This window comes from Hemicordylus capensis, chromosome 15, assembly GCF_027244095.1.
Source record: "Hemicordylus capensis ecotype Gifberg chromosome 15, rHemCap1.1.pri, whole genome shotgun sequence".
Classification (NCBI taxonomy): Eukaryota; Metazoa; Chordata; class Lepidosauria; order Squamata; family Cordylidae; genus Hemicordylus; species Hemicordylus capensis.
In genome coordinates, this window is record NC_069671.1 from 2327881 (window position 1) to 2385318 (window position 57438).

At 50.6% G+C, this 57438-nt stretch overlaps 1 protein-coding gene and 1 non-coding gene across 3 annotated transcripts; both read left to right on the top strand.

Annotated features, from left to right (window-relative positions):
• The first annotated feature begins 632 nt into the window (after positions 1–632).
• On the top strand, positions 633–40731 carry AP1B1 (adaptor related protein complex 1 subunit beta 1). Of its 2 annotated transcripts, XM_053279982.1 has the most exons (22): positions 633–786; positions 11048–11110; positions 13359–13464; positions 15492–15627; positions 16765–17010; positions 17167–17357; positions 19565–19786; positions 20674–20794; positions 21566–21661; positions 22753–22868; positions 23382–23547; positions 24508–24606; positions 24824–25083; positions 26780–26981; positions 28050–28070; positions 31049–31189; positions 32525–32670; positions 34352–34481; positions 35258–35342; positions 35803–35889; positions 37421–37575; positions 40222–40731. In XM_053279982.1, exons 2-22 carry the CDS (start codon positions 11074–11076, stop codon positions 40294–40296), a joined length of 2838 nt encoding a protein of 945 aa, XP_053135957.1. In that variant the 5' UTR covers positions 633–786; positions 11048–11073; the 3' UTR covers positions 40297–40731. The 2 variants fall into 2 exon arrangements, with proteins under 2 accessions (XP_053135957.1, XP_053135956.1); XM_053279981.1 differs by lacking the exons at positions 633–786; positions 28050–28070.
• Positions 32729–32832, top strand: LOC128338277 (small nucleolar RNA SNORD125). Its single transcript, XR_008312564.1, has one exon. It is a non-coding gene; the product is annotated as a small nucleolar RNA SNORD125 (small nucleolar RNA).
• Positions 40732–57438: the final 16707 nt, after the last annotated feature.

A 57438-nucleotide genomic window follows, 5' to 3' on the forward strand; every position in this document is an offset into this window, starting at 1 on the left:
CTTGTCCGCTATTCTGCTGGCCGTACAAGGATACATCATAATAAAACCACTCCGCCTGTGTTGCATTTGTAAACAATATCTTTTTCTTCTCCTCCCAGTTCCCAACCCCTTCATCCTCCTCCTTGCCCTTCGCGCGGCTCCCGAGACTGTAGAAAGGCGCTTCTTTTTAGACTGGGGCCTCCTCGGGGGCAGGGACTTTCCTTCCCTCTTTAATCGCTGTTCGGAGCCCCGCCCCCCCCCCGCAAGGCACTGAATAAACCCTGCAAGCACTCACCCTGGTGAAAGAGTTTTAAATAAATACATACATAAAAAAAATAAAATTATACGTATATATTTTTCTCCCCCCACCCCCGCGCTCACAGCCCCTTTCTCCTCCTTGCCCTTTGCGCGGCTATTCTTATGCAGCAGAAGGGCAGATTGCTGTTGTTGTTGTTTAAAGGTCGCGCGTCCTCCTCGGGGCAGGGACCAGACATGCATGCATGCATATATGTGCATGCGTGCATGCATGCAAGCACTGATCCATGCCTGCACGCCATTCTGCAGCCGCGCGCTGGCTAAGCCACGGGGAAGGCGTCTTGGGTCTCGACTTTATTTGGCTTTCTTCCTCCTCCTCCCGCCGCCGCCGCCTTCCGCTTCCCTTCGCTCGCCCCGGCAGTGCTCCTGCGTGGCGTTTGCCTTGACGCTCCCACTTCCGCCGGGCCGGAGCCAGCCGAGCAGGAGGCGAGGCCAAGCCGAGCAGCCGAGCCGGGCGCTTGCACCGCAGCCGGAGCGGAGCAGCAGCAGGAGGTAGGCGCCGCCGCGGGGTGGGGGCCGGCCAGGCACCAAGCAGGGAGCCCCCCACCCGCCCTGTCCCCCCTCGCCCTTCCCCTCCAGGCGGTCTCTGCCGAGCCCGGACCTCTGCCTCCCCTCCCGCCCCGCCTCTCAGCCCTCGAGCGCTAATACGCAGCCCCGGGGTACATTACTCCGCGGTAGATTGCCCCGGGTGCGCCGAGGCAGGTTTGCTGCAGGCTCCTGGGGGGTTAGGCACTGCAGCCCCCCTTGGCTCCCCCGCTGCGGCTCTGCGATGCCTGCTCGGAAGGAAAACCCTGCAGAGTGTTCAGTGAGGTGTATGCCAAGTGTGTGCAGCTACACAGCGACGTCGGAAGCTGCCTTCTCTACCGAGTCGGACCCTTGGTCCATCTAGCTCAGGATTGTCTTCACAGACTGGCAGCGGCTTCTCCAAGGTTGCAGGCAGGAGTTTCTCTCGGCCCTCTCTTGGAGATGCTGCCAGGGAGGGAACTTGGAGCCTTCTGCATGCAAATGCTCTTCCCAGAGCGGCCCCATCCCCTCAGGGCTCACGGAAGTAGTCTCCCATCCAAATGCAAACCAGGGCAGACCCTGCTTAGCAAAGGGGACAACTCATGCTTGCCACCTCCAGACCAGCTCTCCTCCCCTAGGAATGGAGCCTCTTAAAATCTGTATTTTATTTTTTTTCTCCCCCCACGTTCAATCTGTGCTCCTTTTTATCTGCTGCCATGTAAGGAAACCTCACTGGATCCGGGCGGGCTTGTTTCTGAGTAAACCTGCAAAGAGGCTCGGCTGTGATTCATTCATACTGGCTGACTTCACTGATCGGGGTGACCCAGGAGAATCATCGTCGTATCGTCCCCAGCTGCAGTTTAGGGTGCCTGTGGATGATGGGAGTTGTAGTTTGGAAAGGAGGTTGCCTGCCCCTGCTGGATAGGCTCAGGAAAAGGGGGGGGTAGGATAGGAGCCCCCTCCTTTAGCCCTGCCCTTTGGGGGAGTGACACTGGGAAAATGTCTTCCTATTTCTTTGATGGCTCCTGGGGAGGCCCCCCCCCCCAAATCACAGCTTTTTCTCTTCCTCCAATGCAGGATCCAGCCTTTCCCCATGTAAGTTCTTAAATAGCTTGTGGCTGGTTATAGAAAAACATAGGAAGCTGCCATATAGTGAGTCAGACCCTTGGGCCAGCTAGCTCAGGATTGTCTACACTGACTGGCAGCAGCTTCTCCAAGGTTTCAGGCAGGAGTCTCTCTCAGCCCGACCTGGGGATGCTGCCAGGGACGGAGGCCTTTTGCCTGCAAACCAGAAGCCCAGCCACTGAGCTAGGGCCCGATCCCCCAAGGAGAATACCTTACAGTGTTTGCATGTAGTCTCCCATCCAAATGCTGACCAGGGTGGACCCTGCTTAGAAAAGGGGGCCCTTCACGCTTGCTGTCACAAGGCCAGCTCACCTCCCCGTAAGGTGTGAGCACATGCATGCTCACGTGCCCTACAGTAGCCGCCGGGGATTCATTGGGTGCCAGGATTCAACCTGGACACCTGTTTCTAATCTCTGCCGCTTTTAACCTTGGAGCCTGCAAGCTTTCTTTGTGGGTGTCTAGAATGTGTGTGACTGAATATATCTGAAATATCAAATGGCAAAAATTAGGGGGTGAGTTCCTCTGAGCATATGCAGGCTGTCGATTTAGAGGGGAGACCCCCACACGTCGAGGGCTGGGCTTCATGGCTTGGATTTTTGTGTCCCTGTTTTCCTAGAAATTACTCGCTGATATCCAGGGAGGAAGGAGGCTTGCTTGAAGAGCTTGGTTGTGGGTCAGTGCTAGAGAGTTTCTCGTCTTGTGTGTGTGTGTGTTCCCCTCTACTTCCTGCTCAGTTTGTGTCCATGCTGTATTCTTGACTCTGGAATACTCTTATTTTTCTCCTTGGTTGCGAGGATTGTGCGCCTTCAAGCTACACAGCATTCTTCATACCATAAATCTCACCAAAGTATTCTGGCTGCAGTTTCGTGCATCGATTGCAAATCTATGCACAAATCTATGAGTGTGGCATGGGGTGAAGAACCCTGCATCGCTTGAAGGTGCACGATCCTTGCTACCAAGAAGTAAACTTCACTAAATGGCAGCAAATCCCTTGGCAGCAGGATTTACTTGAGAGAAAATGTAGGATTATGCTGTAGATGTGAAGCATTTTGAAGCAAAATGCCGTCTAGAGCAGGATTGCTGTCATTTTGTGGTGGTGGTCCAAGCAGTAATGCCCTGTCTGTTTCTGGGGTCAGAAACCTCTCGGGCGGTGGATTTAGCCGGTGGACTTTCCTCTCCTCTGACGTGGCCTCCTGGTTTCCGCGCTGAAGGGCACAGACGTGAGGGAGATGTTGTGTCGGAAACGGGCAAGAGCCCTGGTCTGGTCTGAGTTCTGTGTTGCAGTTTTTAAAGGCTGTAAAATATTGATTATATCAGCCCCTTCATTCTCACAAACATTTGGCTCAGTTTTACAAGTATTCCGCGGTTGATACGTGTGACACTTCTGTCCTGCATATTCTCCAGGGAGTTCGAGGTGGTGTTTCACCAACAGCCCTCAAACTTGGGTCCCCAGATGCTTCTGGACTCCAAATCCCATCATCCCCAGGCACAATGGCCTTTGGGGATGATGGGGGTTGGAGTCCAGTAGCATCTGGGGACCCAAGTTTAAGAACCCCTATGCTTGGGATCTCTCCCCCCCCTCCTTTTTAAGGGGGGGAAATGTGCTTTCTCCCAGCTGTGGTGAGAGTGGACTGTACCTTTTGGGTGATCTCGGGACTCGAACCCGGAACTTGAACCCGTTCTTGTGTACATATGTCAAAGCCCGGGGGATTTCTGAGGAAGATGGATGTGTGTTTCTGGCGAGTACTTCTGTTTTGCAGCTGGATTTGTGGACTGCTTAGAAAGAGAGAAATGGGGAAGGAGGCAACGCAGGACGGCTGGCCTGTTTTCTCATTTTCTAGGAAGGCTGCTTCCTCTCCGAGAAGGCTCTTCTCCTTCTGAGGGTTTCGTCTTCTGTGGCGGTGCAGATTTGCTTCCCTCTAATGACAAAATAAGTCTCAGCTGCCTCTGTGCCTAGCACCAAACTTAGCTACAGTAGAAATCGGAGTCATCCACTTTATGCAACTGTCTGGTGTCCTCCTTCCTTTTTCCAATGAAAGTTGGTGGGGCGTGCATGCGTGTGTGTGTGTGTGTGTGTGTGTGTGTGTGTGTGTGTGCATGTGCTGATGGGGCTTGTGATGGAGGCCAGTGATGGCCTCAACTGTGCCCATTGTGTTTTCTTCGGTGATTCTGCCGTGACTACTGTGAACCACCTCCTTCTTTTCCTGCTTCATGAGCCCCGCCATTAAGATCATGGGTCCACCTACAGCTGCCACCAGGACATTTGGTGGTGACGCAGGCAGGGGTCCCTCTAAATTTTTAATCTCTCTGTGCAGAATGAGTTTTAGGAACATAGGAAGCTGCCAAATACTGAGTCAGACCCTTGGTCCATCTAGCTCAGTATTGTCTTCACAGACTGGCAGCAGCTTCTCCAAGGTTGCAGGCAGGAGTCTCTCCCAGCCCTATCTTGGAGATGCTGCCGGGGAGGGAACCTTCTGCACGCAAGCATGCAGATGCTCTTCCCAGAGCGGCTCCATCATCCCCTGAGGGGAAGATCTTGCAGTGCTCACACATCAAGTCTCCCATTCATATGCAACCAGGGCAGACCCCGCTTAGCTAAGGGGACAAGTCATGCCTTTGACCACCAGACCAGCTCTCCTCTCGAGTTTTGTCCTGGGCAGCAGCATCAAGGCACTGTGTGCGCACCATGTGCATTCAGAGTGGGGCCTTCCTGATTCAGCCTGAGCGGGATCTAAATTGAACTGAGCAGACACCCAAAAACTTGTGAGCGCGCAGACAGGCGCACGCCTTAGAGAGAACAGTGGATGCAGGGTCAGGCCTTCTCTCCCAAGACTTTGGAACATACTCCTGGTTGAAAAATGAGCTTCAAGATCTCATAGAAACAGAGGAAGCTGCCATATACTGAGTCAGACCCTTGGACCATCTGGCTCAGTCTTGTCTACCCAGACTGGCAGCGGCTTCTTCCAGGTTGCAGGCAGGAGTCCTTCCCAGCCCTGCTTGGAGATGCTGCCAGGATCTGAACCTGGAACCTCGGTGCTCTTTCGCAGAGCGACAGCCCCACCCCCTAAGGGGAATCTTGCACACTGTCTCCCATCCAAATGCAAGCCAAGGGGTACCCTGTTTAGCAAAGGGGACAATTCCGGCTCTGAACCAGCCATGAAGCATCTCTTGCAGCCCGAAGTGGGTATGGAAAATGCTCCCAATGCACCTGGTCAGCCAGGCTTTTTGTTGACTTTCCAAAGCCGTTTTAAAATGTTTGTCTTGTTGTGGCTATCAAGTAAATAAATAAATTGCATGGTCTTTGGATTTTGATCTTGGTCCACTGCCTTGAGAGTGCTGCATGTTTAGGCACTCGGGAAATAGGCCAAATATTTATATGACGCTTTCCAACACACATTTTTTTCTAAGCGCTTTACATAGAAAAATAGAATAAATATTTGTTGTCGTCAAGATCATGCCCTGTCCCCACCGGGCTCACAGTCTAAACGGAAACATACGCTAGATTTCAGCAACAGCCACTGGAGGGATGCTGTGCTGGGGATGGAGAGGGCCAGTTGCTCTCCCCCTGCTAAACAGAAGAGAACTGCCACTTTCCCTGTTTGTCACCAAACAGCTTCGGGGTGGTTTAAAATAAGCCTGAATCCGACACTGCAGGGGTGGCCAAAGTGCAGTTCTATCCACCTATTTGCTGTTCCTGGGTGGCTAGAAATGACTCCGGGTGTCATTTCCAGACACCATTTTGCAGCACAGAGACATTTTGTGGCTTTTTAGACCCCCCCCCGCAGGAATTTTTGAAAAATTTGGAGGCCTTGTGGGTTGCCGGGGAGGGGGGGAGAGGCCTGGAGAGCAAGGTACAGGAGAACCCCGTTATTTGCAGGGGTTCCGTTCCAGGGGAGGGAGCTGCGGATAGCGTATCCACAAAGAAGGGGGCATTAAAGTGAATGTAAATGGGGGGGGTTCCTGCGCCACCCAAATTGCCCCCCAGATGACAAAACGGGCCAAATAAAGTGTCCCACCATGCTCCACTGCCCTTAAGAAGTCCAAGGGTGCCCCCACCCCAAGCAAAAATCCTGCTGGAAATCACTTTTCTTTTTATGGTTCTTTTATTTTTTATTTTTAAGAGCCATCAACTGGCTCCTGAACTCAAAATTGCAGCTGGGAATGACCTCTGAGGTCATTTCCAGCCACCCCCGACCTGCTGGTACGCGGGTTCAACCCCTTTCCTGCCAATTCCCCCCACCCCTGCAGATACCGAGGTCGGATGTCCGTGACCCGACCGCAGATATGCAACCCTCCCGGGTTCTATAAATAAGATAAATACTGTGCTCTGTTTCCTTTATTTCTGCTTTTTGTGGGCCTTTCTAAGGCCCAAGGAACCTATCCCCACAATTCCCATAGACACACGCTCTTGTTGTTCGCAATTTTCGTTATCTGCGGTTGTAGGCTGGAACGGAACCAGCGTTCTCGCTAACTTTTTTCCATCTTATTTTTATTTATTTATTTAGTTCTACATGTTTTTATACCGCCCCAAACCATCTGTGTGCAGAATTAGGGTTGTTCTGGGTGGCATGATCACAGCAGTGTGCGCGCACATGCATTCAGACATCAACCGAACGAGATCACAGCCTTTAAACCTCCCCCCCCCCCCGCTCCGAAGTAATGTGGCTCTCCTGAGCTCTTTGTAGAGTTTTTAAAAATGGTGATGCAACTTCCGGCTGCTGTGACCTCTTCGTTTCAGCCGCCGCTTCTTTGGAACATCAGTGTGCCGGTTTGGTTTATGAGAGCCCAGGGAGCATTGAGTCCAGCTGCGCTCAGCTAGGTTGCGAAAGAAAGTGGCATCTGAAAGGAATTGGGAAGAGCAAGTTTGGGTCAGATCGCACATCTGCCATTGCATGCTGCAGGCGGTTGCCTTTTAGACGGTGCAAAGCACCCAGTTGGAAGGCCATGAAGGGTGGCGTGTTTTTTCTCTCTGCAGGTACAACTGATGCAATACTGCAGAGGAAAGTCCAGCGGTGGGATTACAACTCCCATCACACACACACACACGCACACACCCTTGGGAACTGGCGGTTGGGAGGTCCTGCGTGAGAACAGCCCTCCTTTCCCCCCTAAAGGTATGCCAGGGCTGCACAGCTTTGGCCCTCCAGCCGCTCTGGGACTACAACTCCCATCATTCCTATTGGCCACTGCGGCTGGGGGTGATAGGAGTTGTAGTCTGAGAGCAGTTTGGGGGGTTGAGATTGTGCCACTTGCTCTGTGTACGTAGCATCTTATAGAACAGCTTAAGGGCACGCACATGCGTGCACACACACCCTAGTCCCTGCCCCAAGGAGCTTACAGTCAGGCGCAGATGAGGGAGGAATGGGAGAGGAGAGAGTAATCGGGCGCTCTTTTCCAAGTGGTTGCTTTGCTTTCTTGGTTTGTTGAAGTTGGTAGTCCCTTTCCACTGGAAACTTTCCTTCTGGGCTCTGCCCGATTATTACGGCTTGTGTCTCTGGTTACCCGGTACTGAAAGGGAGGCAAGATCCTGATAAATGGTTAATGGGAAAGGACACCTCGCTGCCCGCCTTGTGTTACAGAAGGGCTTTGTCCTCGGCGGAAGGCCGACGGGACCCCAAGAGCATCCTAAGAGCTGCCTATAGCTCCTGTCAGAACATCGGATCCAGATTCCTCTTTGTGGTGGTGATTTAGATTGGGGAGGGGGGCTACATTTGCTATGGCCCCCTGCCACAATTTATGGTCCTGGCATTCTCCTTCTGGGCTTCCTAAAGGCGTCTGGCGGGCAGCTGCCAGAAAGCCGCCCCGAGCAGTCATGTACTGGAGGGGTGGGGTATAAATGTTTTAAATAAACAATAGTTAAAAAAATAAAGACATGCTTCCTTAGGGGGACCCTTGGTTGGGTTTTTAGAAAGTCCTGCCAGCTCAAACCACCCATCCACCAATACATATATATCCTAGTGCAGACTTAGGCAACCTCCAGCTGATGGACTACAACTCCCATCATGCCCAGACACAGTGGCCCATAGTCGGGGATGGTGAGAGTTGTCGGCCCACGCCTGCAGGAGGGCCAAGGTTGTGCAGCCCTGATCTACACTGACTGGCAGCAGCACTCCCAGGTTCCAGGCAGGCGTCTGTCCCGGCCCTACCTGGAGATGCTGCCAGGGACCAAACCTGGGGTCTTCTGCATGCAAAGCCGATGCTCTGTCCACTGAGCTGCAGCCCCATCCAGGCACTGACCACATCAAGCCCTGCTTAGCTTCAGCAAGGTGGCCGTATCGTGTGCCTTTCGGGGCACCTATCTATCACAGGGGAAGCGGACGGGTTAGGTTGGACTGGAGAGCTCTTCTGTCCCCGGGGTCCCCTTCTCTTAGGTTCTGTCTGTCTGCATGAGGACAGCCAGTCTTGTAGTAAAGGTAAAATTGTGCCATCTAGTCGGGGTTGACTCCTGGCGCCCACAGAGCCCCGTGGTTGTCTTTGGTAGAATACAGGAGGGGTTGACCATGGCCTCCCCCTGTGTAGTATGAGATGATGCCTTTCGGCATCTTCCTACATCGCTGCTGCCCGACAGAGGTGTTTCCCATAGTCTGGAAACATCCCAGTGGGGATTTGAACCGGCAACCTGCTATTCAAGACACTTCCCCGCTGCGCCATTAGGTGGCTTAGTCTTGTGGGAGCAAGCATGACTTGTCCCCTTTGCTAAGCAGGATCTGCCCTGGTATGGATTTGAATGTACAGTGCTACATGTGAGCACGGTAAGATCTTCCCTTTTAGGGGATGGGGCCACTCTGGGAAGAGCATCTGCCTGCTTGCCTGCAGAAGCTTCCAAGTCCCCTCCCAGGCAGCATCTGCAAGATAGGGCTGAGAGAGAGACTCCTGCCTGCAACCTTGGAGAAGCCGCTGCCGGTCTGTGCAGACAACACTGAGCTAAATGGACCAAGGGTCGGACTCAGTATATGGCAGCTTCTTTCTGGGAAGTGCTGGGGAGCCAGACTTCTCTCTTCCGGTGCAGTTGAGTCGTGGGAGGGCTTTCCTGCAGGGAGCCTCTGCTTGTCCCTGGCATCGTTTTGCAGGGGGATACGCTGCAGTGCACACGGGCACAGAGTCTGCTTCGGCTGTAGCAGAGCTGCTCCCGCAGCCAGGCCTTCTGGACAAAGCAGAGAAGCGAACATGTCTAGAGTGAGCCTGGCCGTGCCCAGCTTTCTGTGGCTCTAGGAGCCCGCCCAGGAATGTAAGACCCAGGCTCTGGGCCCTTGACGAATGCCCCGGGCTTGGTGATGGGCATCCTAGAGGGAGGGAACGTGGACGCCATCTCCTCTGCAAGTAACCTGCTGAAGCAGAAATGAGGTTCCCTGGGCGAATGGGTCTGTTTGTAGTTGCCATCGGCTGGTCTGGTGGCTACTCACAGATGTGTCTTTCCCGAGGCTTTGGGATGTGCTCTGGGCCAACATAAGAGCCTCCCCGTCTCTGACAGCTTTTAAAATGCTTTTAATTTAAAAATGCATTCAAGGTAAAAAAAATTTAAAATGCTTTTTAAATGCTTTTGAGAATGCAAAAAAAAAAAAAAAAAGCTTTTTAAATGCTCCTTTGAATGCTTTCAGATAAATGCTTTAAGAATGCATTTCAGACCGCTTTTAAGATACATTTATTCATCCCGGCTCTTAATTAGGCTGATAGAATTTGTCACGGTTTTTAAATGGTTCCAACGTTTGTTTTTAAACTGTGTTGTTTGTTTTAATCTGCCCAGAGGCGTGAGTTTTTGGTGGTATAAAAATATGCTACGAATAAATACCTATGCTATTAAATAACGGCACCTCTGAATATCCTAGTTAGGTCCCATGGTTAAATTTCTGGCCATGGTTCCCTGGCGCCTGGGATTAGTCGAGCCCTGAATTAGACTCTCCAAAGAAGGTTCTCCATCTTGGTTCTCCAAACGATGTGGCTAGGGATGATGGGAGTTGTAGTTCAACAGCAGTTGTTTGCATGCAGAAGGTCCCAGGTTCAGTCCTTGGCAGCATCTCCAGGTGGGCCTGGGAAAGACCCCTCCCTGAAACTTTCGAGAGCTGCTGCCAGTCAGTGCAGACAATTCTGAGCTGGATGGAACAGTGCCCTGACTCTGTAGACAGCAGCTTCCTGTGTTCCTGTTGGAGAGGCACCATAGCTCAGTAAAGGAGCCTCTGCTTTGCCTTCAGAAGGCCTCGGGTTGAATTCCTGGCATCTCTGGGCGGGCGTGGGGGCCCGTCTGGCGCTCTGCGTGGCAGATTTTGGAGCCTCTTACAACCAGCTTCACGGCAGTCCGTGTGGGAAACGGTTCTCCCCAGCTGGCTGGGGGAATACATCCCCCTACTTCTGATTTGGGCCGGCGACGTGGGACAGAAAATACATTTTCCTCTGCAAGCTTTCCATTTCGAAACGTGCATCGTTTTCATAAAATCACTAGTATGCCTGTCTGCTTGGGAAACGTCAAAGTTTTAACTAGCCGCGTGCTTGCATTCCATCCACATGTTCAATTTGGCCCATTGGATGGGGGTGGGTGGGTGGGATTTTGGCCACCCCACCTCTGTGCGTTGGAGAGCGGTGAGGACCGAGTCGCTCCATGGATGCGTTGGAATGGAGTCTTTATTTCGGTCATTGACCGGACAGAAACACCACACAATAGGCTAGTGGTAACCTCCAGCAATCATGATTCTGTCAGCACTTTCTTACAAAACACCATTTACAATATAACGAAATGCCGTGCCGTTGGACACTCATGGCTCTATCCCTTTGCAGTGCCTGGTGGCTTGTGTCCCCCCCTGTTCTTCTGGGAACTCGCCACCCACACCCTGCCAAGGCCGACATCTGGCAGCTCCTTCCCCGCGCTTGTGATCCGTTTTGTGGAGGATGAACCTGGCCGAGGCGCCTCTGAGAGGTGGAGATAAGGCTCCCCGTCAGCAGAGCGCTTGTTTTTCTCCCTTGCCCGGTTCTTGCCCCCTTTTCCTCTTTTGTGTTCCGCTCTCCTCCGGAGGGGAAGAGCTCAATCAAGTGTCCTGTCCTTCCCTTTTGTCTCTCCTTCCTCTGTTGGGGCTTCGGGGTCATCCGGGTGCTGGGCCTCCTCCTCCCTGCTCACTCGGTTCCTCTCTTTCAGGGGCGAGCACCAAGGCAGCAGCCAACATGTCGGACTCCAAGTATTTCACCACCACCAAGAAAGGTAACGGCGTCTCGCGGGCTTCCATCTTATCCTGCCAGACACCCAGGAGGGGTCTCTTACCTGCCTGGGCTGTGCTTAGGAACAGAGGCGGCTGCCATATACTGAGTCAGACCATTGCTCTAGCTAGCTCAGGATTGTCCACCCAGACTGGCAGCAGCTTCTCCAAGGTTGCAGGCAGGAGTCTTTCTCAGCCCTGTCTTAGAGATGCTGCCAGGGAGGGAACTTGGAGCCTAGATGCTCTTCCCAGAGCGGCTCCATCCCCTGAGGGGAAGATCTCCCAGGACTCACACATCTAGTCCCCCATTCATGTGCAACCAGGGCAGTCCCTGCTTAGCTAAGGGAACAAATTATGCTTGCTATCACAAGACTGGCTCTATGTCTTCAGGCAGGGAACCGCATGGTTGAGAGCCCTTAGTAATCTTAAATATCAGGGCTGAAGCGGGGAGGGCGTAGGAAGCAGCTTCCTACTGAATCTGACCCTTGGTCCATTTTGCTCAGTATTGTCTACACTGACTGGCAGCAGCTTCTCCAAGGTTGCAGGCAGGAGTCTCTCTCAGCCCTCTCTTGGGGAAGCGGCCAGAGAGAGAACTTGGGACCTTCTGCAGGCAAGCAGGCAGGTGTTCTTCCCAGAGTGGCCCCATCCCCTAAGGGGAAGATCTGGCAGTGCTTAAATGTAGTCTCCCATTCCAATGCAAACCAGGGCAGACCCTGCTTAGCAAAGGGCACAATTCATGCTTGCTACAAGACCAGCCACCTAATGGCACAGCGGGGAAATGAGTTGACTAGCCAGCCAGAGGTAGCCGATTCAAATCCCTGCTGGTATGTTTCCCAGACTATCAAGTTAAGTGAAAGTTGTGCTGTCCAGTCGATGTCGACTCCTGGCACCCACAGAGCCCTGTGATTGTCTTTGGTAGAATACAGGAGGGGTTGACCATGGCCTCCTCCCGCGCAGTGTGAGATCATGTCTTTCAGCATCTTCCTATATCGCTGCTGCCCGATATAGCCCCAGTGGGAATTTGAACCATCAGCCTCCTGCTTGTTAGTCAAGCATTTCCCCACTGCGCCACTTAAGGTGTTCCCAGACTATGGGAAACCCCTATATCAAGCAGCAGCGATCTAGGAAGAGGCTGAAAGGCATCATCATCTCATACTGCTCGGGAGATGGCAATGGGAAACCCTTCCTGTATTCTACCAAAGTTAACCGCAGGGCTTTGTGGGCGCCAGGAGTCGACACCGACTCAGCGGCACCCTTTACTTTAACCCCCAGACCAGCTCTCCTTGCAGCCGCAGTGCAGCCAAGCCTCCCTCCTGTGAACTAGGACTCCGGCAGAGAGAGAGACAGGCTGTTTGTGTCTAATCTTGAAGGCTGATCCTCCTTAGTATCCTTGCTCTAGTTGGCCTGCTGGCTTCCCTAAAGACTTGCCTCCCACCGGCTGAAACGTTCTTCCCAGCGCCTTCCTTCCGTGACACCTTGAGATAATCTGGTACAACTGGTTGGCTTCAGCTGAGCTGGCATGGAGCTTGCCGTATCCGGAGCATGTGGCCGGGTCAGATGGGATTAAGAGCTTTCCGAGGGCCTTGTTTTGCGGGAGGGTTTTAAGAAGGGCTGAACCGACCTCTCTCCGGGACTGTAGGAGCCCTCGTTTGAAGGTTCCCCAAGTTTGAAGGGGGGAAAGAGATCTGGAATTTGGCAAGGCTGGTTAAAGTCTTAAGTACACTTACTTGAAAGTAAGGTCAAGTGTGCCGTCAAGTCAATTCTGACTCCTGGCGCCCACAGAGCCCTGTGGTTGTCTTGGGTAGAATAGGGAATCGCAGTCACAAAAGAACCGCAAAATGCAGTTAAAAAAAAAAAGAGAGAAGAAAATCCCCCCAAATCACCAGGAGTCAGTAAGAGGAGTGAAGGGGACCCCCAGAAATGACCCCCGCAACCCCTAGAAATCATGAAAACCACCCAAAATGGGGGGGGGATCTCTCAGGTTGGTGAGACCTGCCACAATTTCCACAATATTCAAAACCACAATTGGGAAACCCGTGGTGGGCGAGATACGACTGTGTGAATTTCCATGTCCTCCTCCTCCCTTCCCTTCATCGGAATGACCTCTGAAACCCTGAGCCATGGATTCGGACCACATTAAAGCAACTAGCCCTTGATTGTCCCAGTCTGGACTGTGTGTCTCTTTCGGGCGCTGAGCGTTGCTGGGTGGGGCAGCGTGCCGCTTGACCTGAAATCTCCTGTGTGTCTCCCCAGGGGAGATCTTCGAGCTGAAGGCGGAGCTGAACAGCGACAAGAAGGAGAAGAAGAAAGAGGCCGTCAAGAAGGTGATCGCCTCCATGACAGTCGGCAAAGATGTCAGGTGGGTCGCCATTTGGGGGCATTCCCAGGATGGGATCTCTAGACCGTCTCTTCACACGCTCGATGGGCCAGACCTGGTTGGCTTCTTAAGCTGCACCTGGCCTCCGAATCGAGCCGCTTGGTGAATGGGTCCGATGCCCTTGGGGCGTTCCCCAGAATCTTCCACGGTGCTTGTCGGTTCCTCTGCAGAGAAGCTGAAGACCACCGATGATAACCCTTGGACCTTCCTGGATCAGGCCAAAGACCTTTCTAGACTGGGTCAGCTCAACTTTGACCCCCCAGTTGGTTTTGCACTACGACTCCCATAATCCCCAGCCACAGTGGCCAATAGGGGTTATTGGACTTCTACGCCAACATCTGCCAGTTTTCAGAGAGAAATAAAAATAAGTAAATAAAGATGGCTCCCTGTCCCCAAAGGGCTCACAATCTGAGAAACTGCTCTGAGCCATTTTTGGAAGGGCGGTATAGAAATTGAATGAATAAGTAAAATATAAATAAAACTTAAAAAAAAGAAATGTTAGGTAGACCCCAGCAACAGCCACTGGAGGGATGCTGTGTTGGGGGTGGAGAAGGCCAGTTGTTCTCCCCCTGCTCAGTAAAGAAAATCGCCACTTTAAAAAGATGCCTCTTTGCCCAGTTAGGAACATAGGTAACTGCCATATACTGAGTCAGACCATAGGTCTGTCTCGGTATTGTCTTCACAGACTGGCAGCGGCTTCTCCAAGGTTGCAGGCAGGAGCCCTCTCTTGGAGAGGCTGCCAGGGAGGGAACTGGGAACCAAGATGCTCTTCCCAGAGCGGCTCTATCCCCTGAGGCGGAATCTCTTCCAGTGCTCACACTTCTAGTCTCCCATCCAAATGCAAACCAGGGCAGACCCTGCTTAGCTAAGGGTATACGTCATGCTTGCTACCACCAGACCAACTCTCCTCTCTTTAGCAGGGGGCAGTCATGTTACATTCGCAGTCATGTTTTAATTATTGTTGTGTTCAGTTCAGTTCAGTTCAGTTCAGAATAATGAACTGAACTGAACTGAAATGATTGCTGTGTGTGAAATGATAAACCGCCCAGACACTTGTATATGAGGTGCTATAGAGATGTGCCCCATAAATAATTTCTCAGGCTGTGCTGCTCAGAAAGCAGCAGGGTTGCGGGGTTCCTCACTTAAGTAGTGGGGAGAAGAGGCCTGCCCCACTGGGCTGCGGGGGAGACGTGGGCAGTGTGACCCCTTGGGGCAGGGAAGGGCGGGGGGGGCAAGGCCCTCGGTGGCAAGGCCCCCTGTTGCTTGAAGCGACTGCTTCGTCCTCCCTCGGGGCAGGACTGTACCACTTCAGGCCGCGTTATTAATACTGACATCGATGGAAAGCTAGAAGTCGGTGAGAAGGGTTTCCCTCTCGCCTAGCTGGCTTGGCCTGCTCCATGCAGGGATTTCTTTGTTAGGCATTCAGTCGTGTGATCTCCCAGTGTGTGAAGCTGCTTTATACTGAGCCCGGCCGTTGGTTCGCCTGGCTTGGCCTTGTCCGCGCTGACTGGCAGCAGCTTCTCCCGTGTTCCGGACAAGGGTTTCTCCTTGGCAGGGGTTGAACCTGGGACCTCCTGCCTGGACATCTAGTCGGGCAGCCCACAGTGGCCCACCAGATGCCTCTGAGAAGCCCACAGGCAAGAGGTGAGAGGGCCTGCCCTCTCTCCAGCTGCTGTTCCCCTGCAACTGGGATTGAGACGCATCTTGCCGCTGAGGCCGGAGGCGGCCTGTAGCCATCCAGACCAGTAGCCATTGTTAGCCTTGTCCTCCATGAATTTGTCTAAGCCCCACTTAAAGCGATCCAAGCGGGTGGCCCTCACCACATCCCGTGGCAGAGAGTTCCACAGATCATTGTTGCACTGTGTCCGCCCTAAATTCCCTGGCAGTCGGTTTCATGGGGTGACCCCTGTTCTGGTGTTGTGGGAGAGAGACAAAGCATGGGCTCTGCCCCAAGGCGACGGCTCCATCCCCCAAATCTGTCAGCATCCCAGTTTTCTTCTGCCTTTCAGTGCGCTCTTCCCAGACGTTGTGAACTGCATGCAGACTGACAACCTGGAGCTGAAAAAGCTGGTCTACCTGTACCTGATGAACTATGCCAAGAGCCAGCCAGACATGGCCATCATGGCTGTCAACACCTTTGTCAAGGCGAGTTCAGGAGGGCCCTCGTTCCTTTCACCTGTGGCCCCGTGCGCCGGGGCCTTGGCAGCATCAGCGCCGAAGTCGAAAGGCGGTTGCTCCAACGGCAGGTGATCCTCGTTGATGCAAGAGGACCCAGGTCCGGTTTCTCAGCTCCTCTAGCTGGGAAATGGAACGAGGAGAAGACCTCAGAGCAGTGGGGACCAGATGTTTGTTTTTTATCAAATGTGTTTGCTGCCCCAAACGTCTGCCTCTGGGCGGCTTACAGCAACACAGAACAAGTTAAAACACACCAGTAAAAACCTTAATTTAAAACCACAAAGCTTGGGTTGTTAGACTACAACTCCTATCATCCCCAGCAACTGTAGTCCAACCGCTGGAAGATGTTCAGGCTGGCCAGCACGGCTGTGGGTCACTGCAAGCCAGGGCTGCACTGTTTTCAGCCCCCCAGCTGTGTTTGGACTACAGTCCCCATCATACCCAGCCCTAGTGATCAGGTATGATGGGTGGTGTAGTCCAGCATCTGCAGCAGGGCAAAGTTGGGCAGCCCGGCTTTAAACAAAACGTTTAAAACGAGGAGGTGAGGCCCATCACTGATTATACTTACAGGGAAGTTGAAAGGATTAAATGGATGTAATAGACATTTTTATGAATATGCTTGAAAAGGGGAACTAAAAGAGCGGTTTAAATTGTTAGGATTTCAGCTTCAAACCTTTGTTTTGTTAAATAATTACCATACATAGTAAATTTGAATCTGGGGAAGATCTTCTGCTTCTCTTGGGGCACAACGTCGTTTTTGAATTATTGAACTGATTGAGTGTTAAAAATCTGAGGACAGTAGTAGTTAAACTAAGCTGCTTATATTCAGGACTTCTGCTTATTAAAAAAACAAAACAAAATTAAGATTTCACCCAGCATATTCCGGTGTAAAAAAATAGTGCATCCAGCTAATTTTAAGTAGCAAGATTGTTGATGCAAAATTGGGTGTCTGTAGGTAATTGCCAAGTATGACTTTATTTTGCACAAACAAATCCACAAACAAACTCATCGAAATATATGAGTATCGATAGATAGTATCTCGAGCACTGCCTGCAGTCTTGGAGAGTCTGACTGACCCCTTGGCCTGGCTTCTCTCCTCTCCCCTAGGATTGCGAGGATCCGAACCCTCTCATCCGGGCCCTTGCTGTGCGCACCATGGGTTGCATCCGGGTGGACAAGATCACCGAGTATCTGTGTGAGCCGCTGCGGAAGTGTCTGAAGGACGAGGACCCTTACGTGCGCAAGACGGCTGCTGTCTGCGTGGCGAAGCTTCACGACATCAACGCCCAACTGGTGGAAGATCAAGGCTTCCTGGATACCTTGAAGGACCTCATCTCCGACTCCAACCCGATGGTGGGTGGACCGCTTTTGCCGGTTGTCCCCGTCCAGGCTGCAAGCAGGCAGCCGGAATGATAAAGGCCTTAAGCTGCTGCTGCATTGGTGGTGTCGGGTTTTTGAATTTCGCTCTCCTGCTCGCTCTCTCTCTCTCTCTCTCTCGCCCCCTGCCAGGTGGTAGCCAACGCTGTTGCTGCTCTCTCGGAGATCGCGGAGTCCCACCCCAGTAGCAACCTGCTGGACTTGAACCCGCAGTCAATCAACAAACTGCTGACGGCTCTGAACGAATGCACCGAGTGGGGCCAGATCTTCATCCTTGACTGCCTGGCCAACTACATGCCCAAGGATGACCGTGAGGCTCAGAGGTGAGAGTCACGGGGCCGGTAGCTCCCTGGCTTGGGCTGTCCTTGAGAGGTGCTTTGCAGGGCACGCCTTGGTGGGATTCCTCTTCTCCGCTTGCATAACCTGTTCTCGGTGCTCTTTCTTTAGGGAAGGCCTGCTCAACTTCGACCCCGCCCCCCCTTTTGGACTACAACTCCCATAATCCCCAGGCACCGTGGCCAATAGCCAGGGATTATGGGAGTTGCAGGCCAACATCTGCAGGAGGGCCGAAGTTGAGCAGCCCTGCTCTAGGGAGACAGATTGAACAATCGGGCTGTAGCAGAAATCGTTGAATCCAAAAATGGGGCAGTTAAAACAATATTAAAAAATTGCAGGAAACTTGGGGGGGGGAATCCCAATGCAAAGATTGACTCGGAATAATTCCAATATTGGCTTGCTCTGATGGCAGGAACGAAAAAGCTGTATGAAAAAGATACAGTGGTCCCTCGACTTACGTAAATAATCCATTCCGAACGCACGTTCGGAGGTCGAAATTTTCGTAAGTCGAGGAGCGCACCACGGAAGTCTCAAAGCACTCGTAATTCGAGGAAGTCACATCTAAACATTCGTAGGTCGAGTAAGCAACTACTTCCGGTCTTTTTGTCGCTCGTAACTCGAAAACAACGTAAGTTGAGTAGTTCGTAGGTCGAGGGATTACTGTACTTATTTCTTGTATCTTGGGGCCTGATGTCCTTACGTAGAGCCCCAAAGACCTCCCTGGGTGAACCCCAAGCAATGGCCAGATAAATACATTGTGTAAACCATTGTCGAAGTTGTGAATATGAATTAATACTTACAGACCGCTTTTTAACAAAGGTTCCCAAAGTGGTTTACATAGCTGCGAATCAATAAATCAAGCAGGCTCCCTCTCCCCAAAAGGCTCACAATCTTTTTGTGAACCCCGTAGAGCTTTTGGAGCTGGGTGCTATATACATTAAATTAATAATAATAATAATAATAATAGACACACCAGCAACAGCCCCTGGAGGGATAAGAACATAAGAACAGCCTGCTGCTGGATCAAGGAGGCCCATCTCATCCAGCATCCTGTTTCCCACAGTGGTCCACCAGATGCCTCTAGGAAGCCCCACAGGCAAGAGGTCTGTGCATGCCCTCTCTCCTGCTGTTGCTCCCCTGCAACTGGGATTGAGAGGCATCGTGCCTCTGAGGCAGGAGGTGGCCCACAGCCACCAGACTAGTAGCCACTGATAGACTTGTCCTCCATGAATCTGTCTCAGCCCCTTTTAGGGCCGTCCAAGCTGGTGGCCATCACCACATCCCATGGCAAAGAATTCCATAGATTAATGATGCGCTGTGTGAAAAAGTACTTCCTCTTGTCAGTCCTAGATTTCCTGACCTTCAGTTTCATGGGGTGACCCCTGGTTCTAGTGTTGTGTGTGAGAGAGAGCAAAATTTCTCTCTCTCCATCCTTGCTGCTCCATGCATAATTTTATACACCTCAATCACGTCTCCCCTTAGTCGCCTCTTTTCAAGGTCAAGAGCCCCAGATGCTGTAGCCCGGCCTCACAAGGAAGGTGTGCTGTGCTGCGGACAGATAAGGCCAGTTGCTCTCCCCGTGCTCAATGAAAGAATCGCCACTTTGAAAAGGCGCCTCTTTGCTCAGTGAGCAGGGGTTAGCAAGGCACAACCAACAAAACAAAAATGGATCACTTGGCCGGACCCGCCAGGACGCAGTAGACTACAACTCCCATCATCCCTATTGGCCACTGGCCCATGGGAGTGATGGGAGTTGTAGTCCAACAGCCTTGGAGGCCCAGAGATGGTCTGCCCTGCTCTGCTGTTGTGAGAGGAGAGGAGAGCTGGTCTTGTGGTAGCCAGCATGACTTGTCCCCTTAGCTAAGCAGGGTCTGCCCTGGTTGCATATGAAAGGGAGACTCAAAGTATGAGCACTAGAAGATCTTCCCCTCAGGGGATGGAGCCACTCTGGGAAGAGCAGAAGGTTCCCAGTTCCCTCCCTGGCAGCATCTCCAAGAGAGGGCTGAGAGAGAGATTCCTGTCTGCAACCTGGGAGAAGCCGCTGCCAGTCTGTGAAGACAATGCTGAGCTAGGTGGACCAAGGGTCTGACTCAGTAGATGGCCGCTTCCTATGTAAGAGCTGGTGGGTCTTCCCCTCCCCGCCCCGCTGCTGGCCTTCTGCAGGTCACATTGCTTCCCCTCTCTTCCTCCCTAGCATCTGCGAGCGGGTGACGCCCCGGCTGTCCCACGCCAACTCCGCCGTGGTCCTCTCCGCCGTGAAAGTGCTGATGAAGTTCATGGAGCTGCTCTCCAAGGACCTGGACTACTACGGCACCTTGCTGAAGAAGCTGGCCCCACCGCTGGTCACTCTGCTCTCGGCCGAGCCGGAGCTGCAATACGTGGCCCTGCGGAACATCAACCTCATCGTCCAGAAAAGGTGAGGGTCCCTCCTTTTGGCGGGCAGCGGGTCTGCCCCTTCCTTTTCCAGGTCAAGAACCTTCGGTCTGCAACACTTAGCGCATGAATTGATGGTTAGCCTTGGTAGTTAGCTGTGCACGCGCTCTCTCTTTCTCTCTTTCTCTCTCTCTCTCTTTCTCTCTCTTGCTCTCTCTCTCTTGCTCTCTCTCTCTTGCTCTCTCTCTCTCTTTCTCTTTCTCTTTCTCTCTCGCTCTCTCTCTTTCTTTCTCTCTTTCCTGGTCTTATTTCATCTTAACTTCCCTTCCTGCCGTCTTTGTGGGCATCTGATTTAACAACAACAAATATTTATATACCGCTTTTCAACAAAAGTCTCCGCAGCAGTTTACACAGAGAAATAATAAACAAATAAGATGGCTCCCTGTCCCCAGAGGGCTCACAGTCTAAGAAGAAAGCTAAGATAGACACCAGCAACTACAGTGGTCCCTCTACTTACGAAATTAATCCGTTCCGAATGCACATTTGTAAGTCGAAAAGTTCATAAGTCGAAAAGCGGTTTCCCATAGGAATGCATTGGGAATGGATTAATGCGTTCCGGAGCCTAGAAAAAAGACCCAGACCCCCAGTAAGGCTTGCAAACTGCACAGGAACATTTCTTTTCAAGAATAAACAGGCAGGCAAGTCAAGGAAACCGCATGTAAAATTCGTAAGTCGAGGAAACCCCATCTAAAAATTTGTAAGTCGAAAAAACCGCATCTAAAACCGGATCTAAAACTGCCGTTTGTAACTCGAAAAATACTTATGTCGAGTAGTTCGTAAGTCGAGGGACCACTGTATAGCTGGAATTACTGTGCTGAGGGTGGGTTTGACTTAAAAACCTTTTCTCTCTTCCTTCCACCCCGACTCCAGGCCTGAGATCCTGAAGCATGAGATGAAAGTCTTCTTCGTGAAGTACAACGACCCCATCTACGTCAAGCTGGAGAAACTGGATATCATGATCCGCCTGGCTTCTCAAGCCAACATCGCGCAGGTAAACCTGCCGGAGCCAAATTGGTCTCTCCAATGCCTGGGATTCCCCAAAGAAATTCTGATGCAAATACTTGGAGATTCGAGGGTGTTGCATATGCCTGGGGGTTCGGAGTTATGTCTTTGGACGCTGCTGGACTACGACTCCCATCAGCCCCTGCCACAGCGACGAATTGCCATGGTAGTGGGGGAATGATGAGCATTGTGGTCCCAACCACCATCTAGGCACCCAAGTTTGAGAACCCCTGGCTGCAGGCTATTTATTTTTAACCACTGGGTTAAAGCCACCTGAGAGAGGTAATCCCAGCGGCAGCTTGAGAAGGGAAGGGTCTGAAAACGAAGTCCAGTGAGGAACAGCAGGAGGAGGGGGGGTATTTTTTTAACCTGTAGAAGAGAAGATTAAGAGGGATGCAATCGCCGTCTTCGAAGCGAACCCGTTCTCTGTTGCCCTTGAGGACCGGACTACAACCAATGGGTTGAAATTGCAAGGAAGCAGGTTTAGGATAGACATTAAGAAGAATTTCCTAGCTGTTGGACAGTGGAACAGTCTGCCTCATGTATTCTTGGGCTCTTGCTTCACTGGAGGTTTTCTTCCAGAGGCTGGGCAGGCATCTGTCAGGGATGGTGCGGCAGTCTTGCACTGGGGCACTAGAAGACCTTGGAGGGCCTTCCAATTCGTTTTTTCCAAGTCCTTTTTGATCCTAGCCAGAGCACTAGATGCCAGCTACATCCACATGGACAGAGACCCATCGACTTTCCCCTCCTCCTGTAACAGGTGCTGGCTGAGCTGAAGGAATACGCCACGGAAGTGGACGTGGACTTTGTGAGGAAAGCTGTCCGGGCCATCGGCCGCTGTGCCATCAAGGTGGAGGTGAGTCTTGGTGAAATGGGGAGGTGGCTTTACTGACGCAGGCCAGTTGGTCCTGAGCAGCATTTCCCCCACCAGTGTGAGAGAGCTATTGAGTTCTCGTCCAAACCGGTTCGACACCAAGCCAGTGCTCGAACCACAGTTCGTGCACACCCCTAGCGGAAAGACCCTTGCCTGAGAGTTGCCAATTGTACCATCTCGGGGGATGAATTCTTGTACCGATTTTTGGAAACATCTACCCCGCCCCCCCCCCCCGACCGAGATGGAAAACGGGAGACCTCACTTACAGCTATCTCTGTATTATCTCCCCTTCTTTATCCCTAACACTAAACAATTAGGTTAAAATTGCCATCCTTTTTGCACAGAGCAAAGGGGTTAGGGTGACCATGAACCACCCTTCATGCTCTCTCCCTGGAGTGATCTTTGGAGGACCTTCCCGCCAATTTTCCTTTCCATCTCTCCGACGACATTTATAAAGTTGTATGGCAGTTTTTGTGTGTTTTTTCAAACTCCTTAAAAGCTTTTAAAACGCCCTCCCCAATGGGGCCGCTGCAGGCAATCAAGCAAGAGAACAGACCGGAGGCTGAAAATCTTGCAATGCTATCACCTCTGCCCAGATATTGGACTTCAACTCCCATCATCCCCCTGACTGGTACCCTCTGAGTACCAGTTGCAGGAGAGAGGGCATGCCCTCAACTCCTGCCTGTGGCTTCCAGCGGCATCTGGTGGGCCACCATGCGAAACAGGATGCTGGACTAGATGGGCCTGATCCAGCCTGATCCAGCAGGGCTGTTCTTATGTTCTTATGTTGACACAGTGGATTTGGCCATTGGAGCAAGGGGTGATGGGAGTTGTAGTCTGACACCCGGGCCCCTAAGCTTGAGCACCCCTGCTTGAAGCCACAATGAGATTTTCATGTCTGGCTGGCTGCTTTAGTTAGCCAGGAAATTCCTGCCTTTCCTCTTGGCCAAATCCTGCCCTGTCTGCCAGAGAGAGGCTGGCTGTTTTTCCGTTCCGCTCTTCTGTGGGCACCTGCAGTTCCCTCCAGCTTCCGGGCTGACCTCTTGTCCCTCTCTCCTTCCCTTTCTGCCCAGCAATCTGCGGAACGCTGTGTGAGCACCCTGCTGGACCTGATCCAGACCAAGGTCAACTATGTGGTGCAGGAAGCCATTGTCGTCATCAAGGACATCTTCCGCAAGTACCCCAACAAGTAGGGAGACTTCTCTTTCCGGCGGCCGCCTGCCTCTTAAGACAATGGGGCTAATATGGCTTTCTCAAGTCCCCAGTATGGATGCTGCCTTGCCTGCTAGTGGCCTGTTCACTTGGCCTCAGCTCTCCTCTGTTGGGATAATACTGGCCCACCTTGCAGGGTGGTTGTTAGGAAGAGAACTGAGATGGGGGGAGATTATCCATCTAAGAGAAATCAGTAACCAAATATGTCAAGGTGGAATAATTTCACCCTGCTTTCTCGTGTGTGTGTGTGTGTGTGTGTGTGTGTGTGTTTTGAGTCTTAGGACTGATATGGTTCTGTAATGTTATGAATTTCAGGATATGTGTACATTTTGTCTTAATTTTTTAAATATTAAGCACGTTGTGGTTGGGGATGATGGGAGTTGTAGTTGACCAACAGCTGGAGTGTCACAGCTGCCTCCCCTGTTCTGGGGTCACAGGTCGCCTGCTGCCGCGCCCGAGTTCATCTCTCTTTCCGCTTCCTCTTCTGCAGGTACGAGAGCGTGATTGCCACCCTGTGTGAGAACCTGGACTCCCTCGATGAGCCCGAGGCGCGGGCTGCCATGATCTGGATCGTGGGGGAATACGCCGAGCGCATCGACAACGCGGACGAGCTGCTGGAGAGCTTCCTGGAGGGGTTCCACGATGAGAGCACCCAGGTGCGGGCGGAGGCGGCGGGGAAGATGGCCTCGGTGCATGCAGGCCACCAGCAGCTGCGCTCTCTTGTCCAAGACACGCACCCCAAGGATCTCTTGCAGTCACCACATGGCACTTCCCACAAATGGTGCTGGACCGAAACACCCTCGTATGTTACGGGAGGAGAGCTGGTCTTGTGGTAACGTAGGAAGCTGCCATATACTGAGTCAGACCCTTGGTCCATCTAGCTCAGTTATATCTCCCCAGACTGGCAGCGGCTTCTCCAAGGCTGCAGGCAGGAGTCTCTCTCCCAGCCCTATCTCATTGGAGATGCTGCCAGGGAGGGAACTGGGAATCCTCAGCTCTTCCCAGAGCGGCTCCATCCCCTGAGGGGGAATCTCTTCCAGTGCTCACACTTCTAGTCTCCCATTCATATGCAACCAGGGAGGACCCTGCTTAGCTAAGAGGACAAGTCATGCTGGCTACCGCAAGACCGGCACTCCTCTCCTAGCAAGCAAGACTTGTCCCCTATGCGAAGCAGTGCCTGCCCTGGTTTGCGTTTGGATGTGAGGCCGCACGTGTGACCACTGTAAGATGTTCCCCTTAGGAGATGGGGCTTCACTGAGAAGAATATTTGCATGTTTGCGTGCAGAAGTTCCAAGTCCTCTCCCCGGCAGCATCTCCAAGATAGAGCTGAGACTCCTGCCTGCAACCTTGGAGAAGCCGCTGCCAGTCTGGGTAGTCTATTGGGATGTCTGTTAGTGTCTGGGATGCATATTGTGTCCAAAACTGGAGGGGGGGGGTATACGAGCCATCTTCTCTTTCCCACAAGCCCCCTGCCTGCCATCAAGAGGGGCGTTCTGCTGGCGTTTCCTGCTTCAGTGCCTTCCTCTTGAGTCTGGGTCCTCTCTTCGCCGAAGGCTCCTGTGCTGAGGAACGGCCTCTTCAGCTCAGACCTTCTTGTCTTGGTCTTCCTGGTGCAGGTGCAGCTGCAGTTGCTGACGGCCATCGTGAAGCTCTTCCTCAAGAAGCCCACCGAGACACAGGAGCTCGTGCAGCAGGTCCTCAGCCTGGCGACACAGGTAGGGGAGAACTGGGGGCCCCTTTCCCCTTCTTGGGTACCCCTCCTCTAAAAACCAAACCAAGCTTATTCGTTGCAATTTTTGTCTCCTTGTGCTGGCCACCCCTTGGAGTGGCTCAGGGTGGTGGTCATAATGGGACGCCTACTTATCCGCTGACAACCCCGATCTAAATCCCCGTATCGGTGTCTCTCCTCCTCGCCCGCCCTCCAAAACATAGGATTCAGATAACCCCGACCTGCGGGACCGGGGCTATATCTACTGGCGCCTGCTCTCCACCGATCCGGTGGCGGCCAAGGAAGTGGTGCTGGCCGAGAAGCCGCTCATCTCCGAGGAGACAGACTTGATCGAGCCCACCCTGCTGGACGAGCTGATCTGCTACATCGGCACGCTGGCCTCTGTCTACCACAAGCCCCCCAGTGCATTCGTGGAGGGGAGCAGAGGCATCGTTCACAAGAGCCTCCCTCCGCGGACGGGCTCGTGAGTATTCCAGGGGGGCAGGGTGCTACTCACCGCGGGGACCAAAGGCTAAAGACCCAGGTGCCTTTGGGCCTGTTAGCGCCCTGGGGTTTCATGCCCCAAGTGACTGTGGCTAAGAGATGAAAGGAGGATCTCTTGCAACCCTCCCAGGTAGGGTGGAGGTTGGATTGTCACTTGATGGGAGAAATCTTAGTCAGTTAACTCAGGGATGCTCAAGCAGGTAGTCATCAAGATAGAGGACCCATCATGTATGGGAGATTATGGGAGTTCTGGTCCTACAACATCTCGACCTGTGTTCGAGCACCCTGGATGAACAGATTAGAACTGGTCTGAGAGAGATGAATAAACCTTTAAATAAATAAATCTATTGATTATTTCTTTAAGTTTTATTTAATAAAATAAAGATCAGTGTGTTAATAAAATTAGGGTAGAATAAGGTGAAACAGAAGTATTCGGTTTAACGAGTCACACAGTGTATAGCAATATCCTCCAAGAATATAGCATGAATAGATTTGGCATCCAGCCTGACGTTTTGAGATGTGAGCCGTGGGTCGTCGTCAGCCAGGAACCAGCAGATTTTCTTCTTAGTACTTCCATCACTAATTGCATGCAGCATTTGACCTAGAAATTTCTCTTGGATCCCGATAAAGGGGGCAGGTCTCCAAGTCGTGTTCTATATCTTCAACCTCAAGAGAGACAAAACTGTAATTTTTTTGGAACCTGCCTTTGATTCCCATCTAAAATACATCAGGCATTATATAAATATGCTCAAAAAACACAGCAGAAGGCACGATCAGGAAACCAAGTTGTATGAATGCAATGCTTAAGGGAGCCAAGGAGAGGCCTTGAGGATGAAGAGCATGGTCATGATTATCCATAAAGGAAAAAGTACCAATAAGAGAGTTTTGTTGTGATTTAATCTGCGTTTATTTGATGTCTTGATGCTGTGTTGTGAGCCATCTAGAGAACAATTTTTGTTATGGGGCAGCTAACAATGTTTATTATTATTTATTTTATTGTGTTTGTAGACTCAGTTAATTCCACATCCTGACTGCTAGCTAGCCCATAGAGCTGGTCCCTTAGCTTTCTTCTAGAGCAAATTGTAACACAGCATAATCTGGGGACCCACACTGGAGCTAAGCAATGCAGCCCTCGTGAAGAAGGAAACCTAAAATTTAAGGATGGATGATGCACTCTCTTGTCAGTTGCATGCTGTGGCAGGCATTCTCAAAATCAAGATCCCCCGATGTTGTTGGACTACAACTCCTATCATCCCCATCCCGAAGGCTGGGGATGATGGGAGATGTAGTCCAACAACATCTGGAGACCCAGAGGTGGGGACCTCTGCCTTATGAGTTGTGAGAGTGAACCTCCAGTGGTAGATAAAATAGGTAACGTGGACCAGGGCTTAGGTATAGGTATATTGCACAAATTTGGACAGGCCTCGATTAGCCAAGACAGAAATTTGCCGTTGCCAAGACCCTGCTCTTCCTTTGCAGAACAGACCTACACGTGTTGGGGGGGTGGGGAGAGGGGGGATTTTGGCTTCTTCTTGAACTTTTTTTTCATGACTTTAGATCTTGAAATCATTTTCTGCATGTGATGGGAGAGAGAACCTTTTTTCTCTGAGGTTTGGAACACCCTCAGCAGCTAAAAATGCTTTGTTTTATTCCCCCCCCCAAACCAAACCCCACAGAAGTGAAAGTGCCGAGAGTCCGGATGTTGCTCCCGTGGGGGCCCCCCCTTCCGAGCAGCCGGCCGTCATCCCGACGCAGGGTGACCTCCTGGGGGACCTGTTGAACCTCGACCTGGGGCCCCCCGTGAGCGGCCCTCCCGTTGCCACGTCATCGGTGCAGATGGGGGCTGTGGACCTCCTTGGCGGTGGCTTGGACAGCCTGGTAAGTGCTAGCCCTCCGTGGCTCCCCAAGGGCAGACGGTGGGGCATCTCAGCCTTGCGCCCCCCTGCCCCCCCCAATGGGCTGCAACTCCAGTCTCATCTGACCCAACCCTCTTTTTCGCTTCTCGGGCTTCGGAGACTTCAGCGCATCTTCCAGAGCCATCCCACACCACAGTCACTAGAAACCTGCCTTTATAAAATAAAACATTAATTTTTGTGAAGCTGGTGTCTGTGCACCCCCTGCAGAAACGTAGCATCGACACAGCCCTGATATTACAGGCCTTCCTCACAGGGTTGTTGCAAAGACCAACATGTCTAGACTGGAGGCGGCTTTCCAGCTGCTGCTGGGCTACAGCTCCCATCATCCCCAGCTGCACTCAAGTGTGTCAAGGGATGATGGGAATTGTAGTCCAAGAGCCTCAGGTTGGTCACCCCAGTATATAACAATGCTAGGAACTTGTATATAATGACTGTTGGTGTTTATGGTCTGTTGCTGATGCTTTTGGTTCTCTGTGTGTGTTTATGCTTTTTTGTGTAGATGGTGTTTAAATAGGGCACACTCCTGTTTGTTCGTTCTGGGATAAATTAAACAAACTTACACGGCAGCTAACTCTTTACAAACTTATCTCTTCTCTCCCCCATTCCCTGCCACTGCCACCTCCTTTATAGGCCACAAATGATGGAGTGGCCGGTGGATAGAACACGCTGTCTTAAGGTCCAGTTCGGTTTTAACACACTTTCCTGAGGACTAGCAACACTTGTGTTACTCCAGTCTCCGTTGCGAGACGGACAGATGTAAAAATTCAGGAGCTGCTGGAATTGCTTAGAACTGGGCTCCCCTTCTGCAGTTTGGGGTTGGGCGTCATCCCCCCCCCACCACCACCACGAGCTGTCTCTACAATTGTGGCACAGGGGCTAGTGTCTCTGTGTTGTAGTCTGTGACTAATTTCTCTCTCTCTCTTATTCCTTTGTGTTTCTCTCTCTCTCTCTGTTCTGCCTCTTTCCTGGCTTGCGTGTCTGTCTGCATGTGGCTGGCTGCCCTCTCCACTGTGCCTGCTTCTGCTTGGAGATGGGGGACGAATCTGAAGGGGTATGCTCCAGTCCTCTTACTCGCTTTCAAGACCGTGCTTCGGCACTGGCAGCTCCCCTCTCCCTTGTCTTTTTTGTTCTAGCACACTTGGGGATGTGTGGGTTGCTCTTGAGTCCTCTCTCGTCCTCCCAGCTGTGAGAAGCTCTTCCTCTCCCTCTCGTAAACTGGGGCCAACCGACTCGGGACAACCACTTCGCAACACACATGAATTAATCTGTGGAACTCTCTGCTACAAGATATGGGGGGCAGGTAGCAGCCATTGGCTTGGCTGGATAACCAAGGCTGGTTGGACAGATTCATGGAGGGATTTGCAGAACGGCTATTTGGAACAAGGGCACTGGACCGCTAATTAAACTTGCAATTTTACTTGCTATAACTGTCAGTCGGCCCCCTGCTGATCTGCTGCAAACAGCACAGATCTGCTAGATCAGTGTTTCTCAAACTTTTTGGAGTCAAGGACCGCTAAATTCTTCGTGCAGAGTTTCAAGGACCGCTACATTCTTCATGCGCAGTTTCCCGGACCAGCAGTTAGTAAAGGGGTTTCAAGTCTGTCTATCTATCTCTCTATCAGACTTCTATACTGCCCCAAACATGCATCTCTGGGCAGTTTAGAATGAAAATAATATAAGCATTAAAATAATTAAATTTGGAATCTTTTGCAAACATGGAATATTAGGGGTTCTTAACCGTGGGTCTCTCAGTTAAACTCCCATAACTCCCAACAACAATGGCATTTGGCCATTATGGCTGGGGATTATGGGAGTAGAAGTCCACCAATGTCTGGGTACCCAAGGTTGAGAACCCCTGAATCTAAAAGCCTGGGTGAACAAATTTGTCTCCAGTATGTCTTCAGTATGTGCGGGGTGGGGGTGGAGGTGCTTCTGATTACTCAGTGGAGAGGGTATGTTGGGCCATTAGAAAAATTCAAAAGCTACATGGGGCCAATGAAAACAACATACAAGCAAGCCCCACTGATGCAAGAGGGAAACAGCGTTCCCTCTCAAGGTGCCTTGACCATAACAGGCAGCTGGGTTTCAATCAACCAACCTTTGGCTGCAAATAATGAGCATGCAAGAACCAGCAGCCCTTCAAGTGGCGCCCACTGCCATACTTTTTCCTCCATGCCCCTGCACCGCATACAGTTTGAAGCTGTAAAGATAGGGAATAAGATAGCTGTAGGAAGATCTCAGCAGCACATGGAGGCAAGGCACAAGAAGGGTCCCATGCCTCCGTGATACTCTTCCTCTTCCGTGCCATGTGCAAAACTGAGGAAGTGAGTGCCTTGATTTCAGTTTGGGGGGGGGGGGGTTGACTCCCAGTCAGGGACCGGCACTCAAGCCTTCGGGGACCGGCAGCGGTCCAGGGACCGGTGGTTGAGAAACACTGTGCTAGATGACCCTGATCAGCTTCTGCCTGCTAGTGAGCTTGTTTTCTCTTTAATTGACAAAAAAAAACCCCACAAAAAAGCCCAAACAATACCAAGATCGTACAAGATTTGTGGAGGAGATCTGGTCTTGCAGTAGCGAGCATGAATGATCTCTGTTGCCCTCGTTTGCATTTGGATGGGTGACTACATGTGAACACTGTCTGCTGTAAGATAGTCCCCTTTAGGTGTTGGGAACTTAGCTCAGTGGTAATCTGCTTTGCATGCAGAAGGACCCAGATTCATTCCTTGGCAGCATCTCCAAGAAAGCTAGGAAAAACCCCAGCCTGAAACTTTGGAAAGCTGCTGCCAGTCAGAGTAGGCAGTCCTGAGTTAGACGGATCAATGGTCTGACTCTGTCAGGCAGCTTCCTGTGTTGCAGTTTGTATACGTTTGTCAGCCTCTCTGATCCCTGTACCTTACTACTTCATACAGCTAATGGATTCCAGCATATCTGATTGGCTCTGTGAAGTGTGGGTTTGAATCTTGTCATGGCCACACTTGGGCGCACGACATACTTTGGAGTGTAACTTGCCCTCACTGCAATCTTGTTTTAGAGCTAAAGCTTTGCAACGAGATCTCAAAAGATGAGACACGCGTGCACCCCACTGCTTCGTGAATCGGTATCCTGCTTCTCATAAGAGCAGCCCTGCTGGATCAGGCCCGAGGAGGCCCATCTAGTCCAACATCCTGTTTCCTACAGTGGCCCACCAGATCCAACTGGGAAGTTCGCAGGCAAGGGATGCAGGCATGCCTTCTCTGTTGCTGCTCCCCTGCAACTGGAATTCAGAGGCATCCTGCCTCGGAGCCTGGAGGTGGCTTATATCCCTCAGACTAGTAGCCGTTGATAGACCTGTCCTCCATGAATTGGTCTAAGCCCTCTTTTTGCAGTCAAAGGTTACCATTTTAATTGCAAACCGACCAGAGACACAAGTTTTGTGCAGTATAGAAATATTATAAATAAAAAAAATAGTCGTCCAAGCTAGTGGCTGTTGCCACACCCCATGGCAGAGAGTTCCACAGATCTATCGAGGAGCTGTGTGAAAGTCCCTCTTTTTTGTCTGTCCTAAATTTCCTGGCAATCGGCTTCATGAGATGACCCCCCCTGGTTCTAGTGTTGTGAGAGAGGGAGAAAAATTTATCTCTTTCTCTCTGCACTCCATGCATAATTTTGTAGACCTCTATTTCTGTGGGGAAATATCCTCCTGCAGGAAGCAGGTTTTGAAGGCACTTGACTTAAGTTGCCCATTTGCTCTTTGTTTGCAATTGGCTTCAGCCATTGGCTGGAGCATTTGATGTTCCCCACCCCAAGGAGGAACATCGCCACCTTCTCCTTCTCCCTGAGCAGGCCTGCTCAACTTTAGCCCCGCCCCCATCTGTTTTTGGACTACAACTCCCATAATCCCCAGCCACAGTGGCCAATAGCCAGGGCTTACGGGAGTTGTAGGCCAACATCTGCAGGAGGGCCGGAGCTGAGCAGCCCTAGTGATACGTCCCGTTTCTTCTCTGCCGGCCGTATGGCCTTGTCACAACTCGGCGTCTTTCTGTTCTGCAGATGGGAGGCCCCAGTTTCACCGCCCCCAGTGCGGTCATGCCCTCCAACTTGGGGGCACCCCTTGGCGGGGGCCTGGGTGACCTCTTTGACCTGGCTGGCGGCGTGGGGACGTTGTCGGGATCCTACGTCGCTCCCAAGACGGTGAGTCGCGCTGACCTCCAAGGGATCCAGAAGGTGTCACTCCCAGGACAGTCGCTAGAGGACTGCACCCCTTCCATGGCTAAGCCCCACACCTTTTGCGGGAGGGTTCTCTTCTTGCCTTGGCTAGCCTGAGGCTTCTCCAACTTGAGTCCACAGATGTCCGTTGGACTACCACTTCTGTCATCCATTGGGGATGATGGGAGTTGTAGTCCTGAGTGTGAGAATCCCTGGGCTAGGTCTTCAGTTGGCCCAGGGTGGCTGTAGCTTCTCTCTCCCCTCCTTCCCAACTGCAAAATGCACAGTTCTGGGGAAGCCGTGTCTAAAACGAGGGGACAGAACTTTATTACAGTCGTAGACCAATATACAAAGAAATACAAACAATACGTCATGTAAATAAAATAAAATATAAAAAACAGAGAAGAGAGAAATGTATAAACTACTTCTGAAATGTCTTGCTAAAGATCAGATCGAGTTTTGCAGATTACAAAACCAACCCTGGCCACTATATTAATGATTTTTTTCATCGGGGTTAAGTAGTAAAAATAAAACGAGGGATGTAAATGGAACTGGGCGAGAGATGTTCGAAGATGGGGGGGTGACTTTAAGGGCAGGGGAGGGTGCACTTACCCCTCCCTCCCCCACCCCCACCCCGCTGGCGCTCTGTTTGGGGTGGCAGCATACTTCCCTGCCGCCCCATTGCTGCCTCGGTCCCTACGTCAGTGGAAGTACCCGATGCGCAAGGGACCGAGGTGGCAGGGAGGTGCATTGCTGCCCTGACGGTCCCTTTGCAAATGGAGCACCGGGGGGGTGAGCGGAGGGAGGGGTAAGTGCACCCTCCCCCGCCCTTAAAGTCAACCCCCCTCGCCTTCACACTGGCAGAACCGCCGGTCGTTCAAACCGATTCGGAGGCCCATAAAGGGCCTCCGAACCGGTTCTGTGCACATCCCTCCTGAAAACTGCTGGGTACCCTACGAAAGCTGAAATTGTCCTGGCCCTTAGGCTTAACATGACCTTTCTTGGGTTCTGTGAATTCAAACAAATGTAGACCCGTGTCGGGCTTAAGTGGAGCAAAGCTGCCTGCACCTTGCACAGAACTCTGTGTTTGAATGTTCATTTCTACTTCTCTGTATGGAAATAAAGGGAAATCCTACCACCCGGCTTAATCCAAGCCGCCCTGAAAGACAGGGTAGAAATCTGTCCGTGGTTTAGTGGCTTATGCAGAATGGGGTGGTTTGGAATAACCTCCGCATGTCACTAGTCCACAGTAAGAAACTTTCGGACTCTGGTGACATGGCTGTCTGTCGTATTACCTTTGTGATCTTGCGTGATCCTTAGATCTGGCTGCCAGCCGTGAAGGCCAAAGGGCTGGAGATTTCGGGCACCTTCAGCCGCCAGGTGGGTTCCATCTCCATGGACCTGGTGCTGTCGAACAAGGCCCTGCAAGTCATGTCCGACTTCGCCATCCAGTTCAACCGGAACAGGTAACGCTGCCTCTCCACCTGTCCTGCTCCCTGGGAACCCCCCTGTTCAGAGGGACTATCCTCAGCCAGCCTCTTGTGATGACTCTTGTTCTCTTGATAAGCAGCTGCTATGAAGAGCTTATCCGACCCTCTAAGAAGTTGACTGAAGAGGCTGAGCTGCGTAGCACAAAGGTTCTCAGTCTTGTGTCCCTAATGTGGTTCTCTGCCGAGAAGCCGGAGTAATTAAGGGGGCGATGGAGTTATGGCTATGTATTTTCGCTTACTGGCTAAGGTTGTCTTTCCTCCCAGTTGGATTAGCCCCATTGATGTTGGCTGATCATTTTGTTTCAAAATGGAAAAGGTCTATCCAACAGAAATTTATATTATGACGGATTCTCACAGGAAGCTCTTACGATGCTGGGCCCTGTGCAGGCTAAGAGATAATTCAGACAACGGGTAACCAATATGGAAGGCCTATTAGATCAATCTCGCCTTCCAGGAGATGTATTTTTTTTTAGTAATCAGTCTTACATTTTTAAGCCCAGAAAGAGATTTAATTCGGATAATGGTGGTGTCTGTGCCCCACCTCCCACCCAGATGAGGAGCAAAGAGCACGGCTTTACCGTGGGGACGCGAGAGGGCTCTGAATACCCCCTGGGAGCCCTTCGAGCACCACTAAGGGTACTAGTTCCCCTGTTGGGAACCCCCAGGCAAATGAATTTATAAATTTATTTATTTATTTATTTAACATGTGTTTGTATCCCACCCAAAACGCAAGTCTCTGGGTGGTTAAAAAGATGGCGGCGGTGGCAGCATAAGATGTTGTAGTGAAGGGAAGGCTTTGAGGGAGGGCCTTCCTTAATAAGGGGGGAAGCCCTGGAAAACTAAAGCAGAAGGACCCATCCAGAGGATTGGGTGGGAACTACACACTCGACCATCTGCTGGAGAGGAGAAAGCTTTGGTCTGTTAGTTGGCCTGTCCCAGGAGGACCCAGAGGAAGCAGCAGGTTGAGAGGAACAAGTAAGTAGTAAGTTAGCACCAAGTCAGACGTGTGAGGGAAGCTGTTTTCCTTGACTGATTAAGTTGCCAGGTTAAGGGAAACTCCCTCTTACAACCTGAGTTATGAAAAGACTGTTCTTATTGCATATCCTTTTCTTTTAATCTGATGATAAACCCTTGTTGCTGAAGTGTGCAATTCGTTATTTGGGGTCTGCCTTAGTCACATGCCTTTTGGAGGCCTGGGACTGCTCAGCCCTTCTAGGGAGGGTTTTGCCACTTTAACCTCCCACCGCCCCCCCAGGAACCTTAGGTGGAAAGAGAGGTTTGTCCCACATCAGAATCACTGCCTAGAGATGTACATATCAGGCGGTATAGAAATATGATTGATTGATAGATAAATGTGGGTGGGTGACAGCCTACTGTGAATCCCTTACAGACCAGGATTCAACCCCACTGAACTCCCCCCCCCCCCCCGCCCGCCAGTGCCCTCCCCTGTCTCTGGGTAGGACTCATGACAGATGTCCTCTCGTAAAGGCTTTGGGCAAGAACTGGTTTCCATGAGCTTTCCTCTTTGCTGGCTTCCACACCCGGTTGCCCAAGTCGAGAAGCGATCGCTGGTTGCTGGCACCGCCTTCTCCGCTTGCTTTCCAGTACTGGCACCCGGGCGGCGGCTCACCCCTCTCTCTCGGCATTCTCTCCCCAGCTTCGGCCTGGCCCCTGCTGCGCCCCTCCAGGTCCACGCCCCCCTCGCTCCGAACCAGAGTGTGGAGATCTCCCTTCCCCTCAACACGGTTGGCTCGGTCATGAAGATGGACCCCCTCAATAACCTCCAGGTGAGCCCAGGAGGCGCGCATGCATGGCGACTTTGGGGGGAGTTGGGGGGCGGTTGGTGGTGGTGTTGACTAAGGACGGGGGGGGGGCCTCTCGGGAGCAGTGCCTACTCAGGGCTGCAAGTTCGATGCCGAGCACAATTGGAATCCCGCATCCCAAGTACACCTGCATAATTTTGGTTTCACATGTCATGGGAAGAGGCAAGGTGTGGGGACCCGACCCCCCCCACACACACACACCGTATGGGAGCACAGGAAGCTGCCATATATAGAGTCCGGCCCTTGACCCATCCAGCTCAGTATTGTCTACCCAGACTGGCAGCGGCTTCTCCAAGGTTGCAGGCAGGAATCTCTCTCTCAGCCCTATCTTGGAGTTGCTGCCAGGGAAGGAACTTGGAACCTTCTGCATGCAAGCATGAAGATGCTCTTCCCAGAGTGGCCCCATCCCCTCCAGGGAATTTCTTACAGTGCTCAGACATGTAGTAAGTCGTAGTAGTGCTAAGAATTCTTATATACTGCTTCTCAACAAAAGATATAAATAAGATGTCTCCCTGTCCCCAAAGGGCTCACGATCTAAAAAAGAAACAGACCAGCAACAGCCACTGGAGGGGTACTGTGATGGGGGTGGATAGGGCCAGTTGCTCTCCCCTGGCTAAATAGAGAATCTCCACTCTTTTTAAAAGTGTTTCTTGTCTTGGTCAAGTTTTAACCTTCGCTTTCCCTTATCTGCATAGTCTGATCTAAGCAAGAAAAACTCTCTCTCTCTCTTTTGTGTCCAGGTGGCCGTGAAAAACAACATCGACGTGTTTTACTTCAGCACCCTCTATCCTCTGCATATCCTCTTTGTGGAAGATGGGAAAATGGGTAAGTTGGTGATGAGAGTCTGGAAGTGGGGCGGGGGCTGGGAGGGAGCCCTCCAAGGTGTGGGTTGGCAGAGGGGGGTGGATGCTTCCTGATGACCCCATTTGTATTTATGGCTTTCCTTGAGGGACTTGAAAGGGGCTACATGCCAGGGGGTTCCCAACCTTGGGTGCCCAGATGTTCCTGGACTAAGATGGTAGTTGGTAACGGAATCAGAATGGGACATTGTTGCTGATTCCATTACCAATCTGTTAGGCATGTTTCATACACTGCCTTTTAATGCTTAAGTTTTCTGTATAAATATGGTGTTATAGTAGGAGATGTATTCTTGCCAGTGGGTATACATAATGTTAACTTGAGGTTTGTTTGTGGCTGCTGTCATTGAAAACATAACATGCCTGATTCTGTTACTCTTGAATTCCGTTACTCTTTTTCAAGCTGTTTCTCCTTCTCCCTCCCGCAGAGCGGCAAATGTTCCTGGCCACCTGGAAGGACATTCCCAATGAGAATGAAGCACAGTTCCAGATCAAAGACTGTCCTCTCAGTGCAGGTGAGAACCCTCCAGCCCCATGATCCTGGAAGACTTGCCTTCGCCTTCGCCTTCCCCTTCCCCAGAATGCTCAGAGTGGCTTGCTTGTGATTGCTGAGCAGCCCTGCTGGATGAGGCCCAAAGAAGCCCATCTAGTCCAGCATCCTGTTTCACACAGTGGCCCACCAGATGCCCCTGGGGAGCCCACAGGCAAGAGGGGAGGGCAGGCCCCCCTCTCCTAAGCTCAGCGGCAGCTTCCATAATTCCCCCTCAATGCAATGTGACATTCGAGCCAGATTGAGATGGAAGTGGGGAGAAGCCCTGTGGGGTTTGAGCAGACAGCTGCCTCGCTGTTCTCTCTCTCTCGTTAAGATCTCCACTGAAGTCTCCCTCTTCTTGGTTGTCCAATTTTGTGCAACCACAACAACAAATATTTATATACCGCTTTTCAACAAAAGTCTCCAAAGCGCATTACATAGAGAAATAATAAATAAATGAGACGGCTCCCTTTCCCCAAAGGGCTCACAGTCTAAGAAGAAACATAAGACAGACACCAGCAACAGTCACTGGAGGGCTGCTGTGCTGGGGACGGAGAAGGCCAGTTGCTCTCCCCATGCTCAATAAAGAGAATCACCACGTTAAGAGGTGCCTCTTTGCCTAGTTGTCTAATTTTGTGCAGAGAAGTTCAGTGTAAAAAAACCTGTATATGCATTTTATGTAAATATGCACAGTTTTTATTTGCTAGTCTTGAGATGAGGCAAGGAGCCATACAGGTTGATCTGTGACCCTTCTGCGCCACTGAAACTTTCACCAGGCCTAGCCCTCAGCCTTATGTTTTGAGTTTGTAAACCGGCCAGAGATTTGTATATGGGGCTGTGTAGAAATCTCAGTGCGCGGTGGGGATCGTGCACTCTCCTAGGCGCTCTCCTAGGTCGGTAACTCAGCCCGAAGCCGTTGAGAGGGCTTTAAAGGTAATTGCCAGCACTTTGTATTTTGCCTGGAAACCTATTGGTAGGAACAGAGGAAGCTGCCATCTACTTAGTCAGACCATTGGTCTATCTAGCTCAGTATTGTCTTCCCAGACTGGCAGCGGCTTCTCCAAGGTTGCAGGCAGGAATCTCTCTCGGCCCTATCTTGGAGATGCTGCCAGGGAGGGAACTTGGAACCTTCTGCTCTTCCCAGAGCAGCTCCATCCCTTAAGGGGAATATCTTGCAGTGCTCACACATCAAGTCTCCCATTCAAATGCAACCAGGGCAGACCCTGCTTAGCTATGGGGACAAGTCATGCTTGCTACCACAAGACCAGCTCTCCTCTGCCCATGCAATTGCCTTAAAACAGGCATAATATGGTCTCTCTGAGACACATTATGGGAGCTGAAGTCCAACAGCACCAGGAGACCCCAAGTTTTGAGACCCCCTGCTTTAATTGAAAGCTGAATTCCACCCCCAGCCGCATATGCTGACTTCCTGTGACACACACAGAGCTCTGCGGGCGACCCTGACCTGGCGGCATAGCTGTGCTTTTTACCTCGGTCTCTTTCTGGGCCCGCAGATGCCGTTAGCAGCAAGCTTCAAGGCAGCAACATCTTCACCATTGCCAAGAGGAACGTGGAGGGCCAGGACATGCTGTACCAGTCGCTCAAGCTGACCAACGGCATCTGGGTCCTGGCGGAGCTACGGATCCAACCAGGGAGCCCCAACTTTACGGTACGACTCCCCGCTTCGCTTCTGGGTTCCATTTGTGGAGCTTTATACGCTGCTTTTCAGCGAAGAGCAGCTTCCGAATCGGTTTAGAATTAAAAATCCACCCAAAGGTACAGTAGAACCAGGGGGGTGTTGGCACGAGGGTGGCCATCTTTTCTGGTCTCGCCTTCTTTACCTAATAAGACAACACTCAAAAATGTAAAGTACATGCAAATCTTGTTACTTGCGTGGGCTCTGTTTCTTGCCTACTAGCGCGAGTAACAAAACGGCAAATAACGAGGCTTTATGCTTATGAGAATGGAGGAAAACCGCTAAAATACGGCTACAAACCAGCTAAAAACATGAAATTGTTTACTGTACCATGCTCTGTGGGGTCTGCATGTGCCCAGGAATGCCCCCCAAATGGTGAAAAATTGTGGGGGGAATACAGTTTTTGCAAGAAACCAGCCACAAAATGACTTCTATAGAAAAAAATTGTGGCTAGAAGTGACTTCAGTGGTCACTTTCGGCCCTGAAGGAACCGCTGATACAAAGGTTTTTACCCTTTCGTATCCACAGATTATGTGGGTGTCAATTGGATACTCACAGATATGTGGAAACGCAGGTGGCAAGTCGGCGAATAGCGAGGTTTCCCTGTACAGGCAATTGAATGTGATGGCGCATCAGAACTGAGCATTCTGGGAAACAGAGCATGGTGCCTGTCAACTGACCAAACTCCCTGCAGTTCAGAAAGCTTTGTGTTTTAATGTGCCCATTATTTTTAAAAATAGTCAAAAATGTAAATGGATAGCAGCTTCAACATGCCACTATTGAAATAGGTCGCCCCGTATGAGCCCTGAAAAACATGCATGCGTGCAACCCACTAGGAGCTGAGCAGAGGAGACCAGGAGGGATTGAATAACCTTGGTGGCTGCTACCGAGAAACCTACCCTGTGAGAGGTGCATGCAATGGCAAGCAGCCGGCCACCTGGCCTGTGTGTGAAATGCCCCTCTTTTGCCCCTCAATACAGCAGCATGAGGTCTTGGCCCTCGAACCCCTCTCTGTCCCCCCCCTCGTCCTCTCTTCCCCCATTCTGTCACAGGATGAAACTGGTGGTAGTTCCTCACCCCTGCCCCACAAACCTCTCTCATTTTGGTTGTGATACACTTTTTCTGCTTCTGGTGACAATTTAATCTTTTTTTGTGTTTCTATTATTTCCCCCCCTCCCCACACCACGGGCCTGCCCCCCCGATCTTGCAGGATTTGGAGGTTAGCAGAATATCTTGTGCTGCTGCTGCTGCTTCTCCTCTGTATCTTCTGAATCCAGCTGCTTGCACCCCCCTCGCATCTTTCTGAATCACCCCCCCCCCCCCGCCCAGCTTTGCTTCCGATGTTGAGCAGCCCCCTATCCCCAGCCTAACATGCTAACCAGTAACGGGTGGCGACATTTGCCGACGGGCGGTGGGGAGATGAGGCCACAGGAACGAAAGGGAGTCGATCTCTTCGGAGCCTGTTTTTCTCCTCCCGTCACGTCCGGTGTGGCTTAGGACTCAAAACTCCTTGGCCGTCATCGATAGCAAACTTAACGGCATGGAACTTCAAATTAACGAATGTTAACTTCACTTGTCAAATGGTCCTCTGGGCAGCTCACAACACCACAGTCAAAACATCCCCTTAAAACACATAACCCAGAACCGATTACAAGAGAAAATGCGGCACCAAAAAGGCAGTACAAAAGACTCTTAAAACATCTTAAAAATCCATTTTTAAAAGCCAGAGTGGACAGGAAGGTCTTCGCCTGGGGTCTCAAGGAGCAAAGTGGTGACACCAGGAGAGCCTCGCTGGGGAGGCTACTCCATAGATGGGGTGCCATCCCCAAAAAGGCCTTCAGTAGCCACCCGCCTCGGGCACTCAAAGCCGGGCTTCCCAGAGTCATTTATTTTGCTCTTGGAGAATGTGTGGGAGCTGTAACCTGGTGTGTGCTGACTCGGGATTAAACTTGACTGGATTTTGTGGGGCTGACGGCTGTGGCTGTAGATCAAGCTCCGTATCGCAGTAACGTTTCGGCTGCATCGACACGGCAGATCTTAACCGTTTTCTCTTTAACCACCTTTAGCAGTAATGCCCTCTTGGAGGGACCCAGAAGCTCTGGTTTGCTTAGGGAGACCTTGCATTGCCGGGGTTCTCAGGCTTGGACCCCCCCAGCTGAGGATGGGCCACAGTGGCAGGGGGCGATGGGTGCTGTAGTCCAACAACCTCCGGGGGCCTGAAGCTGAGAACTCCTGATGTACTGCACTGAAAACCCCTCTGCAAGATGAGCTACCTGGGCTCCAGCAGGAAAGTCAAGAAGGCTGTGAAAACACGTTTCAGATCTGCAGTGCCGTCCATGTCTGATGGCTAGGTTGGACAAAGGAAGTAGCGCGGGGTGTGGGGGGAGATCTCGTTCTCGGAAACAAAGGCAGCACCGTGTAGCAAGAGGTCTGCTCCAAATGATTTTGGCCGAACTGTCCTTAATTCTCTTTGCATGTCGTCCTCTGTGCTGTGCACTTAATTTCTTCCTCTTCCAATCCATTTGCTCCGGTTATTAACACCGCTGCCTCGTAGCAATCAGGCTGGGAACCGTGGCTGCCGCATTCAGTTCTCTCCTTCTCCTCTTCCCCCCACTGCAGCTGTCCCTGAAATGCCGTGCCCCCGAAGTGGCCCAGCACGTCTTCCAAGCCTACGAAACCATCCTGAAGAACTGACACCCCTCCGGACGCCGCCATACCCCCCCCCATCCCCAATTCCTGAGTCAAAGAAGCGGTGATGATTTTATTGGGACCACCCCCCCTCCCACTCCAAGCATGCCCCCCCCCAAGATATTGCAAGGCCTCCAGAGCAGCAGTGAATCTCATTAAGAACCAGAAACTGGCGGGGGGGGGCTTAAGAGGGGGCCCAGGGTTCGTTCTGGAGCTTCAGGGGGACAGGGAGGTGTCTGGAACGAGCCCCCGGAGGGGATGGGAGAGCCCCGCTGAGGTTGCCCCATTCTTGGGGGCCCTGTACCTTGGGGTTTTTTGGCCCTTGTTCATGTGCAGAAGCTGACGGGCCGCTCGAAGGGAAGCCCCACTCGCCTCTTGGCATCATCTTGCTGTCTTGCTATCTTCCCAACCAAATAAACAATCGATGCTCCAAGACCTGAAGCAAGAGTGTGGGTTTCTTGGTTTCGTGCCTCAGTTTCTCTCTTTGAATAGCCAAAGATGTCGCTTTCGGGGTGGAGAGCCGATCTTGTGGCAGCAAGCATGAATTGTCCCCTTTGCTAAGAAGAGTCCACCTTCGTTAGCATTTGAATGGGAGGCTATAGACAAGCTCTCTGTGGCAGTGAAAGAGCATCTGCTTGCAGAAGGCTCCAAGTTCCCTCCCTGGCAGCATCTCCAGATAGGGCTGAGAGAGAGGGACTCCTGCCTGGCAAACTTGGAGAAGCTGCTGCCAGTCTGGGTAGACAATGCTGAGCTAGACGGACCAAGGGTCTGACTCAGTTTATGGCAGCTTCCACGGTTTGTGTGTCCAGTATGCTAAGCAGGGTTTGCCTGAGCTTGCACGTCCACCTAGATGCAAACCAAGGCAAACTAATTTTGTAAGAGCTTGGGGGCCGTAACTCTTTGCGTGCAGCTATGTTCCGTTTCCTGGACTTCTGGAAGAAACTGCCAGGAAATTTAGGACTGACAAAAGGAAGTACATCTTCACGCAGCAGTTAACGATTCCATGGGATTCTCTGCTACACTCAGAGCACTATTAACTGATGGAGTTCTCTGCCACCGGATGTAGTGATGGCCACCCGCTTGGATGGCTTTAAGCAGGGCTTAGATAAATTCACGAAGGACAGAGCTATCAGTGGCCACTAGTTTTGAGGGCTAGAGGCTACCTTCAGGCTCCGAGGCAGGGTGCAGGGGAGAAGGCATGCCGTCGGAGGGCTGGAACAGGCCTTTCTCTGTCTCCGATATCAGGAAGAGCTATGGCCAGTACTACTAGAAACATTGATATATTGCTTTTCAACACAATGGTTCAAAACAGTTTACATAATAAAGATAGGCAAGATGGATCCCAGTCCCCAAAGGGCTCACAATCGAAAAAGGAAACACGAGGTAGACACTCGCAACAGCTGCTGGGGGTGGAGAGGACCATTCCCTGCTACTCTGTGCTCATTGAGCAGGGGATAATTATAAGGGGTAATGCCTTCCTCCAAGAGGACGGCCCTTTTCCTTCTGTTGCCGACAGAAAGCGTGGACACTGGTCTATGGTCTGCTCGCCTAGCTTAAAAATCCTCCCTGCCTCGACAAATGGGTGATCTTGACTTGAAATAGCAACTTGACCGGTCAGGTCGCGACCTTGACCGGTCAAGTTGCTATTTCAAGCAAGCAGTCAAGGTCACAACTTTCCCTTGAAATCAGGGTAATAGAAAGATAGAAAGGCGTCCCCTCCCACCTCTGGCTTGGTAGGGTATGTTTCCCAGACTATGGGCAACAGTGATATAGGAAGATGCTGAAAGGCATCAACTCATAAAGCCCTCTTGCATTCTACCAAGACAACCACAGGGCTTTGTATCGACTCGATGGTACACTTCACCTTTGCCCTCCCACCATCCGCAATTCCCACAACACAAGCTGTCAGAGCAGATTTTTATCAATGGTCTCCTCCGGCTTCTCAGCTGCAAAATGGCAAGTAGCCCACTGGAAAATTTAAGGGGCAGCTTATTTTCAGAGTATTTCAAAGTGAACGAGCAACTTCTAAATCCCCACAGAATGCCAGAAAATTATTGGATTTTCAGTCCGAGTGACCCCACAGCTTTGATGGGGTCATGTTGGCTCTTCCAACTACTTTCCTGCGAGATTGCATCAGGTTGGAGCAGATCATTTTCAACACAGAGAGGCCTGCTAGGTGAGCAGACACCTGGAAGAAACTAGAATGTTGTGTATCTTCACCAGAAACTAATACACTCACTCCCAGTTCTTGAAAAAAATGACCTTTATTGACAAAATATAAAATGGCAAGGAAAAATATAGCCTTTAAGCCTGCTAACTGGGCAAAGAGGCACTTTTTAACGTGGTGATTCTCTTTACTTAGCAGGGGGAGAGTAACTGGCCCTATCCACCCCCAGCACAGGACCTCCAGTGACTGTTGCTGGTGCTTATGTTTCTTTTTAGACTGTGAGCCCTTTGGGGACAGGGAGCCATCTTATTTGTTTTATTTCTCTTTGTAAACTGCCCTGAGCCATTTTTGGAAGGGTGGTATAGAAATCGAATTAATAATAATAATAATAACAACAACAACAACACCGTGCTTCTGCTACCCACAAGCCAGCTTCTTGCTTGACCGTGTGGAGAAACCGCTCGGCTGGGTGGGGGCTTTTGAACGAGCAGCCAAGAGGGGTGCAGGCAGGGAACCCTGAAGTGTACCCCCTGCCTTCCCGCTTCCCTTCCGGGGGGAGAGGCAAGCCCTCTGCTCGGCCAGACTGAATGTCTTTTGGAAACAGGGCTTGGGGTAGCAAGCATGACTTGTCCCCGCTGCGAAGCAGAGTCCACCTTGGATTGCTGCTCGATAATATTCCCCTTAAGGAATGGGGACATCGCTCAGTGTGCGAGCGGCTGCCTGCTTGCAAACAGTCCCAGCTCCCCTCCCTGGTGGCATCTCCACGTCAGGCTGGAAAAGACTCCTGCCTGAAAGCTTGGAACGTTGCTGCCCGTCAGGGTGCAGACATTACTGAGCTCGATGGACCAAGGGTCTGACTCCGTATAAAGCAGCTTCCTAGGTGCCTATATAACCGCAGTGGGGGTGTGTGTGTGTGAGTTGGGGTGGGCGGTGGAGAGAACAGTCTCATAAAATAAAAACAAATTAAACAGTTTACCATTAATTTCAGTGAAAAGCTTGTGAAAACAGGTGCAGCGAGGGTTGCTTTTTGATTTATTGGTTGGTTGTATAATTTTGGTATATAAAGCACTTTGAGAACTTTTTTGTTGAAAAATGGCACATAAATACTATTATGAATAATACTGAATCCTGGGGTTCTTAACACTTAAGCCGCACAGGAATCGGATGTCCTGGACTGGCTCACAAGGCATCCACCACAGCAGGATAAAGTGAGAAGGGGGGGTGAGATCAAGAGAGGGGCCAGGACTGACCCACCAGGGCCGGAACGCCAAGCCAGCCATCCCAGCCTCTCCCAGAACTGCTGGCGATTGGGAGGAGAACGCCGTCTGCTTACCAAGGCATGGTCAAAGTTGAAGGTGCTGATGTAGTAGGCAGAGATGTCGGCATCAGCCAGGGGTTCTGCGAACTGGGCCACGATCCCACACTCGTCTGAGGAAGGAAGCCACAGGCCAAAATCAGCACAGGGCCAACGTGTCCTTTAAGTAAACCAGCTTCCATTGCCCTTTAAGCAGACACCGATCTCCCCCCCCCGCCCCCTGGGATGTCAGTTTGGGACAGTCTTCCCTTGGGAGCCATAGGAACAACTAAATGAGTGGAAAAGAGGACCTCACCCATTCTGCAAACTTGGCCCAAGCATACCCAAGTCGACCTCCATTTCTGTTCCTGGCCAGAAACTATCTACCTCAAGGGGTCTGTTTAATTTATTTACTTAAAATCTTTTGAATTATGTAGTACACTGCTGCTCGGGATGGCTTACAACCAGCTAAGCAGGGTCTGCCCTGATTGGTATTTGAATGGGAGACTAGAAGTGGGAGCACTGTAAGATACTCCCCTCAGGGGATGGAGCCGCTCTGGGAAGAGCAGAAGGTTTCAAGTTCCCTCCCTGGCAGCATCTCCAAGACTGGGCTGAGCGAGACTCCTGCCTGCAACCTTGGAGAAGCTGCTGCCAGTCTGTGAAGACAATACTGAGCTAGATAGACCAAGGGTCTGACTCAGTATATGGCAGCTTCCAATGTTCCCAAGCTCCAGAAGGATACAGAGAGATCCAGAAGGACCAACAGAGTCACATTGACATTGACTAAACAGAGTCTGTCAGTTTTCTGTTAGATATAATTTTCCTGGTTATTGTTTTAATGCAGTATAGAAAGGAAGGAAGGGAAAGGAAGAAAGGAAGATTTTTAAAAACCCATTAGGACGACCAAGGCAGTTTCCACCACATAGCCTGACGTCCAATAACATCCCCAGATGTTATTGGACATCAACACCCATAATCCGCAGCCCCAGGGTTGGGGATTATGGGAGTTGAAGTCCAATAACATCTGGGGACCCAAAGCTGAGAATCCCTGGTCTAGATCATCAGTTTCCTCCAAGACTGCCTGGAGCTGGGAGGCCACCACCCAATGGAGAAGGCTAGCTGGCAAAGCTCAAGCCTCAAAACCTTTAGACCCAACCCAGAAAGTTGCCTTCTGCCAAGTCAGACCATTGCTCCACCCAGCTCAGTATTGCCTGCTCTGACTGGCAGTAGCTTTCAAGCAGGAGTCTTTCCCAGGCCAACCTGGAGATGCTGCCAGGGATCGAACCCGGGACCTTCTGCTTGCACACAGCAGATGCTCTCCCAGGGAGCTACAAGCTTACCCCTGCCATCTGCATCCAAGCAGTCTCAGCATGTGCTGGCTCTCCCGCTATTTATATCCCATAACCCGCATGATTGAAAGAAAAACCACCCAGACTCGGGTGAAAGGGCTTTTCTGCTTTCAGCATGATAAAAAGCCACTGGGGTGGGGAGAGGGGTTGGTCCTGGACAGACCTCGCTCTGTGCGGTAGCCGTGCCAGGCTGCAAAAAAAAAACCAAACCCATTCTGCTTCTGCCGCAGACCAAGCCTGGTGTGTCAGCTTTTCCTTCCCTTTTTTTGAGTTTGTTTTCTCAAGCCACATTCCCCAAATACTCTCCGGTGCCTCGATTTATCTCGCGGGGGCTGCCTCCGCTCCACATCGTCATACGGTACGCGTCCCCCCACCCAAGAGCTCATCTTTGTCCATCTGTTCTCCAAATCTGTGAGTTCCTCCAACTTCCCATCTGGAGCAGGCTTCTCATCATGAGAGCAGGGACTTCACCGCCCTCCCCTCCCCCCCCCGGCTGCCAGAAAACCTAAACAGAAAATGTTCAGATTCTCCTCTCCCCGCACCTATGGGGCTTATAGATCTTGTGCACACAATCGGTCGAATCTAGGTGTTATGTGAGTTAACCAACATTCACTTGATTGTGTAAATCCACTCCGAGGCAGGGATCTCCGCTTCGACTTGGGCAATCAACCATCTGGGTTCACATAAGCACCCTCGTGTCAGTAACCCACATTAAATCTAGATTCAAATGGCTGTGTCAGCTAGGTTCTTTCTGCTACCACAATGGAACCAGGAGCAAAAATGCTGAAATGCTTAATGGCATTAATGCTGTAGGCTGAACTGTAGCTTGATTCCTTAAATCTCCTTGCAAGACCGTAGAACATAAGAACAGCCCTGCTGGATCAGGCCCAAGGAGGCCCATCTAGTCCAGCATCCTGTTTCACACAGTGGCCCACCAGATGCCTCTGGGGAGCCCACGGACAATTGCTGAGGGCATGCCTTCTCCCCTACTGCTACACCCCTGCAAGTGATACTCAGAGGCATCCTACCTCTGGAGGTGGCCTATAGCCCTCCAACTGGTAGCCACTGATAGAACTCTCCTCCATGAATTTATCTAAACCCCTCTTAAAGCCATCCAGGCGGTTGCCTGTCACCGCGTCTTGTGGCAGTGAATTCCATAGGTTGATTATGAGTTGTGTGGAAAAGTACTTCCTTGTGTCGGTCCTACATTTCTTGGCAGTTTCATGGGGTGTGAAACTGAATGTGGCTCGAATGGGAAACTTAGTGCTGTGCAGCTGAAACTGACAGGCTTGGGGTGCTTGCAGCATTATGAAAATTTTTACTTTTTAAATGTTTCCAGGTAGGAAGGAGAAAGGGGGTGTGTGTGGCAGGGAGGATTACCTGGGGCCTCCTTGGGCCTGATCCAGCAGGGCGGTTCTTATGTTCTTTAAAGCAGACCACTGTTGCTTTCCCCCTGCTAAATACAAGAGAATCGCCACCTTAAAAAGGTGATTCTTTTGCACAGCTTGAAAGTGCGTATGTGCCTAACGTCGGTAGAAGTACAATTAATTCCGTCTACTAATTCAGTAAGGAGCAGCCAGATTGGGCCCTGTGGATTGGGACCATGGCACGGAGGGGAAGCAAAAAGCAGCATGGAAGACAGGAGTTTTGAGGAAGGATTCGAAAGTGGGGTGAGAAAGTGGGCTTCTCCTCAGTGCCGTGTTTCCCACTTGCCCCCAATCCCTCCCACCACACACAAGTGCATCAAAGCGGGCAGTCAAGGAGGATGCAGCCAAGAGCTTGAAAAGCCTGACAAAGGGACTGGCTGCATTCTCACAAAAGGGCTCTGGCAAGGGCCAGGTTAGCCTAGCCACAGGGCTAGGAGGAGGCACTAGACCGAGGAGGCAATTGCCTAGGGCGCTGGAGCAGGAGGGGGTGCATAAACACACACTCTCTCTCTCTCTCTCTCTGCACCCCTGTAGTCCTGCATCGTGGTGTGAGAGGGAATCCTGCCCCCTGTGCCCCAAAGGGCTTGCACATTCTGCACCCCCCCAAATGCACAGCCTTCCTTGCTCATTGCACCTCAGACCACAAGCAACGTCTCCCCACAAGCACATCTCCTAAGCTGCCCTCCCTCGCCGGATGATGGACTGCCTGCCTCCGCATTCGTTGCCAAGAAGAAATGGGCTCGGGTTGGATTCCCAAACTAACAGCGGCATGCTTTCATCCCTGGAGGGTTCGGGTTTTGCCCCCAGAATAGATTGGGGACTTTGCCAATGAGCAGCCTGCCGGGCTTGGGTTACAGCCAGGGTTCCGCATTTCTCAGCTGGGGGGGTTAGGGTTAGGGGGGCACCAAAGTCAAATTTCGCCTAGGATGCCAGAATCCTACAGCCTTTCCTAGCCATGATAGCAGGTTGAAGCCATTGATAGCCATGGGGTAGCCAGGTGGAAGTGGACTCCAGGGCCCCCCTGTTGCAAGTTAAGCATCGTTTTTTAACATGTAGGTTCTTGAAGGCACAAACCACACCACCCAGCACAGACAGACTAAAAAGGATTTGGTGTGGAGGCCCTGGACTTTGGCTCCAGGGGGAAGAGCACCTCTGCATCGGTCTATCTAGCTCATCTACACAGACTAGCAGCGGCTTTTCCAAGGCTGCAGGCAGGAGTCTCTCTCAGCCCTATCTTGGAGATGCTGCCAGGGAGGGAACTTGAAGCCTAAATGCTCTTCCCAGAGTGGCCCCATTATCCCCTAAGGGGAATATCTTACAATGCTCACACATCAAGTCTCCCAATTGTAGCTAAATTTTTCTACATTGCCATCAGGTTAAGGTCCCTATTAAGTGCTTGATTGCGAGAGCTGTTTATTGTTTTTAAGTAATTTACTATGAGTGATTGTATTCTGTTTTATTGTGTTTTAGCATTGTTTATTGTACTGGGCATATTTGTTACTCCTATTTCTGCTGGCCAATGGCTGTAATAAAATTGATGATGATGATGAAGAAGTCTCCCATTCATCTGCAACCAGGGCAGACCCTGCTTAGCTAAGGGGACAAGTCATGCTGGCTACCACAAGACCAGCTCTCCTCCTCCTTCCCCCACCCATGTCTTTGCTGCAGAAGCACTAGATGGACATAGTAAAAAATAAAATAAAAACCCAAAACATTCTCAGCACACCCTTTTCTCTCCCTCCTAAGTCAACAACATCACACACTCCAGCAGGAGCTAGCAGCTTACCAGTGAATCAGGGAAGCTAGAGGGGAGAGCAAAGAGCCCCCTCCTCCCTCAAGGGCCCAAGGACATTTGCCGCCCCCCCCCCGCCCACCATGTTAAAAAGAACTTCCCTATTAAGAGGCAATCTACCTCTTGAGCAACAGGCATTGGGGGATAGCAAAGGCAAGGCGATCGGCTTCGTGTCCTGAGTTTCCTGAAAGCACTGCCTGAAACAGGATGCTGGAGTAGGTGGCCTTGGGCCTGATCCAGCAGGGCCGTTCTTATGTTTGAGGGTTCCTGAGCAAAGCACTTAAAAATTTATGGAGTTATTTCTGCCTCTGGCATAAGTAGGTTAGCCACTCTCAGGCATTTGAGACTTACCAACAAGCCTTTTACGTTTCTGGAGGCTGGGCGGCAGTGCGTCTGTGCCAGATGAAGGAGTCCGTCGCTAGAAAGCCTGTGCCAAGGAAAAGAAATTGCGGGCTCAGAAGAAGAAGTTTCCAAATGGCCTCCCTATGAGCATCGCCTCCATGCACAGTGATTGGGCTGAAGAGGAACTGGGATGGTTTTTTAAAACCAGAAGGCATCAAGGCTGCCGTGCTGGTGTGAACTCAGATTTTATTTGGTTCCCACCGGGGCTAACATCCAGGACCCAAACCGTGTGCTTTACTCCTTCATGTAGTTTGTCCCCTAATAGGGATCTGCACAAAGTTCAAACAAATGGATTCAAATTCAAATAGATTCGAATTCAAAACCATTGGACAGAGTGGAGATTCAGTCGAATCGATTCAAATTCGGCCAGAGTCAAATTGACTAGACTTGGGCTGAATTTGAATGGATCCCCACTCTCTTCAATGGTTTCGGATTCGAATCTATTCAAATTCAATTCAAATTCGAATCAATTCGTTTGAATCTTGTGCACATCCCTATCCCCTTTCTCTTGTAATGACAATACTCAGCATTTGTATCGTGCTTTCAAATAATCAAACTACTACCACCACTACAAATACCTATATACCGCTTTTCAACAAAGTTCTCAAAGGGTTTATATGAAAAACAACAACTAAATTTTTAGATTGTGAGCCCTTTGGGGACAGGGATCCATCTTATTTATTTATTATTTCTATGTATAAACCGCCCTGAGCCATTTTTGGAAGGGCAGTATAGAAATCAAATTAATCAAATCAATCAATCAATCAAATCTAAATAAGAAGGTCCCCTCTGTCCCAAAAGGGCTCACCATCAAAAAAATAAACACAAGAGAAACACTCGCAACAATCTCTGGGTAAATGTTGTGCTGGGGTTGGATAGAGCCAATCGCCCTGCTAAATAGAAGAGAGTCATCACGTGAAAAGGTGCCACTTTGCCCAGTTAGCAATGAGTGCAGCAGTTAGAAGACTGAGCTAAACTGTAGGAAATTGAATTCCCCGGTTGGAATCTGACCTCCGCCATAAGCTGACATGGTTGATAAGGCGGCTGATTATCTGCAGTGATCCTTGGAGATATTTCTCCCCCCCCCGCCCCCACACAATGTTTTTCACAATATCAAGCCTGTTAAAATCTCTGCCCCAGACAGAGATCCCTGACCAGGGAGAAGCCTCCTCCAAGCTCAGGTGAGTTTCCCCTTCCCTAACATTCCATAGTAGTCTCTGGATCCCTTGCACCTGGGGAAGAAGAACCTGGAAAAACTGGAACTGGGAAAGGTGCAGAAGAGCAGGGCAGCCAAGAGGATCACAGGGCTAGAACCCCATATGAGGCTAGGCTCCAGCATCTGGGGCTATTTAGTTTAGAAAAAAGGCAAGTCAGGGGAGACATGAGAGAGGTCTATAAAATTCTGCATGGCGCGGAGAGAAATGACTTTTTCCTCCCTCTCTCACAACACTAGAATCCAAGAAACTAGATTACCAAGATATCTAGGACTGACAAAAAGGAAGTACCTTTTCACACAGGGCATCGTTAAATTACACTGTTCTCTGCCGTGGGACGTGGTGATGGCCACCAGCTTGGATGGCTTGGATAAATTCATGGAGGACAGATCTATCAATCCTGATGGCTGTAGGCTACCTCCAGGCTCAGAGGAAGGATGCCTCTGAATCTCAGCTGCAGGCCGGGGGGAGCAACGGCAGGAGAGAGGGCAGGCCTTCGTCCTCTGGTTGTTTGGCTTCTCAAGGTGGGTCACTGTGGGAAGCAGAGTATTGGGCTGGAAGGGCCTTGGGCCCAGTCTAGCAGGGCTGTGCTGATTCATTCATTATCCATTCACTCCCATTTAAAACAAGCAAAAAACCATCTACTGACTACCGTAATCTGCCTACCAGAAAAGATGACTGGAGAACTGCCATCACAATATATCAGGTTGATGGGAGGAGCGCTGGTCTTGTGGTAGCAGGCATGACTTGTCCCCGCTGCTAAGCAGGGACCACACTGGTTTGCATTTGGATGGGGGACTACATGGGTGAGCTCTGTAAGATATTCCCCTTAGGGGATGGGGCCGCTCTGGGAAGAGCACTTGCATGCAGAAGGTTCCATGTTCCCTCCCTGGCAGCATCTCCAAGACTGGGCTGAGAGAGACCCCTGCCTGCAACCTTGGAGAAGCCACTACCAGTCTGGGTAGACAGTACTGAGCTAGACAGACCAAGGGTCTGACTCAGTATACGGCAGCTTCCTCTGTTCCTAATGTTTCTCTTGAGCAGGCAGCATTCATGGCTCTGTGAAGAAACAGCGATCTATCCATGACCTGGGGACATCAGCAAGCCTGTGGTGGCTCAAACACTCTAGGACGGCCTCCACTTTGCAAAAGGAAGTGCCGGTTTCCACCTGAATTTCTTTCATGTTTCACACCAAGATGCAAACAACAATTTGCATTCCCCATTGTTGGCAAGTCTGCAAGCGGCAAGCTGGGCCCTTTGTTGGCGAAAGCAATCTGTCTGCTCGCAAAAGGCCAGGGTGCCGGAGGGTTTCCAGGAGGCTGTTTCATGACTGCTGAAAAACAGGCATGATTGTCCTGAACGGAAAGTGGCACAAAAGCCTGCTGACTTGAAGGGGGCTGTTTTCTCCCACTTGACACAAAAGCGCATCAGGCAGGAGAAGGTTTTGATTGCGGCAAAGGGAGGGAGGGCTCACGTCATTGTTCAAGTGCTGTTAGATCGGTGCAGAAATGAGACGGAAAGCATGCACAAGGAAAGGGGGTTTACCTGAGCCCCACGAGACACTAATTGCAAAGGCTCCAGGGGGTGTCATGCTGGAAGGATCAACTCCCAATTTCTTCCCAGTTGTCTTTAGAGCAGGATTACCCACTCAGACCCCATTTCCCCCTAACTCCCAGAACTGGTCATAAGGATTTCACTAGACAGACCTAGGCATTTGAACCAGTCCGGGCCCGGCTCGAGGGATGCCAAGACCGAACATGCCCAGTCCGGTTCGAAGCTGGTTGCAATTCGAAACGAATTGGGGAAACCAGTTTTGTGCACACATCCCTAGGGTGCATAAGCAGTGCCAGAATAGAGCACTGCCAACTATTCCGCCGCCCCCGCTTCATTGCACCCCTGAAGTCCTGCCCAGTGGTGTAAGAATGTCAGATGTAATCCTGCACCCTGTTGCTCCCCAAGGGACCTGCACATTCTGAACCCCCAAAGGCACTGCCTTCTTTGCTCAGTGCACCTCAGCCCCCCAATCAGGATTGACTCAGCGCCCCTCCTTGAATTTGGAGTTGTCATCAACCCTCTGTGATGCCTTTAATAACCTTTTTGCAGATAAAATTGCTCAGACTTTTTTTTAAAAAAAAAAAATCAAAACAAGATGAGTATATTGCATCCTTTCTTGTATATGTTTGTTCGAAGAGTCACATTTATAAATGCCAGTAATGTCTGAACCAGTCTGCGCTTTCTCCTGTTCTGTGTTGGCCCTCACTAATACATTTAAAGAAGGATTCCTCCTATATGTGTGAGCACGGCAAGATATTCCCTTTTGAGGATGGGGCCGCTCTGGGAAGAGCACCTGCCCGCTTGCATGCAGAAGCTTCCAAGTTCCTGGCAGCATCCCCAAGAAACGGCCGAGAGGGACTCCTGCCTGCAACTCTGGAGTAGCCGCTGCCAGCCTGTGTAGGCAATACTGAGCTAGATGGACCAAGGGTCTGACTCGGTAGAGAGCAGCTTCCTAGGTTCCTACAGCCAAGAATAGGTTGCTGTGAACCACCTGGTATATCTTCTACGAGAGGGGTGGGCAAACTTGGCCCTTCAACTGTGGTTGAACTACAACTCTCATCATCCCCATCCACAATGGCTGGGGATGATGGGAGTTGTAGTTCAACAACAGCTGGAGGGCCCTGAAGGGCTTCTCCTCCAGCCCTGTACTATGAGGTGCTAATGTTTTAAAACCACTTTCCATACTTGATAAGAGAGACGTGAACAATCCATAATCCAAAAGAGTCCTTCGCTTTCTTCTTTCAAGAACACAAAAAAGCAGCCTTCCATTGCTGACTGATGAAGGGTTATGAAATGTGAAATCTAAAGTGCTGCAGGTGCTAGAGGGCTCTTCCAGTGAGCGATGGCCCCATGCTCCCACCCCCTAAGGAGAATATCTTACAGCACTCACATGTAGCCTCCCATCCAAATGCAAACCAAGGAGGACCATGCTTAGCAAAGGAGGCAATTCATGTTTGCCACCAGAAGCTTCCATCATCATGGTTACTGACCATTGTGACTAGGGATTATGGGAGTTGTAATCCATCAGCTGCAAGAGATCCCTGGGTGAGGGTGTAAGATTAGACCAAGGAGACCTGGGTTCAAAGTCCCAATCAGCCCTGAAGTTTTTGGAGGGAAACCTAAGCCAATCAGTGTCTCTCAGCCTAACCTACCTCACAGGGTTGTTGTGAGGATAAAAGAGGGGGTATGAGCTATATATGTCAACCTGAGTTGACATAGATAGAAAGAGAAAAGTACGCTATATAAATGAATAATATTAACATCCATGGTGTACACAAAATAAATAAAAAGAACAACACTTTAAAAGACTAAAGTCTCAGTATTTTAGCTTCCTTCCTTAAAAACAAAAACAAAAAACGCAAGTATTCTGGAGGGGAAAGGCCTTTTTTTTTTTTTTTTTTTTGCAGAAATGGAAAATAACAAAACACAAAGCTACAAAAACTGAAATGTGGTAAGGAGGACAGGCCATTGATTATCAAAGTATTAGTCGGATTTGGAACAGAGACACGGAGCACGGACAGCACCACACTCTACGTAGCTCAGACTAGAATGACGTCCGTGACTCTCGGGACGAAGATGCAGCAATGATGACTCCTCGTTCTCAGTTGAGACAAATGGAAGCCAGTCAACAATTTCCTGGTGATGTCATGTAGGCATCCTCTAAAAAGGAAGGGAAGTATGAGTGGCAACTCTAAGGAAACGCAGAGACGGAAATCACCTGGCTTTCTGGACAGGGCACACATCTGCAGAACCTCAACTTTTCTTTGGAAGAGAGGAGAAGATTGAGAGGAAAACTTGTGGAGGGGAGACAGGAAAAGAGAAATAGGAAGGGGAAAGAGGACTTTAAAGTAGGGGAGAAGAGCTGGTCTCCTGACAGCGAGCATGAATTGCACCCATTGCTAAGCAGGGTCTACTTGGTTTGCATTTGGATGGGACTATCGGAACATAGGAAGCTGCTTCATACTGAGTCAGACCCTAAGCAGGGTCCATCCTGGTTGCATTTGAATATGGGAGACTACACGTGTGAGCACTGTAAGGTATTCCCCTCAGGGGATGGGGCAGCTCTGGGAAAAGCAAAAGGCTCCAAGTTCCCTCCCTGGCAGCATCTCTAAGACAGGGCTTGGAGAGATTCCTGCCTGCAACCTTGGAGAAGCTGCTGCCAGTCTGGGTAGACAATACTGAGCTCAATGGACCAAGGTTCTGACTCAGTATATGGCAGCTGTCTACGTGCCTAGCATGTGCTAGACCTATCTTCCCCTGATATTTGGGGGTGGGAGTCCCAGATCTGACTCAGAATCTTCCACCCCAATCAGAGCCTGAGACTCTGCCCCAGATTTTGGCTGGCACAGAACTCTGCCCCATCCTCTGCTGAAGGGTGGCTCCGAGGCCTAACAAGTAGTAGGTTGCTAGCATTAGTAAATTCAAGGTGGAAATGAGTTTCTAAGCCGTTGTTTATCCAAAGAAACACCTTTCTCCCTAGTCTGCAGCAGCCCCTGTCGAGAGTTACCCCAAGAGTTGGAAGACACACCCGCCCTATCCCCACCCAGAGCTTTATCCTTTGGGGGGTGGGGGGCAATCTCTCCTGGGTGACAGACTGGGGGGGGAGAGGGAGAGGGGGAGGGCTGCTGATCTATATTAAAGTAGTGGCGCCGGTGGAGAAAATAATTCGTAAAGTCCTGGCGGCTTCTCTCCACCTCCTCGCCAGACTTCTTGTATCTCCATCAGGGTGTTTCAGGTGTGAGGCTGAGATGTCTTTTTATAGCTGCAGTAATTAAATCATTTCATTAAGCACTGGCTGAAGGCAGGGAGCTCTCCTCCACTCGGTCACGGTGGGCCTCTGGAGCAGATGCTCTGTGTGCTGGAACCTTGTCGCCACGATGATGGAAACAGTTGGTTAGCGGTGGGGACGGGAGCAGGCTGCAATGCCAACTGGCCTCTGCATAACAGACACACAGAGGCTGGTGGCCCTGAGAAGGCTAACCTATTCGTTTGAGCATAGACGTCTGCATTGCCTTGGCCAGAACGACAGATCTATTTAAGCGATTCAAAACAGGGATGCATAGAAAACACACAGGACCAGCGCATTTACCCCTGATAACTGAGCGCAAGAGGAATCTTTTGAAGTGGCGATTCTCTTGTATTGAGCAGGGGGAGAGCAACTGGCCCTCTCCGTCCCCAGCACAGCATCCCTCCAGTGGCTGTTGCTGGGGTCTCTCTTACGTTTCTTTTTGAGATGGTGAGCCCTTTGGGGACAGGGAGCCACTTTATTTAGATCTATGTAAACTGCTTTGGGAACTTTTGTTGAAAAGTGGTATATAAATATTTGTCGTATTCATATCCCCACCCCCCAAAAAATAAGACACCCACCACTATTTGGAAAGAGATAATTTTCATCAGTCTCAGGTTTTTTAAAAAAAGGAAACAAAGACCTACTTTCAGGATAGTTATTTTCAGAAATGTCATCTTGGCTCACCAGGATGCAAATTAAATTCAGTGCAGCAAAGATTTTCCACGGACGTCCTAGGAGTGACTACATCATGGGCTCCTGGGGGTTCATAGACCCCAGGTTCAGAACCATTACTTTAGATGCAAGTATATTTCATTTGCCACCTATCAAATCCAGTGTGAGACAGAGAGTGGTGATGGCCCCTGTGGTTCCCCCCCACCCCCACCCCCACCAAAAGTGCTGGGGTCTATATCGGTTTCGTTCTCCAGTCCTTGGTCTTTACTGATAGTTGAGCATTTCTCAGATGCCAGGACCAGGGATGGCAATTTTTGTTTCCATACACAGGTCCTGATTCAGCCCAAGTGGAGCTCTCTTCTTATTTCCCCACACCGTGTTAACAGAAGAGTTGCTTAATTCCTTCCCTTTAAATCCCCAAGACTTCAAAACACTTCATTTTGAACTGGACGGCGCACAAAATTCTTGGCACCATTTCACACACACCCCAAGTGACCTTAGTGGTGGGATGTGCTTCTGAAGTCTCTTGCCAAAAACACAGAATCAATTCCCTTCTTCAGCCCCACAGAGAACAGGAATAGAACAAATTCTAGACAGGTTGCTGTGCTTGTCTGTTACAGCAGAAACCACCTCTTGGTGGCAGCTTAAAGAGGAACCAATTTGTTGTGGCAGGCAGGAGCTTTTGTGGACTCAAGGGCCCACTTCTTCTGAGGGACGAAGCATTCTCAGTTATTGAGGGAACTGGGCCTTCTCTGTAGCTGCTCCTGGCCTATGGAAATCATTCCTGGCAGATATCCACAGTTTAGGCTTGCCGTTGGCCTTTGAGAGAGCCCTGGAAACTTATTCATTTGACCTGGCCTTCCAAAGTTTTTAAATTGTTTTGGGGTATTTTAATTGGTTTTAAATTGTTTTGAATTTCAAAATCGTTTTTATATTGTTTTATTATTTATTTAACTAACATATTTTTATACCACCCAAAACTCACGTCTCTGGGCAGTTTACAGCAAGCAAGCAAACAAACAAAAAAGTTAAAACAGTAGTTAAAACAAAATAAACAATATAGTAAAAATTAGAAAATTACAGCTATTTAAATTTTAAAACATTCTAAAATGATGTTAAAACTGTTAAAACAATATTTGCTAACTTGGCAAAGAGGCACCTTTGAACAAATTTGGCTGGGACACTTCTTCAAAGCTGGTCTTGTGGTAAAGTACAGTGTGCCATCGAGTCAGTATCAACTCCTGGTACCCACAGAGCCCTGTGGTTCTATCTTTGGTAGAGTGCAGGAGAGGTTTGCCATTGCTTCCTCCCACGCAGTATGAGATGATGCCTTTCAGCATCTTCCTATATTGCTGCTGCCCGATAGAGGTGTTTCCCATAGTCTGGGAAACATACCAGCGGGGATTCGAACCAGCAACCTTCTGCTTGTTAGTCAAGCATTTTCCCGCTGAGCCACTTAAGGTGGTTTTATATTATATTATATTTATATTATATTAAAATATTAGCAGGTTTTAAAAGAGCACTCAAGACACATTTGTTCCACCAACCCCTCAATTGGCTGTAAGCTGGTTTTTATGGTTGCTGTTATTCTTGTTTGATTGGTTGTTTCTAACTGTTTTAATGTTTGGTTTTAATTCTGGTTTTATCGATTATTTGTAAATCGCCTTGATACATTTGTATGGAGTGGTCTATAAATGTAAGAAAGAAATACATATTTCAAATGTGGTCGCTGCAGGCCCGATGGTCAGGAGGACAATAAAAGCATGAGAACACCTTGAAGGTGTAAAGTATTGCAATTGTTTTCCTGCTCCAGGGGTGTGTATCTTGTCAAAAATCACAATGAGCGTGCGCGCACACACGCACACACACACACTGAGATTGGACCAACCACTCCAGCTGGTTCATGTACCATTAAAAAAAAACAAAAAACCCCACCAGAATCCTGAGTCAATCAAAGTATTAGTCTTCAGGGTACCACAAAACTCTTC

Bases quoted from the DNA above. Each gene is read 5' to 3' on its own strand.
- AP1B1 (XM_053279982.1), top strand. From the start codon at position 11,074: ATGTCGGACTCCAAGTATTTCACCACCACCAAGAAAG. The intron at 13,465-15,491 runs GTGGGTCGCCAT...TCTGCCTTTCAG, and splicing joins ACAGTCGGCAAAGATGTCAG to TGCGCTCTTCCCAGACGTTG. The intron at 17,011-17,166 runs GTGGGTGGACCG...GCCCCCTGCCAG, and splicing joins TCTCCGACTCCAACCCGATG to GTGGTAGCCAACGCTGTTGC.